General features: G+C 40.2%; 2 protein-coding genes across 3 annotated transcripts; both read right to left on the minus strand.

Annotated features, from left to right (window-relative positions):
* Nucleotides 1-29290: 29290 nt before the first annotated feature.
* On the minus strand, nt 29291-33739 carry LOC144713610 (alpha,alpha-trehalose-phosphate synthase [UDP-forming] 6-like). Of its 2 annotated transcripts, none has more exons than XM_078588250.1 (3): nt 33527-33739; nt 31166-33441; nt 29291-29849 (listed from the first exon to the last, which is right to left on the minus strand). In XM_078588250.1, exons 2-3 carry the CDS (start codon nt 33428-33430, stop codon nt 29535-29537), a joined length of 2580 nt encoding a protein of 859 aa, XP_078444376.1. In that variant the 5' UTR covers nt 33431-33441; nt 33527-33739; the 3' UTR covers nt 29291-29534. The 2 variants fall into 2 exon arrangements, with proteins under 2 accessions (XP_078444376.1, XP_078444377.1); XM_078588251.1 differs by having other exon boundaries at nt 29776-29894.
* A 21546-nt stretch (nt 33740-55285) lies between these two features.
* On the minus strand, nt 55286-60736 carry PYD1 (pyrimidine 1). The gene is made up of 7 exons (XM_078588276.1): nt 60334-60736; nt 59554-59814; nt 58759-58929; nt 57928-58040; nt 57662-57848; nt 55984-56093; nt 55286-55565 (listed from the first exon to the last, which is right to left on the minus strand). The coding sequence occupies exons 1-7, from the start codon at nt 60658-60660 to the stop codon at nt 55409-55411; spliced, it is 1326 nt and encodes a 441-aa protein (XP_078444402.1). The 5' UTR covers nt 60661-60736; the 3' UTR covers nt 55286-55408.
* Nucleotides 60737-67398: the final 6662 nt, after the last annotated feature.

Genomic DNA, 67398 nt, shown 5'->3' on the forward strand with positions numbered 1-67398 from the left:
AACTTTCAGAACAAACAACACTCCACTTTTTCAATAAAAAATATAGACAACCTTAAACATTGTTTTTGAGAGAGTATTTATAAGATCTCTTCTCTGTAAACTGCTTAGATCATTTGAATGGTCCAGCTTGACTTATGATTGCCATTTGACTTGATTCATTTTATGCATAACCACCACTTTGACTTGGTCTAGGCGCCCCTCCTGATCCATAACTTATCTTTTGACTTGGTCCAGGCGCCCCTCCTGATCCATAACTGATCTTTTGACTTGGTCTTGGCGCCTTCCTTGATCCATGTATACTATCTCCAACTAAGTATCTGTACTTATTTAAACAAAGATGAGATCTAATCCACTTGACTCATAGAATCAAGTGGGGTTAGTCATAATAAACATATATTGAATAGTAATTCATCATTATATATGCTTAAATAATGACCAAATTATATTTATCAAATACCCCTCAACTTAGATCATTACTAGTCCCATAGTAATGAAACATAAATAAAGATAAATGATGATCATCCATTGACTCCTTGTTTTTGATAGCTCTTGCTTTTGGCTCATCAAGAGAAGTCCTTTGTCAATTGAACAAGGTCAGCTTTCAGTGAAATTCCCAAAAGATATATTTCAGCCTTAACCACAACTAAATGCACTTCTGATCTATGAAATACATATAAGTATATATATATGAAATAAGGTTGAGTTAACACCCCAAGTGCATTACTGAACAGGGCGTGGAGATCAGTGCTAGTATTTTATCTTTACTAATGGCTATAATACAATCGGCTCAAGCATATGGGAGACAGCTTTTCCACTTTTCTTTTATTGCACATTTTTCTGCATTTCTTGTCCTTTTTGGGATGACATATCAACTTTTGTGCACCTTTTCTTTATTTCTAAATTTTTTTAGTGGCGCTTATCCACCACCTATATGCTGTCCTTAGTAGATCGGCAGCTTATTTCGCCAAAGAGGTTTTGTATCCCCCTATAGCTTAGGGAGCTTCACTCACATCAATATTTAATACTGCCTTTGAGTCAACACTAGCCCTTCTCTCCACTAAAGTGAAAATTTTCATGCATGTAAGTGTGAACTCAACCTGAGGTGGGTGATAAGGTGAGAAAAATATAATGATAAGAATTGTGAAATCAAACTAGTATGAACATCCATGCACTTAGTTAAGCTTATTTCACCTTGGGTTTCCTTTGGCTGTCAAGTCTTTTAGCTCCAAACATCCTTGACAAGATTTTAAGTACTCGATCTATCATTACTTAGATATCAACTGAGATCATCATCCTTTTTCAGAGAAATAATTTATGATACCCCCCCCCCTCTAAAACATGGCGTGTTCCTACATGCTTTATGATTAATATAATTGAAACAATAAGAGAGAGAGAGAAACTAACCGAGGATGTGGAGTTTGTGGAGATAGTGGATTGAGTTTGTGGAGATAGTTGGTGAAGATGTTGTCTGATCCTTTATTCAGTCGATGCTTTGAAAAATTAAACCTGCAAACTTAACGAAAGAAAACAAAACAAAAAGGAAAGAAAACAGTAAAGACTAATCCATGCTAGCATTATTTGGAGACTTAACTAAAGGTATATTGATAGATCCATGTAAATCCTCATTTTGCAAATATGGCTTAAGTCTTTGTCCATTTACTGTGAAGCATTTTTGAGATTGGGGATCTATAATTACCACAACTCCATTCTCAAATACTTCCTTGACAATAAAAGGTCCATCCCACCTAGTCTTTAATTTTCCAAGAAATAATTTCAACCTTGAATTATAAAGCCAAACTTTCTGATTTTCAACAAATATCCTTCTCCTAAGATTTTTATCATGAAATGCTTTCATTTTGGCTTTATATATTTTAGAATTCTCATATGCCTCATTCCTAATTTCTTCCAGTTCATGTAATTGAAGTAGTCTATGCTTTCCTGCTTTATCCAAAGAAACATTAAGTTTCCTAATTGCCAACAAAGCTTTATGTTCTAATTCTAAAGGTAAATGGCAAGCTTTTCCATAAATCATTCAAAAGGGAGACATTCCTAAAGGAGTTTTATAAGCAGTCCTATAAACCCATAATGTCTCTTCCAATTTCTTTGACCAATTCTTCCCATCAGGTCGTATTATTTTTCTAAGTGTTTTCTTGACCTCTCTATTACTCAACTCTACCTGACCATTAGCTTGAGGGTGATAAGGAGTTGTGACTCGATGATGCACTCCAAACTTCTTCAAAAGGTTTCTGAAATTATAATTTGTAAAATGAGAACCTCCATCACTAATTATAGCTCTAGGACATCCATATCTATAAAAAATATTCTTTTCCACAAAATTCATCGCTACTTTACTATCATTGGTCTTGGTAGGTACAGCTTCTACCCATTTTGACACATAATCAATTACCATCAAAATATACTCATGACCATAAGAGTTTGGGAATGGCCCCATAAAATCTATTCCCCATAAATCAAAGATTTCTACTTCTAGAGTAGGCTTTAAAGGCATACGGTCTATCTTATTAATATTAATCGAGGCTTGAGATACTAAGCATGTGGTGTAAAATTTTTGAGCATCATGAAATAAAGAAGGCCAGAAAAATCCTGATTCTAAAACTTTATGAGCTGTTACCTTAGCAGAGTAGTGTCCTCCTATTGGTTTTGCATGACAAACCTCCAAAATACTTTTCTGCTCTATTTCTGGTACACATCTTCTTAAGATTTGATCGATTCCTTGATGAAATAATTCTGGCTCCACCCAGAAATAAAATCTTCTATCTTTGATAAGTTTCTTTCTTTCGCGTGATGTCCATCCTGTAGGTATTTTTCCTGAAACAATAAAATTCACCATATGTGCAAACCAAGGAAGCTCTGTTCCTTGTGCTGTTAGAACATGCTCATCATGAAAATAATCATCTATTAAAGATGGTTGAGTACCACTTATCCTAGACAAATGATCAGCTACTACATTTTCACACCCTTTTTTGTCTTTTATTTCTAAATCAAATTCCTGGAGTAATAGAACCCATCTAATCAATCTAGGTTTTGCTTCTTTCTTTGATAACAAATATTTAATTGCTGCATGATCAGAAAATACAGTAATTTTACTTCCTAAAAGATAAGATCTAAACTTTTCTAAAGCAAATATAATAGCTAGTAATTCCTTTTCTGTAGTTGTATAATTAAGTTGTGCATCCATCAAGGTTCTACTAGCATAATAAATGGCCACAGGTTTCTTATTTTTTCTCTGGCCTAAAACTGCTCCTACAGCATAATCAGAAGCATCACACATCAATTCAAATGGCAAGGTCCACTCAGGACCTTGCAAGATGGGTGCTTGTATGAGTGCTTCCTTTAATTTTTCAAAAGCAGCTTTTGACTCAACATTTAATTCAAAATCATTATTTTTAGATGATAGAAGATTCGTAAGTGGTTTTGAAATTTTTGCAAAATCTTAAATGAACCTTCTGTAGAAACCTGCATGGCCGAGGAAACCCCTAAGGGTTTTTAGATTGGTTGGAGGTGGAAGGCCCTGGATGATCTCTATTTTTGCTTTGTCCACTTCCAGTCCACGATGGCTTACTAAGTGTCCCAGCACTACTCCCTCCTGCACCATAAAATGAGATTTTTCCCAACTTAGTACAAGGTTAGATTCAATACACCTTTTCAAAACTTTAGTGAGATTTAACAAAAAATTCTCAAATGTACTCCCAAAGACAGAAAAGTCATCCATGAATATTTCTAAACATTCTCCTACTAAGTCTGAAAATAAAGCATTCATGCACCTTTGGAATGTTGCTGGAGCATTACACAAACCAAAAGGCATATGCCTAAAAGCATAAGTTCCTACAGGACTAGTAAATGTTATTTTCTCTTGATCTTCAGGATGAATATTAACTTGATTGTATCCTGAATATCCATCAAGAAAACATAAAAAAAAATTTCCCAGATAATTTTCTAAAATTTGATCAATAAAGGGTAATGGATAATGATCTTTCTTAGTAGCTTTATTGAGTTTTCTATAATCTATGCATACTCTCCATCCTGTAGGTAATCGTTTCTGAACCTCTTCTCCTTTCTCATTTACCTCCACAGTAATTCCAGATTTCTTTGGTACCATATGAACAGGACTTACCCATTTACTATCAGATATAGCATAAATAATCCCTGCTTTTAACCATTTCAAAATTTCCTTCTCAAGGACTTCTCTCATGCAAGGATTTAGCCTTCTCTGATGCTCTCTACATGGCCTAGATTCTTCTTCCAAAAATATTCGATGTTCACAAATAGAAGGCAGAATCCCTCTTATATCATCAAATGTCCATCCTAAAGCTTTCCTATGATCTCTAAGAACCCTAAGTAGATCCTCTTCTTGAGTTTGGGTAAGAGATGCAGATATAATCACAGGTAAAGTCCTCATGGAATCTAAATAAGCATATTTAAGAGCAGATGGTAAAGGCTTTAGTTCTAAAGGAGTTTCTATTGAAGTGGTTTTTGTATCCACTTCTTCAATACTCAATAAGTATTCCTCTATTTCCTCAATATCTTCATTTTCTTCTTCACAAAATTTTAATTCCTCACTACTTCCCAATGGGCATTTTATCATTTTGGAAATATCAATTTTAACTCTTTCATTCCCTATCTTAAATTCAACAGTCCCCTTATCCCAATCCATAATTGTCCTAGCTGTTACTAAAAAGGGTCTTCCTAACATGATGGGAGCTAAACTGATATCTCCTTTCACTTTCACATCTGTAACAATGAAATCTACAGGAATTTCACAATTCTCCACATTAATCATGACATCCATCAATTTGCCCTCAGGTTGTCTAACTATTCCATCAGCCAGTAATAGATCCATACTAATTTCCTCTAATTCTCCAAATCCATATTCTTCATACAAGGCTGTAGGGATAATACTAATACTTGCTCCAGTATCTAGTAAAACCCTAGAAAATATTTTTCCTCCTATCTCACAAGTAATAAATGGAGCTCCTAGGTCTCTCATTTTTATAGGAATAGAATTCAAAATACTAGAAGCATTTTCAGATAATTTCACTACCTTCCTAGGCTTTCCACTAGTACATGAATCCTTAAGATACTTTTTTAATGAGGGAGCACACTTAATCATATTTTCTACAGCTACTGACATGGTGGCTCGCTTAAAATTTTCTAAAAGCCTAGTTTCATACTCACAAACTGGCTTCTTTCTGTTTAGAGCAGAGGGATAAGGAATGTCTTGAGCATGAGTTGAAGGTAAAGGTTCTTTCTTGTGAGAAAGCTCATTATCTTCATCCTCATACTCATTTTCATTTCTAGATTTTTTTAAAGACACATGAGGATCTAGAAGTTCTTTTCCATTTCTCAGTCTTGAAATTGCTAGAATTTCAAGATCCTGATGATTCTCTGCTTCATGAAAAGACTCTTCTATATGAAATAAATTACAAGGATTGATACTAGGTTGAGTTGGAAATCGACCTTCTTGGGAGTTATAGTGAACTCCCTTACCTCCATGTTCAAGTGATCCCATTCTGAAGCTCTCTAGCAATCTTCTGGTTTGCTCTTGAGATTCTAACATTTTCTTGGTCTAGAAGTCCATCATCATTTGCATCCGCATTTCCATCTCTGTTCTAAGCTTTTGATTCTGTTTTTCTATCATATCTAAAATCACAGGAGTTAGTGAAGATAAATCTTGAAGTGGTTGTGATTGAACCTGGTAGGGTTGTTGAGGTTGATTCTGAAACTGAAGCTTTGGTTGAGATTGTGGTTTATTTCCTTGATTGAAGCTTTCTGCATTATAGTTGTTTCTCTTTTGTCCAGCCCAAGAAGGTTTTTGTTGATTAAATGCATTGACCTCTTCTTCTATGGTTTGACAAGCTCCATCCTCATGATCCTTGCTGAAACAGAGAGAGCAGATTTTAGTTTTAACAATAGGAGAATTATTTAGAAAAGCATTTTTCAAGGTTGAGGTTAGCTCTTCTAATTTCCGGTTGGTCTCCTTGATCCCTGCATATAATTCAGATTCCTTGATGTTGACCTGCAAAGCACCTCCTCTCTTTGGCTATGAGTTCCTTCCATTGTGGTTTGCTCCTATTTCCTGCAAGTCAGTTTCTGCTACTCTCTCTAGCATATCAAAAACTTCATCTTCATTAGTAGTGTAAAAGGTTCCTCCAGTAGCTAGATTTACTTTAATGATGCAGAAATGTTCTAAATTAACTTAGAATTCAGGATCAAAAATCAGATCTTGAATCAGAATCAAAATGAAGTGCTAATTTTGTTCAAAACAAACTTCTAGGGCATGTACATTTCGCCCATGCCTTGGCCTTTTAGAATCGTTCAAGAAGATGATTGAAATATAAATAAGAGACTTACAAATTTGAGTTCAAAAGCAAGATCTGTCGACTTCAAGAGCCCCTCCTGTGTCCTTCCTGGCCAAATGATTGGGGAGAGCCTCCAAAAGTAATTTTTTCCCATTTCTAGACCTCTATTTAAAGATCCAACCATCTAGATTGTAGAAGGAGAAAGGACGAACCTACCCTCAAAATTTCAGGCCAATCGGACTTCTAGATCTCAAGATATCAAGGTTTTAGTGATGGTAAATCTAGGCCGTTGGATCGTTTTATTTTCTAAAAAAATGAATTTTTTGATTGGCTGAGCATTCTTTCTCATTTTCCACCTTATTGGATCACGTGTCGGCACCTTGTTGTCTGCGTCGGCCGCCCACAATGATTGGAGATCGAAGCTCCTTTTGAAAGGCTGAGAGGATGCCACGTCACCTAAAAAAAACAAAAGGTTTCTTTTATAATATATATATTTTTTAAAAAAATCTTCCAGCCGCAATTTTCGACCCACGTGCGCTGTCGATTCTGTGTGCATTTAATGCATGCGGGGAATCGACGAAGCACGCACATTCACGTGTGTCGGTTAGCACGTGCATTAAATGCACGTGGCTAACCGATTCACGTGCAATTTAACGCAAATGTGTCGGTTGCCGCGTGCATTTAATGCACGCAGCTAACCGACATGGTAGTTAAAAAAAAATACAAAACATACCTTTTTTTAATTTCCGCGGACACGCGTTTTCTTTGACTTTTCTAGCTAATAATGCCCGTTTTTTTAATATATAAAAAATTGCATCCACGTATTTGCCCGAATTTTGGGCGAATGACGTGGATGCCCCTTTTGTAAAAAATAAAATAAAGTAAAATAGAATAAATAGCATATGTATTATTTAAATAATTAAAAATCACTTCTTGGCTATATAATGGTCAACAAATTATATAAAAATATGGAAAAAATTCTACAAAATTAGGCAAAGCCTTACCAACCTTTAGCCAAGTATTTAAAGCCCTGCAAAAAAATATTTCTTCACTGAATTGAGGTTAAATTCCATGTAAAAATGGTAAAAATCATAAATAATAGTAAAATTAAAACGTAAGTGCTTTATCTTCATTTTAATATGATAACATGCAAATATATTCATTAAAACACATAAATATAATGTAAAGTTCATAAATTAATCATGTTAATTTGCAGGTCATCATACATACCCTAAATCGTCCAAGGAGCGTCAAGTGGATGAGGGATTATACATGCTTAGTAATTGCTGAGTAGCAGGTTCCATGAGTGAGTCGATACACACTCCTTTGTATCTTCTAGTACATGAGGTGTAACTTGGCACCCCACGTGTCGGAGACTCGACCTATCAATTGGGTTGAATCAAATTGACATTAATTAATCTATATGATGATATAGTTAATTAATTTGGAAGGCCAATAAAGGTTATTGGGCCGCTGGAGTCTTTAACTAGACTAATACATGGTCCTAGAGGGTCACACGCAAAGGATCTTTTGGACGTCGGAAGATATACTTAAGTTTTGGCATTTTTATGAAAAATACCCGCTTAGTATAAATAGGGGAAGGCCCTGAACAAAATTCATCCAAGGCAGAATTGTTACGGGGCCTTCCCCCTTCTTCTCCCATCTCCCAACACCCCTCTCCCTCACAGATGTGATTGGGACGAAGTAACGATGCCGACGGAGAAAGAACGGGGCTCGTTAATGAGAAGGAGGAGATCCGACGTGCCAAAGACCGCGTGGATACATCTAGAGGCTGCACACGTGAGCAGCTCAACTCGGCGTACTTTGGGATCCAAGAAATCAAGCATGCAATCGATGGAAAGGTACTTCGTTTAATGATTTTATTGATGCCATTCGATTCGTTCAAGTCTTCCGCTACGAATCATTTTGATTTGTTCATCCAGATCAAGGCCTCTAGAACCCAACATGTAGTTCATGATTGTAGTGGGCAAATAATCTTTTTTCGGCCTTCTAAATTAATTAGCTATGTTATCATAAAGACCAATTAATCAAAAGATCCAAGTAACCCACTAGTAGGTTAAGTTTATTACCCGTGGATTGCCAAGATACATCTCATTCTTTAGAAGATATAGAGTATTGTATTTACTCACTCATGCCACCTTTCTATCATTGGTTATTATGTATGTGGTTAAGTAACTTAACTTAAGGAACCTTAAAATATGTATCAGACCAAATTCGTGAATCCACACGGAGTATATATCGGGGTGACAGTAAACAAAACACACATAGTTAATGGAGAAAAACAATCTTCTTCAACGGCATGATCTATGTTCACAATAGAGATCCAAAACAGGAAGGACATAATGAAAAAGGATAACATGCTCTCCAAATGGACTAACCAACCAGAAGTTTCACACGTGGTTTAACCTCCTCACAAAAATTTCTTTCACAAATACCATTTTATCCCCAACCTTTTCCAACTCTCTAATTACCAATAAAATGCAAAACAATATTAATTTCAAATATATTGCATTTTTATTTGCGCTAAAATTATTATAATTGCATGGTTATCTTACTAAAAATGAAACAAATTTGTCTTAAGTATATTCTCCTAAATATTTCTGGTTTTTACTGAATTTTCTGGAATTTTATAGAAATTATTTAGAGGAAAACATGACAAAAATGGCTCTAAAACAACTCTTGGTAGTTTTTACATGTGTAAATCTCCTATATTGAAGGTTTTGGTATGTTTACTTGTTTTGGAAGAACAGAGGGGCTTTTTGTAATTTTCCAGGAGAAATAGGATTGGAGGGGCATATATCCAAATATTTCTAGGGTGGCGTCCAAATAAAATGTAGCAAAAGTGGAGGGGTTTTTCTGAAAATTTTGTGGAAAGAGAGAAGGCCAAAAGGATAAAATGCCTTAGATTGCTCTAGATTCAAATGTTAGTATCTGAAGATATAACCATCCGATTGAGCTCAAATTTTGAGTTTTAATTCTTTATTATATCCTCTTTCTCTCTTTGCCAATGGATCATCAAGAGAAGCCCCAAAACTAAAGAAACGTAAGGAATACTTATGGGAAAAGTGGAATTTGCTCACCCCTTTACCGTATGTATGAATCCCTAATTTTCTCTTTATTCATTCTTGGATGCTCGGCCACAGTCTACATTCAGAGGGGAACTCTCTTTGGATCAACTTTTATGCTGGTATTTTACTTGATTTTTAGTTTCTTTTTTCATTGATCTTAATTTGTGTTCTTCTAAATCGCTTTGGCTAGGGCAAAATGTACTAGCCCTTGTCTTGATTGAAGACGGAAGTGAATTAATGGTCAGATCCTATGATCAGTCATAAAAATACCATAAAAATGGATAGATTATCTGTCTCTTACCTCCCTCTAAATCTCTACCTTCTTCACCAACCATTATTGTTTAAAAACCCTAGACTAAGCACTCTTCCTTATCTCATTACACTTCTAATTCTGGATCTTCTTTTGAGGATCAGGTTGAATGAAGTGAGGACCTATTTATTGAATTGTTTTCTTAGAAGAATTTTGGTCAATATGACTTTAGTACTGATAATTTTCAACATAATTTCACCTTTTACCTTACTCTCTAACAAAGTGATATGGTATAGCCACATGCTTAACCAGTAAGAGATATTCTCTTGGAATGGTGTCCAACATAATCTGAATCAACATAACCACAAAAAACACCTCTACGTCTCCCAAAGTCAATATCAATGTTACCTCATAGATATCAAAATATCCATTTCATTACATAACAATAAGACTTCCCTCAAATGTATGGACGAGTGCAAACCATTGTATACATCAAGCTACTAACTGCACTCGAGTATGGGACCTTCTATATATAGCTCACTTCTTTGGTTCTATATATTCTTCTTTTTCTGGTAATGAGCTTAAAAGGTAAAGTGAGTTGCAAGATGTGTGGCTACCTAATAACATGAAAAACGAACATGTATTTACATGCATTTAAATTTTTGTAGTATTATTAATTTATAATTTATCATGTTATTATATGAATTAACCAAATATTTATGCATTAGCTAGAAATTCTAACTTTTGCACATTATGATTATTTTTCACTAACTTCATTGACTTCTATGAAGTCAATTAGTTTTATTACTGATGAGTATTTTATAGTTCCAAATGTGCAGAAATTTAGAGGACTTAGAAGATACAATTCTCAGGAAATTGGATAATTTTTGGGAGCTTATTGATTATCAAAATGGGCTGAAATGGTGAAACGGTGTTGTGCACTTTTAAAAGAGAAATCAGAGGGGCTTGGGCCACAACTTGACCTACCTATTGGCCTTCAAACACCTTAAAAAAGAAACAAGATGGAAATTACAAGGCAGAGCTCTCAACCCATGGAGAAAAAGAGGCAAAATGGCAAGAAGAACGAATAGAAAATGCCCAAAGGGGTATTTTAGTAATTCTTAAAATCTATACAAACTCTTTTCCTCCCTCATTTCCCCTCATTCTGGACGTGCTCTAGCAAGTGGCTGGACAGCAGGACAAGGCATATTTCAGGACCCAGGTTGTTCAACCTGCTTAATGTAAGTTTGTTGAAGTTTTCATTCAATCTCATCTCTTGTTTGCATTGAAAAACGCCTGATCGTGGAAAAATATAAGGATCCAGACTTGAGAGGAAGCATTGAGGGCTCACTAGGCTTGCACTGAAGTTATAGGAACCTAGGTTTCCATTTTCACATCATCATCCATCCATTTACCCTTAAAATCCATCATTTTCTCATTCTAAACATTCTATTTTCCCTACTTCTCTCTCTAGAATTTTTCATTCTCTCTAGATCTTTATACATATCCCTAGTTCATCCTCTTGAAATTTCACAAAAATTATCGTTCATTTTCACCTTCAAATTCCATCTCAAACTTAACCATTTCTTTCTCTCTCTAAAATCTATTCAAGTCCCTATCTAGACCCTACTTCATTCTTCCTTTCAAATTTCAAAAACAAATCGTGTTTGAATTCCATCATTAAGGGTAAAAAAAGTGGAGAGTGGAGGTCTTAGTGAAATTGACTAAGTCTTAACCATATTGGGTCAAGCCCAATAGGGCTTAGCCCATTTGTCTAAGTCTTGACTTAGCCGAATTGGGCTGAACCTTAGTGGGTTGATCCACTAAGGCCACTCCTATACAGGCCACAAAAGGAACACCGGCTCATTTGGTCTGCCGCCACTACTGCCGCTCCTCCGCCACCGTCGCCGGAGATTGCCGAAAAAGGTATTTTCCTTATTTTCTCTATTTTAAAATTAGAAAAAATAAAAAAATCACTAATAATAATATAGTCAATATTCAGTGTTTTTAATAATATTTACCTCTCGGTTTTAATATTCATGAAAATTCAAAAAATATATATTTCCTATTTCTAATGTTAATTAAAGTTATAAAAATTAGTCTAATATACTTTTAGTATTTTTCTTTGTATTTAGTCAATCAAGATCATAGGAATTTATATAAATTGACTAAAAGTATATAAAAAACTCAGAAATTATATTTCTCACTTTTAAAATCTCGTCCTTCATTCCAAGCTTGAGAAAAGTTCAGAAATTAAATTTGTGCCACTCTGTGGATTTACCCCTTAATTTCTCTATATTAACTATAGAGTATTTAAGTGGAACATTTTCATAAAAATTTTTGGTTAAAGTCTGAATCAAAACAATGACATAAAACCCGTAAATTTGGACTTATCACTACCATATTACAATCCCGACATCAAAACATTTCAAAATCTTTTCTATGTGCTTAGATTGATTCATACATAGATTTTGTACTCCTCTAGTTCTCAGAATTTTCATTCCAAGGATCTTCTTTGCTACTCCTAAATATTGCATGTCAAATTCCTTCCAAAACTTCTACTTAAGCTCATTGACTTCAGATATCTCATTTTCTGAAATTTGACATCAAAACCTACAAGATTCTTCAAATAAATTTGTTTATCAAGATATCCATCAAGAAAAAGGCAGTTTGGACATTTATTTTCTCTAACTCCAAGTCATGAGATTCAACAAGAGACAACAAGACAGGAATTGAGGTATGAAAGTACTCAACCTCCTACACCTTGTTCTAACCCTTTGCAACCAAATGTGCCTTGTATTTATCATCTTCAATACTTGAAAATTGATCTTTCTTCTTAAATCTCACTTGCAACCAAAAACTTTCTTATCTCTAGGAAGATTCACAAGATCCCATGTGTGATTCTTGTGAAGTGGTTCCATCTCCTCCTTCATGGCCATCAGCCATTTATCAGCTTCACCAGAGGTAAGCTTTTTGAAATAACATAGCGGTTCCTCATGAATAGTAGCTTGAACAACAAAAAGTGCATAAGCAACCATGTTTTAATATGCTTATGTCATTGGTTATCTTACTTATTTTCTTTCACATATCGTGCAAGATACTAATCATTTTTTTGAAGAAACTTTCATTTGAATCAGGGATAGAAAATTATTCTTCCATCTGCTGGGCCTGATGAATAACCATATATTGAAACGTCACCTTCTATGACATCTCGTCTTTCCTTGATCAACATGCCAAAATTCATGACAACTAAATACTTTCAAATCACAGTAGCCTCGAGGATGACCTAACCATACTCCCTTTTCAGTTTTGAATTCAGTAGCAGATGCCAATGACTGATTCACAAGGTAGCAAACATTTGAGATGGCTTTGGCCCACAAATATTTACTAAGTCAAATAATAAATACATGCAACAGGTTCTCCCAAGCAAGGTCCAGTTCATTCTCTCAGCACACCATTTTTTCCACTGTATTATGGTCTGTACTGTGTTTCAGAATGTCCTCGTCCTTACAAGATTTAACAAACTAAGATGAATAAAGTCCATTCCATTTTTAGTATGCCGCCTCTTGATTTGCTTGTATGTTTGATTTTGAATAAGCATTTTCCATTCCTTGAAGACTTTGAATACCTTAGATATTTGCTTCAACATGTATCAACGTATGTAACCATCATCCATGGATATATGATTGTATCTACCCATGTCACTCTCATTCCCTTTATATCTTCTCAAAGAATGTATAATATCATTATTCCTGCCATCGAGGTAGAGCTTCATCCCCGTGAATAGGAAATGACAGCTTCAGTCTCGGTATCAGTTTTATGCCAATACCTATACTTATACCCAAACTTCAGAACGATCAGAATTTGGTTTTGATTCAGTAAAACCTATAAGTTCGGTCACATGCCTCTTAAAAAAATCATATTGATAGATTAAAATCAAATTCAAAATGTTGGTAAAAATACTAGTTAAAAGAGTTAAATAAACATCTGTTTTACGTAAACATTCCATTATTTCCATGGACTCACTACATAACGAAAAACAAAACTGTATTTGTGGCACATTTTTATATATTTATATTTGAACTTATGTATTTACATTGTCATAGATTTACATATTTACATAGTCATACATTTACATATTTATATTTTTTAATATTTACATATTTACACAACTACATAACTAGGTGTTTACATTTTTGTGTAGTTATGTATTTGCATATTACAATATTCATGTCATTTGTGTATTTTGTATTTATAGTATTTGTGTATTTTTATATTTTTATTTATGTTATTTTCATATTTAAAATATTTATTTTTTTAAATGTATGTTATTTTTAAATTTATGGCATTTTTTAATTTATGTTATTCATGTATTGATGTTACTTGTCTATTTATGCTATTTTCATATTTCTGTATTTTTTTATATATGTTATTTGTGTGTTTATCTTTTTTGTGTATTTATGTACTTCTTGTATATTTTATTAAGTATCTATCTTAATTTCACATTTATGTTATTTTTGTACATATGTTATTTTCATATTCGTGTATTTTTAATATATGTTATTCATGTCTTTATCTAATTTGCGTATCCACATATTTTTTGTATATGCTATTTGTGTATCTATCTTATTTTCGTATTGCCGTATCTTTTGTATATGTATTATTTGCCTACATATTATATTATGGATTTAGATTATTTTAGTTTGATTTATAAAGTATAAAGCTGATTAGCGCAGTTGGCGCCAAATTGGTTTGTGCATGTTACCGACGCAGGTTCAAAACTGACTGTCACCATATAGTTTTATATGTTTTCTAATATATTATTCAGTCCGGTTTTTCGTTTCGTTTTCTTCTGAAAACCCAACCCAGTACCGAACTTTCAGTAAATCCGATATTCCCAAACTGACGACATTGGATCAGTTTGGTTTTACCAAATTTCGTTAAGAAATGGCGAACCCTACCTATAATGGGCTGCCTCCCCGCAACCATCTGAACCAAAGACAAGATAGGCCTATGGGATTAGGAAAGAGCGAGAGAGAGATGATAAACCAGAATTAGGGTTAAATAAGTCATTTAAGGTTCTGATTTATGCAAAAATATTTATAAAATTTTCCTTACTTAGAATTAGATATGTAAATCGTAATGAGTGATGAGTGCGCAAGAAACGAGTGAGTGAGTGAATTTTAATTTGAATATATTTTGAAACAATTTATGAGTGAGTAAATTGTAATTCAAATATATTTTGAAACAACTTTCTTTGGTGGTTTTATATATTTACGGATTTTTAACTATTTTTTAAAGAGAAAATCAACTAAATGATAGAAAACTAGTCAAAACTATTTTACATAAATAAAATAAGCATTTTTTGTTTATTATAAATTATAATAATTTATAATGATTTTTTTAAAATTTTCAATGGCAAGAAAATTTTTATAGATAAATAGAACCATAGGCCACATTTCCCGCTACGGCAGAAATGAGTAGTGGACAAAAATTGCTTTAACTTTTGCTATGGGAGGAATTTGTGAGTGCCATTTAATGCAGTGAAAAACTTGAATTCTAAACTATCCTAGATAAAATGTGAGAAAATTCAAATCAGAAATTTAGGAGATCACATGATCCTTGTCATGTCCCCCAATGGCCAAGTGGTGCTCTTTCTCCAAGAATCTTGATCACCCTTGAACTCTCTCTCTTACGTTCTTGTAGAACAAGAATGGATAAAAGAGATATGAGGCACTAGGCCTCCAACAACAAGTTGGGAGCAGAAATCCAAGATGAGATACAAAGAGAGGGGATAAGAGACTAAATAAAAGTGACTAACTCTCCCAGACTTTGGATTTAATTCCAAGGGATTGGAGGGCTAAAATTTCTTGATTTACAACCTGGACCCACGTCCCCTCCTCAGATTTCAAAATAAACCCTTCAAATTCAAATTGTAGGTTAGTTCTACAATTATTGCGTTTAGTTGACCCGGTCTTTAAGGAGGTTTTAATGGGCTTATAGAATGGGCTTCTTATGGTTGGCCTCCTCTCATTATCCATTTGATTTCTAATTTCCTCCCATTTGTATCTTAAATTTGCCATTATATTTACCTAAGTCCTGTTTACCAAATAAAACTCCAAGAAGATGTCAGAAATCCACTCGACTCTAAAGAGTCAAGTGGGGTTAGCCTAAAAAATCAATAAAATATATAAATTAGAACTTAAAAACTAAATCATAAATGTATCATTTTATCCATAAATGGTGAACAATGCTAGTGCAAATATAAAAATATTTGGTAAAAATTAAGTATCAAATCATAATTTTACTGATCTAGTTAGATAACTAGAGAGAGAAAGAGAGAGAAAGCTAAAGAGAGAAAGAGTTAGAGAGAGAAAACCAAGATAACTAGAGAGAGAAAGAGTTAGAGAGACCCAGATAACTAAAGAGAGAGCTCGAGAGAGATGTAAAGAGAGAGCAAGAGAGACAAATAGAGCAAGAGAGTCAAAGGGAGAAAGCTAGAGAGAGATATAAAGAGAGAGAGAGAGCTACAAAGATAAAAAGAGTCATAGAGACACACACGTAAAGATTTCAACATTGAGACAGATAGCTACATAGAGAGATAGAAAGAAACATCCAAAGAGATAGATAGATAGATAGAGAGCCAAAGAGGTAGAGAGAGAAAGGTAGTGAGAGATAATGAATGAAACAGAACTTCAAGGTCTTCTATACAATTGATCTATTGGACCTTAGCCCGAGGGTTGTCATGGGGTGCCATTGCCCACGCCTCGTGGCCCTAAAACTCCAAAATGTCCTTGCGAGTTATCTCACAGGTAAAACATTCAGGTTCTGCGTGGTACAATAGAGGTAGAGGTTGAGGATGTGTCAGAGGAAGCCCTTACCAGCACGCCTATGAGTAGGGAATCAAGGGGGACGAGTAAGAATTATATCATATCAATCTTGATGTGACCATGGGCAGCCATTTGTTCGAGGTCCACTATGATATGAAAACTATAGTTCTGATGCATGTAAACTTATTTTCAGGAGCAGATGCATCATATAATTGCATAAATGATCTCTAAAATATTTAATGCATTGAGTATGTTTGGGGGAAATTTTTCCACCCTTGACTTGCTTCCTGGGAGAGTTCCTTCAAACCAATCAATTGCTCAAAATCCAACAATATCCACGTGACAAAGAAGACTGTTGGATATCCTCTCCTTGTTCACCACTCCTTGAAGATCTTGCGATTCTTATAACAATCAAAATGACTTGTGGAATGAGTGGAGAAGGTAGAGAAAGAATAAAGGGGAAGGGGGGTGCCCAGATCTGGCTTGCCTGGGTACCTAAAATGGGTGCTCCCTTATTAATTAATGATATATTCATTGTGGATATTTCTCAAAACCACTCAAAATAAAGTATATTTTCCAAGCCCTTTTAGTCTTATGTGTGTTACCCTCCAGTCCCATATATCATTCTAGTTAATAGCTTTTATGTCCAATAACATTTTTTATCAACCTTACTAATTAACTATATCAACATAAAGATTAATTAATAGAAGATTGGTTAAACCAAATCAATAGGTTAAGTTTCCAGCCCGTGGGGTGTCAAGCTACAACTCATGCTATGGAAGATATAGAGTAGACTTTGAAATCTCTTATGGAACCTTGTTTGTTGTCAGTTACCATATGTGTATAATCCTTCATCCACGTGAAACTCCCATATGACTCAGGGTATAATTAATTGTCAAATCCGAATCTGCCTTTTGGTAAGTACATATGCGTAAAGGGGATCATTAGAAAATGTCTTCTTCAATATCCTCACTACCCAGCCTAGGGATTTAGCTGGATCATCTTCCTTTATTCAATATCCTTAAATACCATGGGGGATGATCCCTTCTTGACCACTCAATCATCTTTGTGAGTTTCTTACTATATTTGAGCTAAAACTTACTTGAATTATATGATTAAAAACTACTAAGTCATAGCCAAAACATAGTCCTCCATCCACGAGATGTTTTTGGTGTCTCAAGACAATGGATCACTAATAAAACTATGACGTGAATCAACGTGACTGATGTTTAGGTATGGTATCATTTAGGGATTCATGCAAATCAATCTAGTGAAGTCTTTCTCTATAGAGCACACACCATCTATCCGTAGTGGCTCCACACTAACGGCCACATGATCAACCATACTAATTGTATAAGTAGGATCATATAGTAATATTCTATCAGGTTAATTCAATGCCAATCTCGATAATCCATCAAATTCAAATATTTAGAATACATGTTTAAAGACTGGCAATAACTATATTATGATCTCATCATAATGAATCACCTTCTGCTTGGTATGACTCTCTCTCTGAAGTTAGCTTCCTCCTTACCCAGTTCTTTCTGCTTTGTTGCTCCCTAGTCAGCTTCCCCGTAGTATAGCAATCTCTCTAAACTTAACTTACAAAAACTTCCTCCTGTTGAAGAATCAATTTGTGCCATTGCAAAGTGCACACGGACTTGCTCATCATTTGTTAAATGACCCACTGCCTATACATATCATTTTCAACCTATGTGAAACACAAGAGAAGCTAGCTTTTGCCACTTGGTGGAAGCATGATCAGCTATCATATCTATCCTCCTCTCCTCTATTTCACAAGATGTTAACCCTTGTATTTTTGTAGAGCCAATAGTGAAGCATGCATGGTACGCTCTATCTAAGTAACTTGCATCTCAAACCAAGTCATACATTATGGATCTTCAAACGAAGCTTGGCACTCTTAAAAAAGGTAACAAGCCTCTTCAGAAATATATTTCACAATTTTTATTATCAATGTGGAGACTGCAGCTGCTAGAGAACCAGTCAATTCAGGCACCTTGATCAAACATCTTCTTCATGAGTTAGGCTTACTATACAAGAATTTTATTCTCAACATGAAAACATAGAGTGATGATTTTGCTTTTGAGTCTAGTCATCTCACTTGTTTTGAGCCAAAAGACTAATCATTTTCACCCTTGGCCAATCTGATGCAAAGAGGCAGATGTAGTTGTAATGGACATGGACGAAAACATGGACATTTCCAGCAAAACTACCAGCATGGGAAGGACAAACCCAAGGCTCCAAATTTCTAAAAATGCCTACTTTTATTTGGCCCTTGGCCTCATGAATATTGTGAAATATCCAATGAGAAATATTATGGTTGGCATCGGCAAAAATGATGGCCCTTCTCCATCTTATCACACCTTCACGTCCAGCTCTTTCTATCCTCACAGTGGTACCACTCATCACGTAGCCAATGATGTGCACTCTATCTACAATCCATATGCTTATGCTAGTTCTAAAAATATATACACTAGAGATGGCACATGTTTGCAGATTCACTCAACTGGTATTGACTTACTTGATTCCTCACACTTTCCTATATTTCTAAAAAATGTTCTTTAAGTTCCTCAAATAACAAAAAAATCTCTATCTGCCCTAAAAATAACTCATGAGAATTCCACCCCCGGCCGTAGACAACAAGTTATGCTCCAAGACGGTCTCCATCATCTTGAAGGTGCCAATGCCACCCCACATGTCTACAACAATGAATGTAGTGCCCCTCAAGTATGTCATCAATAGGGACCCATCCTTTAAGATTCTTTCGCAGGTTACCAATCATTTTGGTTTTCCACATTTGTAAGCACTTCAACCAAAGCACATGTGATGCATGTGTAATTTCTAAGTTCCATAAACTACCTTTTCAATATTCGTATCGTCACTCATAAAAATGTCTTAAACTAGTTCATTCGGACATATGGGTACCTGCCGCTTGTTAAATTGCATCTTGGTTTTATGTGTTCTGTTATTTTTGTGGATGTCTTTGCTAAGTATACATCAGTATTTCCACTAAACGATAAAACTGATGTGCTTGATACTTAGTTTTCAAACCTCTACTGAAAACTATTTTTCCATGAAGATTTTGCCTTTGCAATTTGTTTAAGGCAAATAGTTTCAAGGTCTATATTCACATCTCAAGGCTTATGCCATCCTTCACCATGTATCGTGTCCCCATACTCCGAAGCAAATAGGATGACAGATAGAAAGTACCATCATATCATTGAAACAACACTCTATAATCTCTATCATGTCGGGTTGCCTCACAAGTTTTGGGAGAAAGGCATTTGCCCCAATGCCTTTCCCATCAATAATGTTGGTTCAACCATGGAAAATATGCTTTCCATGATGAGGAAGCGTGTTATCAATTCTCAATGAATCTATAAAATAATATATCACATGAAACTTATGGGGAACTTATTCCACCCTTGACTTGCCTACTCTTAGATTATTTTGAAGCCGTTCACATGCCCGACCATTAAAGTATCCTTGGGATCACATTGTGCTTGGATCTCTAGCTCTTCTTCTTCAACTCTCCTTAAAATCTTGAAGACCTTCTCATCATGAAGGCATTATCCTTGGTTTATAAGTTAAGAGAGCAGAGTGCCGAAAGCGGGCACTTAGTTCTGGCTGGACTTGGTGCTTGAAATGAGTGGCACTTCCCATTTAAATTTTACTAAATATAAATAAAATATATTTACCAATGCCCTTATGATCTTATTCATGTAACCCTCTAGGCCCATGTATCATTCTACTTAATAACTTTAGTGGTTCAAAAATAATTATTGTCCAACCTTATTGATTAACTATGTCAACATATAGATTAATTAACCAAGGATCAATTTAACCCAATTGATAGGTTAAGTTTCCAGCCCGTGGGATGCCAAGCTATACCTCATGCTCTAGATGATATCAAGTTGTGTTTAAACTCTGTCATGGAACCTTTACGATCATTGGTAACCATATCTGTGTAATCCATCATCCATGCGAGACTCTTGAACAACTTAGGGTACATTTTATCATCAAACCCTAATCCGTCATTCAATTAATACTAATGTATAATGGGGATCATTGTGGATGTCTTCTCCAATATCATCACTACCTTGGCTAGGAATTTGTTGCATCATCTTCCTTGAGCCAATCTCCTCTTATACCGAAGGCGAATGATCCTGTCTTGACCACTTTGTCATCTCTGTGAGCTTCTTATTACATCTGAGCTATGATTGCTTTGAATTCAATAATTTGAGGCTCGTAAGTCGTAGCTAAAATGTAGTCGTCCATCCACAAGATGTCCATGATGTCCATGGTGACATGAATAAACTTGATTGATTTTTAGGTATAGTACCATTCATGGATTCCTATGGATCAATTCAGTAAAATCTTTCTCTAAAAAACACACATTATCTATCCTTAGTGTCACCATACTAATAGCCATAGGATCAGTTATACTTATCGTATAAGTAGGATAGTTAGTGTTATTCTATCCCAATAATTCGATGTCCATCTCGACTATACATTGAAGAGGAATATTTAGAATACATGTTTAAAGAGTAGTGATTACTGTCTTATGATCTCGTCATGATTTACTTTTTCATTGAACGTATTCATTGATATCATTATAAATATCACATTGGAATAATACTAAATGTAATATTTTATTCAATGAACTTAAATAAACGTGGTGGTGTGCCGATACACCATACACCATACACCATACATACACAGTAACCGATACATGCTTTTTAGTTCTTCTAATCCATGTATATGAGCCATGTAGTGTCTATTTTACACCATACATACACAGTAGCCGATAGACGCTCTTTAGTTCTTCTACAACGCGAGGTGTAACTTGGCACCGGATGTGTTAGAGGCTTAACCTATTGACTATACATCGATCCAACATTAATTAATTTATATGATGATATATTTTATTAATTTAGAAGGCCAATAAAGGTTATTGGGCCATTTGAGTCATTAAGTAGACCAATACATGGGCCTAGAGGTTCACACCCAAAAGGTCTTTTGGACATCGAAAGATATACTTAAGTTTTGGGAGTTTTATGAAAATACACAATTAGTATAAATAAAGGAAAACCCTATAAAAAATTCATCTAGGCCAAAACTGTTAAAGGGCCTTCCCCTTATTCTCCCTTCTTCTAGAGCTCTACTCCATTCCAAACGTGATCCGGACGTCATAACAACAACGATGAAGGGATAATAGAGCTCATTAAAAGAAAGGAGGAGATTCAATGCACCATGGATCATGTGGACATGTCTACTAGCGGCCCCATGTGTCTCACTCCAAGATCCAAGAAATCATGGATGCAACCTCTGTAGTGATTCTCTATTTCATGGTTAGTTCAATGTTGTCACGATTCATTAAAGTCTTCCGCTATGGATCGTTTTGAATTTTTCATCCAGATCAAGGCCTCTAGAACCCAACGCACTCTAACCTAACATCAGCCACATATTCAAACCCCCCTACAAAACCCCCTCCTGTTGAACTATACTCTTTGTCCTCCTTTACCTGATCATTGCACTCGCTCTATCTCCTCCATCCTTCCAGATCCTTGCTCCCACATTCATTCCTGCCATGGATATACATTTTCTACCTCTTTACTTAGTACCACCATGCCACCTGAACCTTGCTTTGTCTGCCATGCCCTTGCTCACCCTCACTCGCGCTTAGTCATGCAAGATGAGCTCTCAGCTTTTCTTCATAACCAAACTTGGGAACTTGTTCCTCCTGCTCCTCATAACCATGTCATTGGCAATAAATGGGTTTTTTCACACCAAGTTTATTATGATAGTTCCTTTGATCAGTGTATGGCTTGTACTATGATTCAATATTTTTGCCAAATTTCTAGTGTGGATTTCTTTGAAACATCAAGCACACTACCATATGTCTTCTTCTCTCTCTTGTGATCTCTCATGACTGGATTATTTAAAAATCAAATGTATCTAATAATGCCTTCTTTACATGGTGATCTCACTGAAATATTTTCATGTCACAACTGCCTGAATTTTTTCATCCTCAATTTCCTCATCATGTGTGTCATCTTTGCAAGTCATTGTGTGTGTTTAAGCAAGCTCGCAGAGCTTGAGATTGAAGCTTACTCAATGGGTATGATTGTTTGACTTCCAAGGCTTTCACAACTAATATTCTCTATAATTTTAAGTGTCCCCATCTTCTGTTTTGATTTTACTCTTCTATGTCGATAATATTCTCATTATTGGTTCAAACTCCCAGGTTGTGCACACTGTCATTTCTACCCTTGCCCAATCATTCTCTATCAAACATCTTAGTTCGGCCAAATGCTTCTTTGGCATTGAACTCACTTGTTCTTCTCAAAGTATGACTCTCACTCAATACCATTATATTGCATTGCATCACTTCTTCAATGAGTCCACAAGCAACACTATAAACAACACTACTTCAGAACCCTCTAGATCTCTTCTCATGTTCAAAACCTCTCCTTTGCCCCATGTTATTTTTTATCATCAGATCGTTGGGGCTCTACAATATGTCACTCTGAATTTTCCTGATATGCAACTTTTGTCAATCTTGCATGCCAACGCATGCACAATCTGACATCTGAATATTAGACTTCCTTGAAGCACTTATTAACATATCTCAAATGTATTATTAACTATATACTCTCTTTTGCAGAAGTAATTATTACACTCTTTGTGCCTTTACTGATGCCGACTAGGCAAGTGATATGCTTGCCTGATGCTCAACCGCTGGTCACCTTATGTTTATTGGTCCTAATCCCATTAGTTGGAGTTCTAAGAAACAACCCACAATAGCTAGTTCTAGCATGGAGGCCGAGTAGAAGGCAGTTGCATAACCTACAGCTGAATTAATGTGAATGGATTATTTTCTTGGCAAACGGGGAATCACTCTGCACAAAATATCCTGATTGATGTGTGACAGCATAGGAGCCAATTATCTCATTGCCAACCCAATCTTTCATCCCAGAACAAAGCATATTGAGTCATATCTTCACTTAGCTTTGGAAAGAGTTATTGCCAACAACCTCAAAATTGACTTTGACAATATTCAAGATCAATTGGAAGATATTCTTATCAAGCCACTGCTAAATGCTTATTTCATCAGTTTATGTTCCAAGATCAACATCATACAATAGTTGACCTTAACAGGGTGTGTTAAGACAAGTCAAACCAATAGTTAAGAAGCTTCCGGAAGACTGCCGTACTTAATAAATGCAACATGCTTCCACCTCTTCTTACCATTGGATGTAACACTATAAGTAGCATCCTGAAGTTTAACCCTATGCAATATAAAATGCTTCTTCATTCATGCATCTAACTTGGTGGGTCCCCCTCTTGTTCTTCTTCTTGATCTAAGATCATACACATCTTCCATTATTGATCCCACAAGTCTCTTTTTCAGTTTATTGATACTGACATGGTCATGCAACATCCTCAACCTTTTTTTTTTGGCCCATATTTCTCTCTCTAAAGAAGATGCCTTCATCATTGCATATCTGCATTCTTCTAAATATTTAGCTAATTATCTGATACTGACCTAGCCTCTCTCTCTCTCCCTCTCTCATGAAATTGATTATACAAAGGTGAAGATGATGCAACCTTTGGATGAATGTCAATGAACTTAGTGCGAGGGAAATTCAAGGCGCATGCGCTAGTGAAGTCTTGTCCTGTCTAAACACCACCACATCTTCCCCTCTGACACACAAACCCACCATTACTTGTATGAATCAAGAGGAGGTAGAAGAGAAGGGAGATGAGAAGGAGAGAGAGGAAGAAAAAATGACACGCTGGAAAAGTTTGGGAGAGAGGTCGTGTGTTCATGTGTGTACATATTTATTATGGTTATAACAGTTACAATAACGGACCTTCTAGATTGAATCTAGATTCTGTCTTTAATCATGACTTTATTATAACAGTTATAATAAAGTATTTTAAATCTATATTGAATGAGCTTTTATCTTTTATCCTATCTATATTAAACTTACATTGAATCTTGTATGACAGCTGATTGAATCCTAGCAGCTAATCTTATAGTGAATGTAATGTTTTTTTTTACTAATGTAGTCTTTGAAAGTTATCCTATTGGCCAAAACAGTTGGCTGATGTGGCAAGGGTCCTGAGTAGAACTCCTTAACAATGCGTCACGTAGCTATCTATGAACCTGTCTCGCTTCGCTTCCAACCCACAGTTAGCATCCATTCCGGATAATTATTGAGAACAATAAGAAAGGAGAGACTACACTAGGAGTTATCTGTATAAATTTTGCATGACAGAATAATAATTCCAAGAAAATTGAGAACAAAGAGAATATTAAGAAAAAGAAATATGAAAATAGAAGAAGAAGAAGAAGAGGAAGAGCAAGAAGATGCTGATAACGACGATGATGATGACAATGATGATGATGATGAATAAAGTATAAGCAGATGCTAGAAGGATCTAGAAGAAGGAGAAGAGGATGCTAGAAGGATATAGAAGGAGAAGCAAAATGTGATGATGATGATAATGTAATTTATACCAGCTGGCCATATCGTGTCTTTGATGTAATCCAGATAATGAAAACCTTGAATGGATAGAGATTGATGGGGTTTAAGAGTCAGACGAGTGATAGTTTCCCCGGATGGAGAGGTAGACATGGTCCAAACCGTGCGATCGTGCGCTCGCGCGATTGGGCGCATGTGCGGTGCGGTTGTGCGGTAAATTGCACTGGATTTTCGCACACCGCAGGGGTCGGAGCGGTGCGAAAATTCGCTATTGTGCAAATTTTTAGTCCGTCCTCCCCTCCCCGCGTCGGTCGTCCCCGCTGCCCCCCCTCCCCTCTAGTGCTTCCTCCGGTCGTCTCTGCCGCCCGGCCCCGCCTCCCCTAGCCCGCGCCCCGCCGCCGGCTTCCCCCTCTAGCCCGCACCCCCGCCGCCCGCCCCCCCCTCTAGCCCGCGCCCCCTCCGGCCGGCCCCCTGCCTCCCCCTCCGGCTTCCCCCTCTAGCCCGCTCCAGCTGTCCCCGCACCCCCCCAACCCCTGCCCCGGCGCGACACTCCCCTCCTCCCGTCCTGCGCGCCCCCTTCCCTGCCCGCCGCGCGCCCCTGGCCACCCCCGCCCCGCCGCGCCCCCCCTCTGGCCACCCCTGCCCGCCGCGCCCCCTCTGGCCACCCCTGCCCCGCGCGCCCCCTCCCCGTCTCCTACCTTCCTACCTCTGCCGCCGCCCGCCTCCACCCGCCGCCTCCTCCCCAGCTACTGCCCCCACACACACCTCTTTCGCCGCTCGCCAACCACCGCCTTCTCTCCACCCCTCCTTCGGCCGCGGTCCCCTGTCCACCCCCACTGCATTCGCCGCCTTCGTGGGCACCAACTTCACCTGCGCCACCATCTGGGCTACGCTGCTCGCCGCGGCGGCGCCACCCTGGGCGGCGGTGCCGCCGCGTCATAATAATTTGAATTATTAATTATATTAAGAATTAAACATATTAATTTTTCAATTATTCTAAGAATTAAACGTAATTATTTTATTTCCAAATCACATTTAAAAACCATTTAAAATCCTTCGACTTGTGCGAATTTAGTGCGCTGTGCGGTGCGCTTTTCCGCACAAAAGCGCACCGCACACAGCACACGCCATTTTGTGCGTGCAAAAATTCGCACACTCGGTGCAAATTTTTGCACCACGACCATCTCTATGGAGAGGTGATTGATAATGGTCAGGGAAGAGGCCACAAGGAGATATGGATCAACCAGAGACAAGCTGCCTAAATATGCAGTGAAGAGGAGATGATCGTGAGGGTGAGGATCATAGAGGGAGAGAGAGAGGGAGAGAGAGAGAGAGGGGGAGAGAGAGAGAGGGAGAGAGGGAGAGAGGGAGAGAGAGAGAGAAAGAGAGAGATAGAGAGGGAGAGAGAGAGAGAAAGAGAGACAGAGACAGAGAGAGAGAGAGAGAGAGAGAGAGAGAGAGAGAGAGAGAGAAAATGAAGAAAAGGAATTCGATTATTATTAATAAATTCATGGTTGCCCTCTAATGGCCAGGCCACCCTATTTAACAGGCACAGGTAGAACAGAAAAGACAAGTCTGCCCATAAGTGGGGATGGTGATCGTTTCGTAATGATAAATAAAAGACATGAAGACAAAGCTAGGAGGATCTAATACGAAAAAGATGAAGCCAAATATAATGAAGAATACGAAGAAGATGGTGATGATGAACCAAGTAGAAGTAGAAGATAAATGAATCTATAATAAGAATATACAAATGATGATGATGAATAAAATATAAGTGGAAGATAAAGGAATCTATAATAAGAATATACAGATGATGATGATGATGAATAAAGAAAAGTAGAAGCTAAAGGGATGTAGAAGAAGAAGATACAGATGAATAATAAGGATGATGATCGAGGGGGAAGCAAGAGGTAGGAGAAGGTGGAAGAATCTAGAAGAAGAAATATGTGATAATGATGACGACGATGAATAAGGACAAAAACTTAATATAAGAAGAATAAGAGCATAAAAGAAAACAAAAGGAACTAATGATTATGACGACGATGATGATGAAGCTTTAGAAGAAAAAGGGGGAATACTACGAAACAGCATGAACTCTAGTTTTTGTCAGCGACTGTCAACCGCCGCCCGCCTCCGTCCGCCGCCGCCGCCCGTCTCCGTCCGCCGATGCCTCCCGTCTCCGGCCGCCGCCGCCGCGCGTCTCCGGCGGCCGACGTCGCCCCTCTCCGGCCGCCGACGCCGCCCGTCTCCGGCCGCTGACGCCGCCCATTTCCGGCCACCGCCGCCGCGCGTCTCCGGCCGCCACCGCCGCCCGTCTCCGGCCGCCCCCGCCGCCGCCGCCACCGCTTCTTCTTCACCTTCTTCCGCGCCGAGCTTCTCGCCTCCGCGAGAGTCCGGCACGGTCATCTCCTTCCTCGGCTGGTCCTCCGAGGTCATCTCCCCCGACAGCGCGCTGCTTCTGGCTTGGAGATCGTCGGCTATGGCGCTCAAGCCTTGCTGATCCGCCGCCGTGGAAGCTGAATCCTCCGTGGAGGCGTTGTCCTCCTGTTCACCCTTCTCCTCCGCTTCGGCCGATTCCCCCCGGGCATCGGCCCCGTTCTCATCCGTCTCCATGCGATCATCTTCCTGTTCTTTGTGATTGTCATCTTCTTGGAGATCGTCTGCCTCCTCCATCGGTTCTTCTTCTTCTGGATGATCGTTCTTTTGCTCGAGGTCGATCTCGATCGGCTCTTGGAAGGCGTCGGATCCGTCCATCACCGCCTTCTCCGAGGAGCATTCGTCGTCGGAGCCGCTAGGGTTTGCTTGATCGTCCTCTGCCATTTCTTCGTCGACGAGCTCCCCGGCCTCGTCGTCTTCCGCGATGGCGGAATCTTTGCCTCTGAGCTCCCTCAAGCTCGGATCGTCTTCCCCGACGGCAGGTCCGGATTCGTACTTCTCCGTCGTCTGATCGCCATCGCCGTCTTCTTCCTTGTCCCAGAGCTTCTCGTCGACCACCTCGGGAGACGGGCGGCGGCGGCGGCGGCCGGAGACGGGCGGCGTCGGCAGACGGAGACGGGCGGCGGTGGCGGACGGAGACGGGCGGCGTCGGCAGACGGAGACGGGCGGCGGTGGCGGACGGAGACATGGATGCCACCGTGGAGTCCACCTGGCTGCCACGATGGAAGCCACGTTAGCAGTTGACCGTCGCTGAGCAAAAAAAATAAGAAGATGCCACTTGGCGTCTTCTTATTGGTTCGGGCTATTTTTTGATCAAGTATGAAAGTTCATGCTGCTCGGCTGACAAAAACTAGAGTTCATGCTGTTTCGTAGTATTCACCCGAAGAAAAATAAGAAGAAGATGAAGAAATCGGCCATGAGCATGGGGTTCATCGCAGGAAAAAAAAAGACTTCAAATTGTGACATGCGGAAGTTTTTTAATCTGGAAATCCAAAACTATGTCAAATTGTAAGAATCTTATGGAAATAAATTACTCCCACTGATGGAAATAAATCCAGTTATCCAATTATCTGCCGTTCAATAGGAATAGAATACATCACTAGATTTTTGTCTGTACCCACTTGATTTTTATAGCGGTATGTGGATTACAGGGGAAGGAATCAACTTCGGCAATTAAATTAAGACATCTTTCCAACACAGCAAAACTGGACGTGTAAATTTCCAAATAGAATAAACAAATAAATTAATAATAAATCGATAATGTTATCCACTCGCTTGCCGGAGTGGATATCAGGACTCTGGCGAAAAGATTGAATATATGTACGAATTATTACGGAAAAAACGAACGCGGAACTGAAAGAAAATTATATGGCTTAGGATTCTAGAACGATGGTGATCAAGTTATTGCTCAGTTCATCCGGGGTTTGGGCCGACGGCATCCGAATTGGAGGAAAAGCAGATAGTGATCAAGTTCTTGCTCTCTCTCCGTCTCTAACTCTCTCTGCGTCTCGTTCTCTCTCTGTCTATCTCCCTCTATCTCTCTCTCTCCGTCTCTCTCTGTCTCTTTCTCTCTCTGCCTCTGTCTCTCTTTCTCTCTCTATCTCTGTCTCTGTCTCTGTCTCTGTCTCTCTTTCTCTCTCTGTCTCTCGTTCTCTCTCTGTGTCTGTCTCTCTGTCTATCTCTGTCTCACTTATTCTCTCTCTCTATGTCTGTCTCTCTCTGTCTCTCTGTCTCTCTTTCTCTCTCTCTCTCTTTGTCTCTCCCTCTCCCTCTCTCTCTCTCTCTCTGGACTCTGATGGGTTGAAGTCAACCTCAATGGATAATGGAAAGAAAAAGGCAAACTCGGAAGGCTCCAGAAAGTCAAAACAGTTCAATTCTGCCGAATGGAAGAATCAATGTCAATAATTTCTTAGACTGGGATAAACATCATCAATATCATCATCATCGTCATATCATTTTCATCATTAAGCTGCAGATTTTTTCCCAACACAATCAATTGAAGAAAAATATAGTACAATTTTAGAATGTTGAATGCCCACACGAATCAGCAGCGGTGGGACCCAAACCCTAAACCCATAACCCTAAACTTCAATTTAATAGAGGGGAGCAAGCACGGGCACAGAGGAGACGGGGGATGGATGCGAGACTGAGGCGAGGCCCTGCAGGAGGCGGACGATCTCAGCAGCGTCATCAAGATAGTACTTGGCCAGGCTCGGCTTGCGACCGACAGTGCACGCGAAGACTTCGGCGGAGGGGGCAACGTACGGGCCATCTGCCGCCCGGTTGATCACCTCAAACATGTCCTCATCAGATCGGTCATCGCCAATGCACAGCACCAGCTCCGGCGCCATCCCCCTCTCTGCCATCGTCTCCAGTAGCCGCTGCGCCACTAGCCCCTTGCTCACCCCCTAAAACAGATGAAGCTTTAGATGCTGACGATGATGCTAATGAAACTGGAAGAAACGACATGAATAGAAGGAAATTAGAGGAAAGATGATGCTGACAATGATGATAAAGAGGAAGATACGGAAGTATAATAAGAAACAAGAGGAACCTAAAGTGAAAAATATCTCACGAAGATGAAGATGATCATGACTTGATGAAAATACAGAAACCTAGGACAAAAGAAAAGATGAATAAGATGATAATGATGACGTGGCAAAAATGAAGAAGCAACTACGAGAACAGGATGAAGATGATGATGATGATGAGGCGGTTACTGGGAGTCAAGAATAAGGGAAAAAATGAAATATTGATGATGCTGATATTGAAGAAAAAACGACTAAGAGACCCAAGAAGAAGACGCAAGAAAAGTCTAGTAGAAGTAGGTACAAGAAGAGGAAGAATAGAGCACACCCAAAAAGAAGAAGATAAAGAAGAAGCAAGAAGAAGCGTCAGCAGCTCGAAGAGCCAAACAGAGGAAGAAGAAGCAAATAGAAGAAGATGAAGAATCAGCCAGAAGAACCAAAAAGAAGAAGAGGAAGAATCAGCTAGAAAACCAAAAAGAAGAAGAGGAAGAAACTGCTAGAAAACCAAAAGAAGAAGCGCAAGATGTACAAGAAACTACTATAAGAGGAAGAAACAACACAGCAAAGAAGAAGAAGAGAAAGAAACTGCAAAAAGAAGAAACTACACAAAGACGAAGAAGAAACTAAAAGAAGAAAAAGAAACTACACAACGAAGATGAAGAAAAAGAAACCACACGACGAAGATGAAGAAAAAGAAACTGCACAAAGAAGAAGAAGAAGAAGAAGAAGAAGAAGAAGAAGAAGAAGAGAAAGAAACAGCACAAAGAAGAAGAAGAAGAAGAAGAAGAAACTACACAAGGACGAAGAAGAAACTAAAAGAAGAAAAAGAAACTACACAACGAAGATGAAGAAGAAGAAATTACCCGACGAAGAAGAAGAAGAAACTGCACAAAGAAGAAGAATAAGAAGAAACTGCACAAAGAAGAAGAATAAGAAGAAACTGCACAAAGAAGAAGAAGAAAAAGAAACTACACAAAGACGAAGAAGAAACTAAAAGAAGAAAAAGAAACTACACGACGAAGATGAAGAGAAAGAAACTACACAACGAAGATGAAGAAGAAGAAACTAAAAGAAGAAAAAGAAACTGCCCAACAAAGAAGAAGAAGAAGAAGAAGAAGAAGAAGACGAGGAAGAAACTAACACAGAGTAAAAGAAGAAGAAGAAGAAGAAGAAGAAGAAGAAAGGAAGGAGGTTACCCTGGGTTTGACTTCGACAGAGTGATGGCCGGCCTTGACGGAGACGGCCTCCCCGGCGAGAACGCTCTCGAGGTGGTCGACCAGCTCCTTGGCCTGGCACGTCCCGAAATCCGGATCCGCGTCCTCGTACGACCACACCAGCGACGTCTCCTTTTTCTCGATCGTCGACCCGTCCGTGGTCTCCGTGTACAGCCTCATCACCGGCTCCGCAATCTGCATCCACCCGCAGTCCCCGGCCGGCACCAGCCCCCCCCACGCCTCCCCCCCCCCCCCCCTCCTCCAAAAGCACCCGTGCTCCGCCGCCAGCCCCAGCCCCTCGCACCCCGCGAACCACCCCTCCACCGCCGCCCTCCCCCGCCCGCTCACCACCAGCACCGCGTTCCCCTCGTCCCCGCACAGCGCCCCCAGTATCCCCATCGACCGCCCGCTCGGGCTCTTGTCCAGGCTCGCCTGCGGCATCATCGTCCCGTCGTAGTCCACCAGGATGGCCCGCACCCTGGTCCGCCGATACGCCCCCACCATCCGCTCCATGGACAGCTTCCGGAAGTTCGGGTCCAGCGCCACGACCCGGAACCCGAGCCCGAATCCGATCCCCCAGCACCGCCTCCGCCCGTGCCCCGCGCACGTCCTCCCCAGGTCCTGCAGGAAGCTCCTCGCCCAGTACCCCACGTCGTGCGTGCTCACGTACCTGAAGTGCTTCTCGTGCCGCAGCTGCTTCTCCGCCGCGGCCATCTCCAGCGCCGCCGCCACCGCCTCCGCCACCGCCTCCACGTTCCACGGGTTCACCCTTATCGCCCCGCTCAGCGACGGGCTGCACCCCACGAACTCCGACACCACCAGCGCGCTCTTCTTCCCTCCCCCCCCGTGCAGGGCCTCGTCCAGCTTGTCCAGCCGCGCGCTCCCCTGCCGCGCGATCACGTACTCGTAGGGAGTCAGGTTCATGCCGTCTCGGACCGCGGTCACCAGGCAGCACTCCGCCGCGGCGTAGTAGGCCATCCTCTCGAAGAACTCCAGCTTGCCGTCGATCAGCACCACCGGCTCGTAGCCCTCGGACCCGAAGGCTCGGTTGATGCGCTCGACCATGGCGCGGGTCTCGGCCTCCACTTCCTGGACGTCGCGCCCGCGGCCCCGGGCCGGGTTCGCAATCTGCACCAGCACCGCCTTCCCCCGCCAGGCGGGGTGCTGCGCCAGGAGCTGCTCCATGGCCAGGAGCTTCAAGCTTATCCCTTTGAAGATGTCCATGTCGTCCACGCCCAGGAGAAGCACGCGGCCTCGGCTGTGGTACTCCTGCAAGAGGGCCTTCACCGTGGACTCCGTCTCCGGGAGGGAGAGAACGCTCTCCAGCTGCCTCAGATGAATGCCCACTGGCAAGATCTTGATGCTCACCGTTCTGCCGTAGTAGTCCAGCCCGATGTACCCGCGCTTCGACTCGTAGGAGAGACCCAGCATGCGGCTGCAGCAGGAGAGGAAGTGGCGGGCGTAGTCGAAGGTGTGGAAGCCGATGAGGTCGGCGTTGAGGAGCGACCGGAGGAGCTCGTCCCTGACCGGCAGCGTCCGATAAATCTCCGAGGAGGGGAAGGGGCTGTGGAGGAAGAAGCCGAGCTTCACCCGGTTGAAGCGTTTGCGCAGGAAGGTGGGGAGCACGAGGAGGTGGTAGTCGTGCACCCAGACTAAGTCCTCGTCCGGGTTGATCACTTCTAGGATCTTGTCCGCGAAGATCTTGTTCACTGAGACGTAGGCTTGCCAGAGGGACCGGTCGAAGCGGCCGCCGAGGTCGGGGGAGAGAGGGAGCATGTAGTGGAACAGCGGCCATAGCTGCTGCTTGCAGAAGCCGTGGTAGTACCGGGAGAAGAGCTCTGGAGGGAGAAAGGTCGGCACGCAGCGGAAGTTCTCTAAGAGAGTCTGCGCGACTTCTTCTTGCTCCGCGGCGGGGATTTCCTCTCGGAGGCAGCCCACGTAGATGAACTCCATGTCCGCCGTGGGAGCGCCGTCTTTGAGCTGCAGGAGAAGAGAGTCTTCGTCCATGGAGAAGGACCAGGTCTTGCCGTCGGGGCCTCGCCGGGCGCGAACGGGGAGCTGGTTGGCGACGATGATGGTGCGTTCCCGCGGCGGCGTCGGGTCCGAATCGTCGTCGTCGTCGTCGTCCAAGGAGGGGATGACGCCGGCGGTCGTCATCACTTTAGGAAGCCGGGGGCTCAACCGCCCGAAGGTTGGCGAATCTCCCGACGCCAGCTCCAGCAGATTGGAGTAGGATTTGGAAACCATATCAAGATCCCCTGAAGATCAGCGATCGGTTGAATTCCTCTGAATCGAAGATCGCAGGGGAAGTGGAAAGAATCGCCAAGAAGTGGAAAGAATTACCAGGGATTCAGAAAGATTCTGTCTAAACCAAATCTCCCGATTGAAGACGGCTTTCCGCACCAGGAATCGATCAAGAACAATTGAATCCACATCCACGGCGCGGATTCCTCTCAAATTCTTCGGATCTCCAGGCTGATTCTTCTTGCTATCGCTTCCTCCGATCGCCGCCTCTCCGACCTCGCCGTCGCATCTAACCGGAGTTCTAGGAGAAAGAGGGGGAGGCGGAGTTTAAATACTCCTAGTTACGAAACAAGAGATAAGTTTAACAGTGGAATTTTGAAATTCGGCCGTCGGAACACGTTAACGGGACCGAAATAGCTGTCCGGCGGCAGCGTGGATCGCTGCTTGTCACGTGGCGTCATCCAATTCGAGCGCCCCCGCTCCCCGTACAAATATCTCTGGATTTTTTTATTTCGAAAAATTCAAGATTTGAGGAAAGTCCTGAAAAAATAGTTGGCGCCGCGCTGACAGGTGGCGGGAAGTTTGGCGGGGTTCGGATAAGGCCGAACTGAACCGTTCGTTCACTGGATTTTTTTCTTCAACTTCCTTCCCCATCTAATAAATATTTTTCGCCCACGCAAAGTTTGTAAATTGTCGTAATACTCTTCTACGCGGAATGAAGAATTTTTTTTGTTATCCTTTGACCTTTAGTGACGTGGACCAGTTGAAAGGGACTTTGCAGTAAATAACAAATGGGCCTGCGGATAAGCTATTGGGCCTATTGATGACAGGCACAGATGAAGGTACTTACTAGTTACTACCCGTTCTTGAGAGAGAAATACCAAACTATAGACACCTGGAGAGAGAGATAGCTCAGCGGAGATGATGACGAAGAATGTCGACGACGAGCTGAAGAGAGAGATCTACGGTCACCCATTGTTCAGCCTACTGAAGCAGGCGCATCTGAGCTGCTTGAGGATCTGATCATATCATCATCATCATCGCTTGCTTCATCATCATCATCAACTCCTGACCTGTTCATGGTAACACATCATCATCATCATCATTTTCATCCTCACCATCATTATGATCATCATCATCATCATCATCATCATCATCAATGGATGACTTGTTTTCAAGCAGCAAACGTATTGTAAGGCGCTCGTGGAGCAGTGTAAGAGATGGAGAGAGCGGAAGAGAGAGAGAGAGAGCTTGAGAGTTAATGTAAGAGAGAAAGAGGGAGATATTGATACACGTTATAAGAGATGGATAGAGGGAGAGGCAGAGAGATTAAGAGACAGTGTAAGAGAACGAAAGATTGAGAGACAGTATAAGAGGTGGAGAGAGGGCGAGACAGAGATTAAGAGAGAGTGTACGAGAAAGAGAGATTGAGAGAGTGTAAGATAGGTAGATAGACAGAGAGATTGATACAGTGCAAATGTGCAACAGACGCAGAGAGAGATTGAGACTGTTCAAGAGAAAAGAAAGAGAGAGAGAGAGAGAGTGAGAGATTGAGGCAGTATAAGAAAGGGAGATAGATATTGAGAGACTGTAATAGAGGGAGAGAGATATTGAGAGACCGTGTAAGAAAGGAAGAGAGATTGAGTGACTATAAGAGAGGGAGAGAGATAGAGAGATTAAGCGAGAGAGTACGAGAAAGAGAGATTGAGAGACAGTGCAATAGACGGTGAGAGAGATTGAGATTGATCAAGAGAGAAGAAAGAGAGAGAGAGAGAGGGAGAGAGAGAGAGAGAGATTGAGGCAGTGTAAGAGAGGGAGATAGATATTGAGACTGTTATAGAGGCAGAGAGATATTGAGAGACCGTGTAAGAAAGGAAGAGAGGTTGAGTGACTATAATAGAGGGATAGAGAGAGAGAGAGATTGAGAGACTGTAAGATAAGGAGAGAAGGAGAGGTCAAGTGACTGTGTAAGATAGATAGAGACACAGTGTAACATAGGAAGACCAAGAGAGAGGTTGACACAGTGTAAGAGACGGTGAGAAAGCGAGAGAGGTCGAGATACAGTGCAAGAGAGGGAGAGAGATAGATCGAGAGATCGAGAGACAGTGTACGAGGTGGAGAGAGAGAGAATTTAAGAGAGAGGAAGAGAGCTGGTGACCGTGAAAGAGAGAGATGGAGAGAGCCCGTGACTGCAAGAGAGAGAGAGAGAGAGAGAGAGAGAGAGAGAGAGAGAGAGAGAGAGAGCGAGAGAGAGAGAACGAAAGAATGGGACAGAGACAGAGAGCGCAGATGGGTGGGAAGACAGACATACGAGGAGGAAGCTGTAAATGGGTCGGGGGAGTGGGTGGGGAGTAAACGGCGCACCGACGCGGCAAGTTGTGGTGTGGACCTTGGGCCTTTTGGGGGGGAGGGGGCCATTGCTGGGGCCGGCATGATGCAAGCATGTCCCAGGTCTTGGAAACATAGCTCGTGTCTTCTTCCTGGAACAGCGCTCTTTGTCTTCTCCCAGGACCACGACCACAGGCCCATTTACTCTCCCCCAGACCCCCGGAGCTACTTATTATCCTAGTGCAGATCTCCCAATTGAACCTCTCTCCCTCTCCCCTTTTCTCTCTCTCTCTCTCTCTCTGTCTCTCCCTCTCTCTCTCTCTCTCTCCCCCTCGCGCTGTGTGTCTCTCTCCCTCTCTCCCTCTCTCCCTCTCTCTCTCTCCCCTTTCTCTCTCTCTCTCCTTTACTCTCTCTCTCCCCTTTACTCCCTCTCTCCTTTACTCTCTCTCTCCCCCCCTCCCTCTCTCTCTCCCCTTTACTCTCTCTCTCCCTCCCTCCTTCTCTCTCTCCCCTTTACTCTCTCTCTCCCTCCCTCCTTCTCTCTCTCCCCTTTACTCTCTCTCTTCCCTTCACTCTGTCTCTCCCCTTCACTTACTCTCTCCCCTTCACTCTCTCTCTCCTTCTCTCTCTCTCCCCTTTACTCTCTCTCTCTCTCTCTCCCCTTTACTCTCTCTCGCCCCTTTGCTCTCTCTCTCCCCTTTACTCTCTCTCTCCCCTTCACTCACTCTCTCCACTTCACTCACTCTCTCCACTTCACTCACTCTCTCCCCTTCACTCACTCTCTCCCCTTCACTCTCTCTCTCTCTCCTTCTATCTCTCTCTGTCTCTATCTCAGTCCTCTCTCTCTCTCTGTCTCCATCTCTATCCTTCTCTCTCCTTATCTCTCTCCCTCCTTCACTCTCTCTTTGTCTCTATCTCTGTCCTTCTCTCACTCTGTCTCGTTATCTCTCTCTGTCTCTCTCTGTTTCTTTCTCCCTCTTTCTCTCTTTCTCTGTCTCTATCTCTCTCTGTCTCTCTCTATTTCCTTCTCTCTCTGTCTTTCTCTGTCTTTCTCTGTCTCTCTCCCCTCTCTCTCATATTTTCCTCATTCTCTGGAGTGCGGATCCACCTCTGACACCTCCGGATCAGCAATGGGATCAAGGGCAACGTGCTGAAATATGTCCAAATGGGCTCCACCATGAGGCTACCCAGATATATCGTTTCCCCTAATTGATCATATAGCGGAGAGAGAGAAAAGAGAGCACTTTGTTGCACCCCAGTGTATCATGTTAGATGCATGATCCACTATATTATTCATGATTGGAACGAAATATTTGAGTGATTATATATGTTTGATCGCAGTTGAGTAGACCCATTCAGAGACTAATTATAGGCATTTTCTCCACAGTCAAGTTGTGTAAGTTTGTTGGATGGCTGATGAATGACATTTTTGGATTGAAAGGACCGGACTGAATGACCATTTCCAGATGACATTGACATGTGGTTTCAATGTTGGCGTATGCCAATCATTATCATTGTGTTCCTGCCAATAAAGCATGTTGTCCTCCCATCGACAATAATAGGCATAAATGTCATAAGTGAGAGCTTACATTTTCGACAGGCACAGTTGTCATCCTCCTTGGAAGACACTTTCATCGAGATTATCTGTCAACATTGTACATATATCTTCTTTATCACCTACAATTTTCATCATCCACAAAATTTCACCATCAACAATAGTTCTGCCTTTTTAGACATTGCTGTCGTACTAATATCTCTAGTCGTTGGCAGAAATTTATCACCTAGGTTCATAACAGTTGTCATCTTTGTCAATAACAGTTGTCCCTATCGACAAAGATAATTGTAGTCATCAACAGCAGCTCACTTGTCATTGACGCCTAATCAACCCAAATGATGCATGTTATGATACAACTTTTAAAGTTATTTGACAACATTATGGTCATTTAATCTCATTTTAATGTGAAATTGTATTTCATGAATTAATTGGTCCATTGTATAAAATTTGCTTTTTTATTTTAAATTTTACATGATTTACAGGCCCAAAAAGTATTATCGTAGAATCATGTATTTTGACATTGTGACATTAAAATGACAAATATATATTTGGAGCTTAATTCTTCAGTAGAGTTTATTTTTTGATATTTCAAGGGGTGACTTGAAATGCAAAAATGAGAGATAAGAAGCACCAAATGGGATGCGCAGTAGCCAACATCCATGCTAGATAGTGTAGTAGTGCTCCAGCCAGCTAGAAGCCAGTGATTGTTGCAGAACTCAGGCCAACTGCAGGCCAGTAAGTACTGCATCACGAAAGCCAACCAGTGTCCAGCGAGCACTGGCGCACAAGCAGGCATAGAGATAATTCAGATTACACTGTTAACTCTAGTGTTGTTGTAAGTTTAATTTGCCTAAATCAAATAAAATTGCTAAAATAGAAAAATCACTCAGATTTGTGTAATGGGAGTGAGATTGTCTCCACAAGGACTGGCCTTTAGAGATTGATATAATAGTTGAGTTACAGTGAGGGAAAATAATATGCTAATAAGGGTAATGGGATAAATTAGTTATAAACTGAGTCAGAGAAATGATAATAATATTAATAATAATGCAGATATTTAAAGATTGGAAGATAAGTTGTGAGAGGAAGAAAATAATTAGGGTATGAGAGAATTTAAGATGATGTGAAACGTTAATTAATAGTAGCTAGTATTAGAGAGAACCAGAAAGGATATTTGCATGATTGATAGGGTGAATATATTTTATCGACATTAGAGGAGCGAGTAAGTGGAAGAAAGTATTATAGTGAAGCAATATAGTAATATAGGAAGTGGATGATATACTTTTGGATTTTAATCAAGCTGGAGGAAGAATAAGTTGAAGTGTGATTAGTAGTGTTACTATGATTAGTAGGTTTTATGTAAGAAATATAGAAGGCGAAAATGGTGAATAAGAAAGGGGATGAGAATATTAATGATAGTAAGATATATAAATACATACCTGGGTGAGGTAATTACTGATATAGAAAGGAGTTTAAAAATAGGAGGAATAAGAGGATAGTTTTTAGTTGGTTTCAGAGAAACTTAATTAATTAGAATAATAGGGAGAGAATGGTAGCGGATAATAGGAGTAATATTAAGAACTAAGTATCGATGATGTGACCGCATTCTTCAATTAGGGATACATAAAAAAGAAGAGGAGAGAGAGAGAGAGAGAGAGAGAGAGAGAGAATGACGATGGGCCAAGCCCACCTACATAGGCCCATATACATTCCTTCTCTTCTCACATTCCCCCTCAAGCTGGAGCGTAGATGTCATATAGGCCCAGCTTGTGTGAGAAGGTATCATAGGATGTCACACTCAGCCCTTTAGTAAATATATCTGCAAGTTGATCTGCAGATGCAACATATGGTGTGGAAATAAGTCCTGCAACGATACGGTAGCGAATCACATGGAAGTCGATTTCAATATGCTTGGTACACATGGAAAAGGGTTGGTTGTGGGTGATGAACATCGCCACTTGGTTGTCACACATCATTGGCATAGCTCCTTTAACTGGAAAACCAAGTTCACACAAGAAGTTACATTCCCATAGCATCTCAAAAGACGTCTCAGCCATCGCTTGGTATTCTACCTTGGCACTAGATACTGATGGGACAAACTTCTTGTGTCTTCGCCAAATGACCAGATTACCACCCACGTACACGTAGTAGCCAGTTGTCCACTCGCGGTCCTAACGATCGCCCGCAAACCCAGCATCAGAGTAGCCGACAACCTGTAGTTGACCATGACGTCAAAATATAAGTCCTCGTCCCGGAGCATATTTAAGACATGCAACCAGATGTAGTGTAGCCTCCCAATGAACCTCCCGAGGTGCATGCATGAACTGGCTCGAGCATTTACGGTGAAGGTGATGTCAGGCCGAGTCAGTGTAGCATAGATAAGCTTCCCAACCAGATGCCGATATCACTTGGGATCGGTATAAAGTGGAGACGTAGTATTCTAAAGTTGAGGCTTGCTATCTATTGGGGATGCATATGGCTTGCATCCAGATAGACCAGCCTCATGTAAGATATCAAGTATATACTTGTGTTGATTAACAACAATAGCGCCCGGTCAACATGCAAATTCGATGCCAAAAAAATACTTAGGTTCCCCCAAGTCACGAATATCAAGATGCTGATTCAGGAATGTCTTGACATGCTGAATGCCCGCATGATCATTGCCCGTAATGATCATGTCATCCACATAGACGGCAAGAATAATACTTCAATCGAAGTAGTCATGCGAAAGACACTGGGCTCCACATCACAAGCCACCAGTCCACACGTTGAGATGAGGTCACTGAACTTCTCAAACCATGCACGTTGACTCTTTTTGAGGCCATAAAGAGCGCGATGAAGAAGACATACCTTATCATGTTCCCCCTCAACCGAATAGCTAGGAGGTTGCTCCGTATAAACGCAGTCAAAGAGGTCGTTATATAGAAAGGCATTGGAGACATCAAGTTGGTGCAATTTCCAGTCATGGTTGACCGCCATGGAAAGAAGTATACGGATGGAATTAAGCTGAACCACCAGGGAGAGGGTCTCCTCATAGTCAATGCCATAAATCTGTGAGAAACCCTGAGCAACCAACCAAGCTTTATAGCAATAAATAGTGTCATCATGATGATATTTTAGGGTGAACACCTAACGACAACTTACGACATTAGTAGTAGCCGGTTGACCGACAATCTCTCACGTACCTCAACGAACAAGGGTTGAATACATCTCAGCTTCCGCTTCATGATGTTCTCTATATTCTGAGCTTCCCACGTGCCTTTGCCAGTGACCAAACAAGATCGGTCGTCCGCAACAAATACGGATTCAGGGTGAGCAAGTGTGGCAAGGCGAGAAAGCATAGTGTCATCACTCGTGACGTAACATGAGGTCCCAGAGTCACTAATCCAAGACCCCGAAGGAGGAGAGTGAGAGGTAGTACCTTGACCAGAGATAGAGGAACCACGCGTAGCAGTGGTAAGGGCGACAAAGCTGGCTGGAGGACCACCAGATGAAGTATTTGCCAGAAAGGATGGGATAGCCAAGATAGAGGAGGAGGGTTGGTTAAACCCTAAAGGCTGCATTAGTGGAGGAGTCGACGAAGAGGGGATATGATGAGGATGTCCGAGCGGATAGCCCCACTTTTGATAGCATCAAGCAGATGAGTGTGTTGGTCGAGAACAATGACTGCAGGGAGGTCCCATGTATTTGGTGAGATGACGATCAGAAGTGCAATCACCTGAAGGTTGAGAATTGCTAGAGCCTCTCCCAATAGTGGCCAGAATCGCAGGAGTGGACATAAGTAGTGCCGAGGAGTCGGATGATGCGAGAGGAGTGGACGAAGAAGATCCCATTCTTTGACGAAGAAGAGGGGACATGAAGTCGGATGACGGGAGTGAGGCTATCCACTCGTTGGGCCGCATTAAATACATCAACTAGGGAGGGAAGAGTCGCGCCATTCAAAATGTAGCCACGAATCTACGTACTGATGGCCGTAGGGATAGAGTTAAGGAATATCATACATGTAACTCCTCCCGATAACATCTTTGCTCCACAAGATCTAGAGTGTATGGTTGGTAGACCTGTAGTCAAGAGTCACATCCGCGAAGAGTAGCATACACCGTCTCGAGAGAACCCTCCGAACCTTGAAGTTTAAACATCTTCTCAAAGATGTCAATAGTGGAGGCAATGTTACTCTTTGGACCATACATCCGAAAGAGCTTGTCCCGTATCTTCTTTGTCGGGGATATAAGCTGTAATGAGTCGGCGAGATCCAGAGAAAGCATCTTCAGTAGCCATGCAATGGCCGTGCTATCACGTGTGATCCAGTGCACATAATGAAGATCATCGAGTGGCGATGGATCTTCTGCTAGAAGCAATTCATGTTGATGTATTGGAGGAACCGACGAAAACTCGCGGACCAAGTGATGTAGTTTGAGCCCCGTCTAGAGAAGATGGAACAGGGGCCTGCAATTGAGAGGTGAATAGATTAACGGGTCTAGTGCTCCCTTGTCCAGGCATATGAGGGGGCACCGGATAGTCAGAAGAATAATCCATTGAAAGCGTCGGTGAAGAAGAAGGCGCGGGCAAAGAAGAAGATCGAACTCTCATTGTGCGCTATAAAGACCAGTCAACAAATGCTCTCTTGAGGAAGATAAACCCGCGCGAATGGCTGGGTATGTCCAAGAAGCAGGCGAGAAGATTGCCCAAGAAGATGGGAGGATCGCCGCTACGGTGAGATGGGAAGATGGGAATATCTTGCAGAAAATTCTTCAGATGCGCTCCTCAGGCGCAGCCGGTGAAGACTAAGGAGTCGGACAAGTCAATGATAACATGCATTTTTAGTGCCTTATATTATTATATTTATGCGTCTTTATGCATTAAATTACTCATATTTGCATGTTATCAAGCTTAAAATGATGAAATCTATTTTTAGAACAAATTTCTGAATTTTCTATATTTTTAGGATTTGTATAATAGTATATTCTAAAATAATATAATTTTTTTAGAAAGAATATGAATTTTTTGGAATTTTTAGATATTAAATTTGGAAATATATGATTTTTCTGATTCAAAATATATATTTATACGTATTTTTTGGGCTTTTATTTGATTTAATATGAAATTTTAAGTATTTTGGTTTTTTTATGGCATAGTGTGACGTGGCGTGCGGATGCGCCGCCACGTCAGCGTTGAGAAAGAGATTTTTTCTTTATTTTTTGTCCTTTTGACATGTACATGTGGTACGGAATATGAAAAGTCGCGGAATACGAAAAGCCACAAAATACGAAAAGCCATGGAATATGAAAAGCCACGAAATACAAAAAGGCATTGAATATGAAAAGCCACGGAATACAAAAAGCCACAGAATACCAAGTGCTTTGACTTCTTAACAGGCACAAACTGATGACATTGATGAGGAGAGAGAAGAAATTAAAGGCTAGGATTGCTTCAACTTCCAACGGCCATAACTTTTCATCTTCCCCTCCTCTTTCTATCCATACCCTCTGATCTATAAATAGAGGCCTGGATCATTGTAAAAACCATCTTGAACTTGCTTCCCACTTTTGTTGGCTGATTGAAAGAGAGTGAGTTTTGAGATCCATCAAGAGTGTTCTTGGTGTCTTGGGTGTGTGGGAAGAGACAAAAGAGAAGAGGGGAGCTTACCTGTACTCGCAAATCGCCGTGATCTTGGCAGAATGTAAGGATCTAAGGTAAGTGTCTTCGCCTTACGTTGTTTTTCTCCCAACATCGTCGTTATCATAGTTCTAGTTTTTATTATCACCGTTTCATTTATCACTTCATACGTTCCCATTCTCTCATCTCTCCATCCGTGCCATCATATCACTCCATATCCCACCACTATCCTTGTCTATGCCATCATTCATCCTCATATCCATCACAATCACTTACTCTTTAATTTAAGTTAAATTAGCTTATAATTACGTTTCTTTTATCTATATCACTAGCTCACGTCCTCAAATCTTGCTTTCATCGATCCTCTCGTCCATCATCACTAGTATAAGAAAGTAAATCCTTAATCATCGTTCCCTGTGAAGACGATCCGTACTCATCACTAACTAAGTATTTTTAAGTAGGTTAAATATATTTTTTATTGAATAATCTCAATCACCAACGACAAATTTTAACCCTAAAATTGAGATTATCAGTCAACGCTCCGGCGCACATCGGAGGATAGTTCGTCGGGATGGTCGCTCTTTAAAATATTGCGGCGCACGTGCAACCAGGTTGACGAGATATCTGTCGATGATTGCGGCTCAAGCTCTCAAGCGGTGCAGCAATGTCAATGCCGGCTGAGGGACAAGAAGATCACCAGCTGATGATTTCTTTGGCTGAGGATCGCCGGCTGAGGATTCCGCCACGGAGGATTGCCGCTTGCGATCAGAGGAGAAGGTAGGGTCAAGGCCGTGGCTCTAATACCATGTGGAAAGAGCAAGGAAGGAGAAGAATCGTGGAGAGAAAGGAGGAAGAAGAAGGAGAGAAGGAAGAAAGAGAGAGCGTTGTAAACGATGATGTGACCACGTTCATGAATTAGGGATACATAAAGAAGAAGAGGAGAGAGAGAGAGAGAGAGAGAGAGAGAGAGAGAGAGAGAGAGAATGGCGGTGGGACAAGCCCACCTACATAGGAGCCATATACGTTCCTTCTCTTCTCACAAAGTATACACATTTTAAAATATTTTTACAAGGTACAATTTAGAAGAATGTAGTGAAAATTAAGGAAATACTTGGTGTGTAGTAAATGTTTGATGAAATGCCTAAACGAGTTACTCTTATGATTTTTCTTCCGATTTTGATTCTAATGATCTCCAAAATCAATTCAACTAAGAATCAGTTGTAAGATTCATAAGGAGGAATATCTAAATACAAGGTTCACCCTGTTTTTGTGATTACAAGAGAAAGGGCCACCGATCCCGACCCCTTAATGTTAGTATGCTTCTTCAAATCGAGTCCTCCATGTTGGCATAAATCTTACTGATCTAAAACCTCCCATGCAGCTTCCCAACAATGGTGAGCCTTGTGGGAGCTGTCACGACTCCGAAACGCCTGTTTCAGGCTTTGAAAGGATCTCCACCATTGCTGCAATTCCTACGATTAGATATAACATGTTAGGCTTCCAAAAATCTATTTTACAAGGTCAAGATAAGTACTCTCAGAGTCAACAACTCTCCCAGAGCCATTGGATTGGTCTGTGGACCCTCCTTTGCCAGCCTCTATAGGTCGGCCGACAAAAATGAGGTTGGGGGTGGAGAATGATGGGTTTACGCCCAGCCGTCTAATCTTCCTCAGATGGGGTCCAATGGATGTGATTAAGTGATGGAGCTCGCCAGCTTACTCCATCGGAGCTGCCATCATCGTCGTCGACAGCCTGCTGGTTGGCGTCCAGCCCGACTAGCACGCCAAGGCAAAGGTGAAACACCCAAGTTCGAACACCCCAGGTAAAGCACGCCCGCGTATCTGATCATTTTGATTTTTGTTGGCACGTGCATCTTACGTTTGGTGTTTTATCGAGTTCATGTATTTATATTCATCACGCCCGTATTTGTTGTGTCACATTTGTATCGTTGTCTGTTGTGTTGTTTTGTGTTGTCTCGTTTGTGTCGTCAAACCATGTCAAATTATTTTATATATTGTATTGGGGGGTCATATGTATAAGACCCCCCTTAGTAAGGGCACCCCTTCCCTTACTAAGGGCCATCGTGCCTCTATATAAGGGGGCACGATGGAGCCCTAGAAGCAGACCAATTAATTTTTTGAGCTAAAGAGTATTTTTTTGTTCTTTGGCTGGTCTCATCTAGAAGAGTGAAGGAGGAAAGAAGGACGAGGAAGAAAGAGGAGAGAGCACGAGAAGAGGGAGAATGAAGGAGGGAAAAAAAGACCTCGTTGCACGCAGCGTGCAAAGAAACACCCCGGGTCCTTGGCACCACCGCGTTCGCCCCCGGGCCACCGGGACAATGCCATGTGGTGTCTATCGACCGAAGTTGGACAACCCTTCCACGCGGTGCAAATTTGTCGTGTGTTGAACCGTCGCATGGTTGCAGCTCCACCGACTGCTCATCCACGGTGCCGAAATCAGGGCTGCACGCCCGACCAGTCTGTGCACGACCCGAGAACATGCTGTACTGTACGCACCCCCAAAGGTTGACATGCTACCGAAGATAATACCTACGACAACGCTTGGCAGGTGTTGACCCGCTCGCATGATGAACCGTTTGTTCATACAACCTCTTTGACCGCGCACACTCTACGATTTCCGGTTGCGACGTTGCTCCAATTGTGTCATCACGCTGTCGAAGACCGCGCCCTGCCCTAGTCCTGTAGTGGCACCATCGTGTTGCATCGAGCATCTATAGTAGGTGCAACCTATCCTAGTGGCACGTCCACCCGGCCTCGCAGCTGCACGGCTGAACAGCTACTCTACCATGCTTATGCTGGCTTCCTCTACTATATCCACCGCTTGTGTACCACGCGACCACCGCCACGCCCAAGCCATCATCATCGCCACTCGTAAATGCTGTCACAACCGCCACGCACGCCCTGCACCATATATCCCGTGGTTGCTGTATCTATGAGCAGATTCCACCCTGTCATGCGCTGTTAGAGCCGAGCCATCACGCCGGTCGCACGGCATTGTATGTGGTGACCCCGCTCTGCCGTGTCAACTGACCACTTCGGACACGCCCAATGAGCTGCGGTCGTCCGCCCGTGCCATTGGCTGCCACTCCTCCGTCCAACTTGTCCATCAAGTATCTCCTGCACCTCGCTCAAGCACCACACTATTGCCGCCTGTCGAGCTACATAGTGCCCATCACTGCCACGTGTCGATCGCACCTATCCGCACCGCTCCATGCATCGATGATGAATGTCGCCACTGGTGAGGTACGTCGTTCCCCTTGCTTTTCAGTTATATTACGTCTTTTAGTATAATCTTTGGCTGCACTCCCCCACGCTCGGGTTAGAATAGGTGAGAGATTATATCGAGAAAACTATGTCATGAGTGAATTCTCATTTACGGGTCGAGCCCGTCCGTTGCGTGCAAGTGTCAACAAAATTATTGTGTTCGACATCGTAGTCACCGTCGTTGATCCGACGAGGGTTAGAAATACACCATCACCGATCACCAACCCGGAGCTTGAAGCTCGACAGAACTCCACAATTTCAGGCCTGCACATACAACCGCCTAGGATTCAACACATCACGTAGTTACATACCATTAGGGAATTATCCATCGGACGACATCACTGATGACGGCCAACATCGTCTCAATATCTGAGCATCGTCTCGATACTCAACAAGACGATAACCTTGACAACGTTTGGCATCATTAAGTCACTATTGGGTTTGGTGCCTTGCTTCTTCCATAAAAAAGACGTCTTGATGGATGCAGAAATGTGTCGATCGATTCATAATCAATCTTTAAAATGAAAGATCGAATGTAACTTTTGGGGAACTCGTTCCTCCCTTGACTTTGTCGCTTTGAGATCATTCTGAAGTTGTTCATGCGTCCGGCCTCTAGAATTATCCATGCGATCACTCGGTGCTTGGATCTCCACGTCTTCTTGTACAACTATTCTTGAGATTCTAGAAGATCTTCTCACCGTGAAGACACTCCCCGTGAATGAATGGAGAAGAGAGTGGACAAAGGGAGGGGCTCTCAAATCTGACCTGCATGGGTGCTTGAAATGAGATCCCTTTCCCTCTTTATATTTCATTTAAAGTTTTTCTCAAAACCATAAAAGTAAAATATATCCACCAATCCCCTTATGACCTTATGCATGTGACCCTCTAGGCCCATGTATCATTCTAGTTAATAACTTTAGTGGCCCAATAACAATTATTGATCAACCTTATTAATTAACTATATCAAGATATAGATTAATTAAATAATGATCAATTTAACCTAGTTGATAGGTTAAGTTTCCAGCCTCTAGGGTACCAAGCTACACCTCGTGCTCTAGAAGATACCGAGTAGTGTTGAACTCTCTCATGGAGCCTTTACCGTCATCGGTTATCATATATGTATAATCCATCATCCGCATGAAACTCTCAAACGACTTAGGGTATGGTTTATCATCAAACCCTAGTCCTTCATTCGATTAGTATTGATTCGTAATGGGGATCATTGAATAATGCCTTCTCCAATATCATCACTACCCTGGCCAGGGATTTTCCTTCATCGTCTTCCTTGAGTCGGTCTCCTCTTATACCGAGGGTGGAAGATTCCCTCTTGACCACTCAATCATCTCCATGAGCTTCTTATTGCGTCCGAGTTATGACTTGTTTGAATTCCATGATTAGAGGCTCATAAGTCGTATTCAAAATGTATTCGTCCACTTACGAGATGTCCTTGGTGTCTCAAGTCAGTTGATCAATTATACAACCGTGACATGAATCAACCTGACTGACGTTTAGGTATAATGCCATTCAGGGATTTGTACGGATCAATTCAGTGAACTCTTTCTCCATAAAGCACCAACTATCTTTCCTTAGTGTCCCCACACTAATAGCCACATGATCAGCTATACTTATGGTATAAATAGGATCAACTAGTGCTATTATTCATGGACTTCATTATAAACATCACACTCAAATAATAATGAACGTAAATATTTTATTCAATGAAATTAAATGAACATGTTTGTGTGATTAGCTTGAGGATTATATAATATCCCTCAGTCACAATTGCGGACCCCTCAATTTACGAAGTACCCATTTCACTTAGTTAGTGATGGAGCAAAAACGAGGTATTAAATTTGCCGTTGTTATTATTTTTGCTTCAATCAAATAAAAAATTATAAATTATTAGTTTGAGAGTTATTATTCTTACTCAGAAATGTATATGGTAGAGTAAGGTCGTATCCAGAGAGATTGGCTCTTAGAGGTAGAATTAATTGATGAGTAGCTGAGTGGAGAGAAAAGATCCCAAAATGATACTAACTCCTAATGAGTGTATATATATTTTATAAAGAGAATTCTCCCCAGAGATTTTATTTAGACCTCAAATATTATGTATATTTATTAAAGGTAAATTAGTGATTTTAGGTAATTTTTTCAGAAATATTAGAAATCACTTAGTCGGGGAAATTTGAAAGTCAAGCCTTAAAGACAAACTGTTTGACAAAATGCCTAAAAGAAATTGGATTTATATTCTAATAAGAAACACGAATGATTTTCTAGTTATTTTTATTTAGGAACTATGTAGGATAGGAAGTATAACTTCCTAGATTTTATCATATATTTTTATGAATTTTTTTGGGTTCAAAATATTTTAAATGGTTTTTTAAATGATCATTTTGAAGCCAAGCACATCATGTGTTTGTCAAAATGCCTAAGTGGATTTTCAACTTTTTTATCTTCTTGCTCGAAATCGAATTATTTCAATTCCGAGAAATGGATTGAGGATGTTTCCTCAATCCTTTCTTACACTAGATGATATATAACCTAAAAATAAACCAAATTGGATTTAGTTACCGGATTTTTGCAGCCACTCGTGGTTGCCGGCGGCTCTTGACCCCATTCCGACAGCTTCGTCCTTCAGATAAGTAATCTTGATCTTTCTTGATTTCTCGTCTCTTCTACCTCTCTCTCACCGTTCTCTCTTCAGGTCACAGGTCTGTCACACCCATTGACGGAGAGAATCAAGAGGAAATGACAAGAGAACAAGGATCAGGAATTCCTTGCCATCTCAGAGTTGATGTTGCCTTCAGACTCCGTTCCCAGTTTAAGTATTCCCTCTAGGTAAGTCTTCTTAATTATCTCTTCTTCTATCACTCTCTTCACATTCTCCATTCAGGTTGTGGCAGTGTCATTGCCATCAACCGAGAGAATGCAAAGAAAATGAAAGGAAGGAGGATCTTCCCTCCCCCTCCGATTTTTATTTTTAAAAAAATGAGATTGAGAGTTAAGTGGAAAAAGATAGGTGAATCGGGGGCTTTTGGCCCCTTTTAATGGCTTGGGAGGGACCTCCCAGGCCATTGAAGGAGGATCTTCCCCTCCTCCGATTTTTATTTAGAAAAAAACAAGATTGAGAGTTCACTGGAAAAAGATAGATTAATCGGGGGCTTTTGGCCCCCTTTAATGGCTTAGGAGGGACCTCCCAGGCCGTTCGATGGAGGGGGAGGGCCTTTGGGGTCCTCCCAAGCAGTTGGATGGCCTGCCCCCTGCCCCCCACCCCCCGACCAACAACCTACGTCCAACCAGCATCGTCAATGGCCAGGGATGGCATTGGACCGAATTGCCTCTGGCCGTTGGGCCTCATCTGAAACAGACGGCTGAGATTAAATCGCAACTGTGGACCCAGATTAAATGGTGTACACACTGTTGGGTTTTGTGATTTGGTTCATCCATGGAAAAATACGTTCCATGGATGTAGAAGCGTGGTCGATCGATTCTCAATCGATCTACAAAACAAAACATTTGTAGTACCTTTTGGGGAACTCGTTCCACCCTTGACTTTGCCGCTCTGAGATCGTTCTGAAGGCGTTCATGCGTCCGGCCTCTAGAAGTGTCCACGCGATCACTTGGCGCTTGGATCTCCACGTCTTCTTCTTCACTTCTTCTTGAGAGTCTGGAAGATTTCCTCACCATGAAGACACTCTTCCTTGGATGAGTGTAGAAGAGAGTGGAGAGGGGGGGGAGCTCTCAAATAAGGCTTGCATGGGTGCTTAAAATGAGACCCCTTTCCCTCTTTATATTTCACTTAAGGTTTCTCTCAAAAAACCCTCCAAAGAAAAATATATCCACCAATGCCCTTATGACCTTGTGCGTGTAACCCTCTAGGCCCATGCATCGTTCTAGTTAATAACTTTAATGTCCCAATAACATTTATTGACCAACCTTATTAATTAACTATATCAACATATAGATTAATTAAATAAGGATCGATTTAACCCAATCTATAGGTTAAGTTTCCAGCCCGTGGGGTGCCAAGCTACACCTCGTGCTCTAGAAGATACCGAGTAGTCTCGAACTCTCTCATGGAACCTTTACCGACATCTGTTACCATATATGTATAATCCAGCATCTGCGCGAGACTCTCGAATGACTTAGAGCATGGTTTATTTTCAAACCCTAATCCATCATTCGATTAGTACTGATGCATAATGAGGATCATTGGAGAATGCCTTTTCTAATATCTTCACTACCCTGGCCAGGGATTTTCCTGCATCGTCTTCCTTGAGTCAATCTTCTCTTATACCGAGGGTGGATGATCCCATCTTGAACACTCAATCATCTCCGCAAGCTTCTTAATACATCCAATCAAAATGTAGTCGTCCACTCACGAGATGTCCTTGGTGTCTCAGGTCAGTGGATCACTTATAAAACTGTGAATTGAATCAACCTCATTGACGTTTAGGTATAATACCATTCAGGGATTCATACGGATCAATTCTGTGAACTCTTTCTCCAAAGAGCACCCACTATCTGTCCTTAGTCTCGCCACACTAATAACCACAGGATCAACTATACTTATCGAATAAGTAGGATCAGCTAGTGCTATTCTATCCGGATAATTCGATGTCTGTCTCGACTATCCTCGAATATGAATATTTAGAATACATGTTTAAAAACTAGTAATCACTATATTATGATCTTGTCATAATTCACTAAGTCATTGAACATATCATGGACTTCATTGTAAACATCACACAGAATAATAATGAACGTAAATATTTTATTCAATGGACTTAAAGAAACATGGTAGTGTGATTGGCTTGACGGCCACATATATCCATCACACACACCCACCACGTCAGCATGCCTCGTAAGCTTCCTTGTCAGTGCCTCGCCAATGCTCTTTCATCTGATCCATCCGCAGGAGGGTCCCGTGATCCGCATCAACGCCCATGGATCTATCACAACCCTGAAAAATAGAAAGAAAATATATTAAATGTGACAAATAGATCTTACAGTATGATTTTTGTTAAGAAGATCAAACAGCTGAGATCATTTTCGCCTTTTAAAAATAGCCCGAAAAGACACGTACTTCGGGCCGGGTTGGCTCGAAGGTCGGTCTCAATTTTGTTATTATTTTCTTTAGTCCCGGCCGTTTGGGTGGCAATCACATTCTTGCTCTATGGCTCGGCCCGGTACGATTCTAAAATATCTATGGGATTCAAATCGCATATTGTAAGTTATAAAAAAATGTTGCACTATATAAGCTTTGGTATACATGGTTCAATGAATTAAAAGCCATACCTCCTCTTTGAGCATTTGATCTCCTTTGTGGGCCTCTTTGGGCTGATGTGTTCTCTCTATGGGCCGGCTAGGCTTGCTAGGCCCTGCCCATTGCCAGCTGCGGGCGGGCTTGAGCACCTCGCGGTCGCTTGCAGGTGGTCGGATTGGGTGCTGATGCGTCTGGTCGGACCTTAGCCGGTACAAAAACCGCTTGCATTTTATATGTGTATGTTTATATATACCTTTTTTCATTTCATTTCCTCTGTTTCTTTCTCTTTATTTCTTTCTTCAACTTTGACTTCTTCCCTGCAAAAAGATATAAACTGGAATACTAGGTAGATCAATAAAAATAACAACGTCTTAGACATATTTTTACCAAGAAATTATAATGTAAAGCATGTATAAAAATGACATAAAATGCAATTTATGTCTTGCTCTATTTAGTGGATGAAATGCAAAAGTATTGTGAAAATAATAATAATACATATGAAATGATCCCAAATATATTTAAAATGTGTATGATTACATGACACATTTTGGGTCTATAAGTCAGCATTGTCCCATCAGCAATTCCCTCTATAATATTCCATTGGTCTCTCCTCATCATCAACATTGACGCGTCCTCATTTTTTTTTGGCAGTTTAAATATTCAATAATCATTTATTGAGTGATTGACATGGATCCCTCGTCTTGTGCAAATGCAAAGTATGAGGGTGACACATGTCCTTGTGCAAAGGAAGAAAACAAATGACTCATTTATTAGTAAAACATTGTAACATGGTGGGCATGTTACAATGATTACCACTTTTTTATTTTTCTATTAAATGACACACTGATATGTATCATTTATATCTAAAAGAGCCAAAAGATCGCTAATGGTTTTGTGATGTGGGGGCACGTTTCCATTTTCCCTGCGGGAACCATTACGTTTTTTAATCAGTTGGATGGTACACACTCACTCCACATGTACTGATACAATTTTTGACTTTTCAAATGATTTACTTATTCATTTATTGCTCTTGATATTTGAATTCATATTTATTTCACTTTAGACCACATCTTATTTACTGTTGGTCCATGTCACCCTCATGAATAAAAAAAATTTCAGCCAGCGACTGGGCATTATACTATAATGACACATTTTTGCAATGATTAGCCATGATGATCATCAGTGAAATTCTTGAATGGTTGCCATTCATTCAAATTGAACTGCGGCACACGGCGGGAGCAATTTCATAATTTTAAGTATATTAATTAATATATAAAATTATATGCCATAAGAATGTAATATATATATGGACCTAGAAAGTTAATACCCCCATGAATAAAAAGTGAATAAATTCATAAAAAAATAAGTCAAATTCAAATGTCAATTTTATAAGAAGATGATGCCGCAAAAATTCTTTAAAATACCAAATAAATTCCACAAAAATATTTGTTTATTCTGAAAATAGATCTATTCCCCACTACCATAAAAGATAATAACAATATTTTCTCATCTTTCATTATTACATTTAACGTTACTCTATTGTTTTTCCTATTTTATCTAGTAACTAACTTCTCTTATTATCCACATTATCATCCTATTTTTACTATTAGTAACTCAATCATTAGATCTATCTCTAAGTTCCATTCCCTATGCAGATGACCTCACTCACAATAAACATAGTTTAGTGAGTTTAACATTAAAATAATCTATTTGATCAAAGATAATTAAAATTACAATGTCACAATATATACACCTAATTTGCCTTCATCAACATTGTCGATATTTGTTTCCTTTATGAACAATTATCACCCTAGATGATGTGTCTGTCAATGATGTTAGCCTTTGATGACTCTTCTATTGCCAAAACATGTATCGTGTGTAGAGTATTTACGTTATATTTCAATGTATTAAATAAAATATACAATTTTAGGACATCATGAATCCAACCAATTTATTCGCTGAATGTTTCCCAGTTTTTGTGTTCTACCATCATCCTCCATCCTCCATGATTCATTCATCATTTCTGTCATCAGTCATCCGTCATCTCAAACGGATGGCACATGACTGATGGTGGAAATATTAACTCATAACTGATTATGTAAATGTTTCGGCCTTGTCATTTGTCTACTGATCTGGACGATGATGTATAATTGTTGGACAGAAGTAATGCATTTTTATGGAAAAGATTTTCATACATTGAAACTGAATTAATGACAATCCTCATCTATCCAGGAATCATATGTGTGCTCATCTCAACCTCTCTCTTTCATCTCTTCTATCTATGGCCATCTCTGCCTCTCTCTTTTCTTTGTCTAACATTCTCATTTGGATCTCTAAATACATAGTGTTTCTCCCATCTTTTCCCTCGCTATGGACATTTTTGTGTCTGACTCACTTACATATCCACACACAATCATCTATTCTCTCCCTGTCCATCTTTTTCTTCTTCACTCACATCTCTGCACGCACACACACTTATGTTTTCACTCTTTGTCCATCTTTGGCAGTCTATTTCTCCCATCTCTCCTCTATCCGTCCATGACTAGCTGTCTATTTCTATCATCTCTCTTCTCTTATGTCCATCTTAATCTATCAATTTCTCTCATCTATCCTATCTTTACCCATCTCTACCTGTCTATAACGCTCAGAAAGATATCCATGTGTCATCTAATTGCAGACAATTGATATCCGATATTTGGATGAAATCGAGATAATTTCAGGCACCGAATAATAGACAGATATAGAATATCTGGCCAATATCACATATCAGGGTGGATATCATAGGGGTCAAGGTGAGACGGATGTAAGTACCACATAGCATGCATCAAAATATTTACCAAAATTGGAATTTGGAAATAGATAAGTGAGATCCGGATATCAGTTTATTTTTCAAACAGGGTGATTGTCCCTTGTGGAAGGAAATTAAAGAAAGATAACACCACAAATACTTTTTCAGACAAAAGCCTTATGTAAATACAACTATGCTCTTGGAATCACATGCTCTAAAGTGCTGACCTATTCACCTAGACCTCGTGCTTGCATAATCAAACATCTTTTGGGCTGTGCACACTATAAATATCTCATTCAAGTTTCAATTTTCATCTGAAATTTTAACATACTCAACTTTAATCAAATATTGATTAATTAACTTAACATTATCCACCTTGAGAAGACATAATTTCTATACCTTCATACCTATTAATTTGTTTCATAGTGAGACAGATTATGTAAATAGTATTTGAATTTATATGTTATCAACAAAATAATAGATTACACAAATATCTTTAATCATCATCTAATCCCTAAGACAAAGACCGGTGACAGTCAGATATAGGTACTAGAGTGACCAATATCCGATATCCACACATAATATCCAGATATCAGTAAATACAATAGTCAGATTTCCCATTTCTGATTTCCAGTACAGTATTGGAGTTGTGGCAATAGTGTTGATAGTGTCATCCAATATTGGGGCTGTGACGAGCAAATACCAATATATTAGTCTTTTTATCTCTCCTCAATTGGGTCCATACCTGACCCTCTTGTCTCTCTTATGTTTCCATATTTGTCTGCCTCTGTTTCCCTCTCTCATCTCTTATTGTTGTCTATCTCTCTATTTCTCAATCACTTTATTATTCGAAACCATCTGCCTGTCTCTTTTCTCTCTCCTTTTTCTTCTCTTTTTCCCTTCTATCTCCCAACCTCTTATCTCTCTTCTCCAAACTGATCATTCCCCCCTCCCTCTCTCCTGTCACCTTCCTTTTGCTTCCCGCCATTGTCGCATCTCTCTCTCCTCTCTCATCCTTCACTTTCTTCCTCTCTCTTTTTCATTATTAGCATTTAGATATATTCCATCTTTCACATCTCACTTCAGTATCTTTTTCTCTCTAATTAAATCCTTTGAAAACTAACAGACCCCAAGAAAGGTGGAATCAGTTGGAGACCATGCTCTCCGTCTCCTTCACGAACCCATCTCCGGTCCATTCCTTGTCCGACTGCAACCCCTTCTTGATGGCCTTCCTCTGTTCAATGGCTTCCCTTTGCCGTCGCACTAGATCTGTGTGAGTGGTGAAATATGGAAGTGAAGCCCTGGACCCAAAAAACAAAAAAGTCAGTTCTTTACCAAAGCATTGCTCATTTAAATTGTTAAAAGTAAGGGTCATCGATGGATGATCAGATGCGCCATCAGTCATCTGCTCTGATCTCGGAGCGGTCACAGAATGAAATCCCTTACCAGCTAAAGTCCTGTCCTGGTTCATCCCATCATCAAATGCCACTCAATTAGCCTAATTTTTAGTAATCTTGCCATCCTGTCTGTCATCCGTTCTGTCCAACCCTCAAAAGTGAAGGGAATGGAATGGAACAAAAGAGCAAGCCCTGCAACGGCTTAATGAACGGAAGCCCGTACAGTCACGTTCTGTTCGTCCCAAACCATTGTCCTTTTTCCATCCGTGAGCCTTAGATCTAATTTATTAAGAAAATTTACACAAATGATGACACATCTCACCCTCTGAAATCTTCAATGGAGGAGAAGTTGTGCATCCTCATGAAGTCCTCCAGCTCGGCACAGAGCTTTTTAACCACGCCGTAGCCGTGCATCATCACCCCCGTGCATACCTGCAGAAGAGGGACTAATCAATGCATGGCTACAATTGCAATAATTTCTTTAAAACAAAATACTTTTCCTCTACCAAGATCAGTTGACAAGATTAGAAATACCTATGGTTTCTAATCTTTGTCCACTAGAAATAAAACTGGGAGAAATTATTTTTCTGAAAATAACTGGAAGAAATTAATAATTTTCAAGATGGTCGAAATAAGAACCTTGATTTCAGTTTGTTTCCATGGCTTTTTGCCCGGGGACAAAAACTGCCCTATCCGCAGGCGTTAGACAACAGAAAATGACGAATGTACAAAAAATCCTTTTAATGGTTTTCTCTTCAAAGTTTAGAACTTCTATGATTCATAACTTCAATCATTATCTGTCCCCAACTTCAAATTGCATCGGGACATCAGGGGCAGGCGGGTTCTTGAATCAACTTTTATGGTATTTTCTATGATGGAACGGTTACGGAGGAGATAGCTCCAGACAAGAGGGTTCAGAGACAGGAAAATTTTGGACCACCCAAAAAAAAGGGAAGCAGGATGAGACAAACTGTCCCGAACAGTCCTGCCCTGTCCCATACAAACGTGCAGGTTAGTAGGGGTTTTACAGAGGAGGCATGGATTGATCAGGAACAAGACAGTTGGAGATCCAGAGAGGCATCTTAAGGAAGCAGGGGATTGACAAATCATGGGACTTCAACTTCAATTCAAGATTCTTGCTGGCTTGGTATGGAAAAGGGTACACCAATTTAAAGGGGGAAAACTATCTGGTACAATCCCTGTAGGTTTTATCATCTCCTTCTATCTAAGTTATACTACAAGGAGTAAGAGAGATTGAGGAGATCATGAGGTTGAGAATTGAATGGGAAAGGCTGAAGGAGATGTCGAATGGTGGAGGAAGGGATCACGAGGAACAAGCTGCCTGAAGGTGGGGTTAAGAGGTGACGATCACGAGGACAAGGATTGTCAAGGGAGAGAGAGGGGACATCAATGTTAAGGGGAGAAGAGACAAGGAGCTTAAACTTCATACTACTTCTTGGCCTCGTAGAAGGAGGGTTGCACTATTTAAAGGGAACATGAGAAGGTAAAGACCATGAATGCCCCTAGTGGCCAAAAGAAGGGACTGCCCCCTGGAGGGTTGGGGACTATATCACTACCAAAATGACAAAAGACCACTCTTCGTAAATGACAGAAATACTCATAGGAGTCAAGTTTAAATTCGCTGCCAACCCATCAAACTAATTTCTTTGTAGACACGCCTTGAAATTCTTTTTCCTCTACCCAGATCAGCTGACAAAACAAGGAAAAGTGAAATCTCCTTGGAGTCTAATCATATATTACTACAATATTTGATTCAATCAACGATTAAATGATACACGTCCATCAAAATTAACTTCTCAAATATCGGCTCCAAAAGGAGCAGCCTGAAGATAAAAAACAGGGCTTTCACTATAATCCAGACACTTAGAGTCTGACCCGACCCCATGATACAGAAGAACAAAGAAATAAATACAGGTAAGCACTAACAAGAATTTTTTCAGATGCCGAAAGAAAAAAATTGAGAGAGAGAGATGGCCAACCTGAACAGTGCTAGCTCCGAGGAGCAAGAATTCAGCAGCATCACTGCCCGTCTCAACCCCTCCAATCCCAGAAAGAGAAAGACCATTTTCGGCGAACTCTGACTCCATCATCTTAGATATCTGCATGACCTTTCCAAGAGCGATTGGACGGACAGCCTTCCAGGAATAACCTCCGGGAGTAGAGTACCTGCGTTAAATGCAACATTTTGACGACTTTCTAGAGGAAAATTTTTAATATATTTCTGTACAGAAAGGGAAATTCTAACCCTTCAACAGAAGGCTCTGGACGTAAAGTCTTGAGATTGATCCCCATGACACTCATTATCGTGTTAATAGCAGCGACTCCCTCGCAACCACTCTGCAAGGCTACTCTGGCGGGCTAATAGATGAGGCGAAGTAAAATATAGAATGTAATGATCAGTAAGCTGAAGTCGCCTTTTGAGGTTGTGTAATCAGGATGAAATAACACAAAACAAAGTCAAGGACCAAGTTTCAATCAGATGAAAACCATATTCAATATAATTCCATCTTCAAAAAAATGTTTTCACATTGATACATACAGTAGACAATTAAATTTTCATGATTGGTTAGAAAAATAAAAAAAAAGAATCAAATATAAAAAACATAATTTAAAGGAACCCCCAAAAGCATGATGGGAAATATGGTATTCGTAAACTAACAAAGCACAAGTTGTGTGAGGCAGCTGGAAATAGGAACCAATTAGTGTCAGGAAGTAAGTTTTAAAAGATAGTTGAGAGCACTTAACAATTTGGAACCTTATTTAAAAGGAAATGAAAAATTCTCCAAACAAAATGAAACTAGAATTTAGAAAGCAAGGAAAAGGTGAGTCAGCCACCCTGGATAGAAAGAATGATTTCCTTTAATAAAACAACATAGGAGCAATGATTTCATATCTTCTAGGTTAAAAATAAGAAAACTCGTCGACGTTGAGTTTCTTTAGATCCCACGTTAAGAAAATTTTGTGCAGCCTTATTACCAGTTGTGAAATCAATTAAGTCAGATATCTCATTAAAACACACGTTTTGCTTTGCCTTCGCCAGAGAAGGGATCTCATAATCCGAGTCAACTATTTCTACCTGTGTGATGTCAGTAATATTGGGCGTCATCTTTGCCCAAACAGGAACAGTTGCCTTCTCATTTATCCACCCGCATACTTCTTGCAAAAGATCACAATCTTGGCCCACTGCTGCACCCATCTTTCTCTCCGGCATGCCATGGGGGCAGGAAAAGTTTATCTCCAGTGCATCCTGGAGAAGTGATGAAAGCTAATTTTAAAATAATAAATAAAAGAAGAATATTAATTTTTTTGTTCTAAGATAAGCTGTCCTGGACAAAAGAAGAATATGTGACGATAATGATGATGAATTCACCACCAATATTGCCATCCTTTCCTGCATGAATGATGAGCACGACAATGACTTGTCATTGTCATCTCATCATTGGAAACAAGGACGAGTAGCTCGTGACTGAAGGGACCAAAAGAAGGCCGTTGTGGTGGTGGGGGCCAAACCGAAGGTTGGCAGCACAAGCCATGCCATCGGAAAATTGGAGAGAAGGCCAACCACAGCAAAACTCTTGTGGGATCCAGCAGCAGCCACAGCTGCAGAACAGTGATGACGGGATGCGGCGGGCTGAAAGGATTTCTCCTTCTATTGCCATCATCTACGACCTTGTTATAATGCGCAACTAAGATGATCATGACGATGAAAATTTCATCATAACTTAGTCGCTGAGTGATTAAGATGATGATAACTTTGTCATCCTCACTATCATCCTGGCCCAGACAAATGACGAGGACTGTGATGACTTGTCATTGAGGTCTGCCAACTCAATTCTTACTACTCAAAACGATGAGAATAAGAAAATATTACCACTCCAGTTTCCTCAACCCTTTCGATGAGCTCTTGCCAAGCAGATTTATTGTACTCCTCCATGATTGAGGCGATAAGAATTCTGTCTGGATACTCTTCTTTAAGTTGCCTGAATTCACTTAGCATGGTCTCCAGGGGCCTGTCACTAATGAGCTCAATATTCTCCCATCCGATTACTTCCCCTCTGGATCCATTTGAACCTACTCGAAGCTTAGCATATCTTGGCGTCACATTCACAACCTTTGAAGCTTCTAGGGAGACCTGTAATAACGCATCCACTGTAAATATAAATAAAGGTAATATCCGCCACTATCAATATTTATGGAAATCATAATTTTTTGGATAAAATCACTTCCCATGAAGATAAAGAAAACGAGTGCAATGCATAGTATCATGAATCAAATATTGGAACAGGCCACAGAATGTAAAAAAAGAAATTATAGAGAATAAGTCCAATTTGAATTTTAGGAAATTATGGAAAACAATGAATGTTAGGTGTCGCTCAAAAAAATACTCATGTCATCTTGTAATGAAGAAACGGACGCTTTCGGTTCAAATTTACAGATCGGGTTACAACTCATATCAACGAGACCGAGAAAACTACTTCAAATTTTATCTTCAAAAAAATGCGAATTTGGTTGGCCCAAAAGAATATGAAACGGATCCCGGACGCAGAAAACTCTCCAGTATACTCGTCTCAAAATACATCCATTCTTCGCTGCCCAGAAACCAAAACCGATGAAAATCGAAAAATGGGAAGAAGAAAAAGAAAAAAATTACAGTTTTGGCGATGACGGCACCCCAGCCCTCATCAAAGGCCCGCTTCATGACGGTATAATTTGTCCCAGGCGGCCCAGATGCGATCACAAAGGGATTCGGCAACTGAAGCCCATTGACCGTCACACTGAGATCTGGCTTCACATTTCCATCCTCCAACACAGCCCGAATTGAAGATCTTCCTGCTTGGACAATTCCCACTCGCAACCTCGAATTCCGCCGGCGTTGCACAGCAATTGGGAACCGTCCACGTCGAGTGGGCTGCGATTCTTCCGAGGAAATTGCCGCTCCGCCACCCACGGCGTAGGACAGAGAAATCGACAACGTCATTTTCGATCGCTTCTCCGAGACCTCCGCTACTGAACTCTGTCACGGAAATCTCTCCTTAGCGACTGCGACAGGGTAAACAGAGGAAAGAAAGATATTTATAGATTAATAGACATATAGAGAGACAGTTAACCAGACAAAAATTATGGATGAATGGGTTTAACTAGGCAAGGGCGTGCGGTGCGGTGCGAAAATTCGCACAATTTCGATTTTTTTATTTCACTTATATTTGTACCCTTTTATTTTATTTTTTATATTTAAAAAATCATTTCTTCCTCCGATAAATTCCAAAAATAATCGATAAAATTAGATAACATTCCAGAAAATTCTTAACCTCATTTCCATATCAATTATTATTATTAAAATAAGTGTTTAAATCTGCCACTTTCTTCTGAACATAGTTATTCCAGGTTTAAATAATTTCATGTAATTGGTGAATTACCAGGAAATAGTGAAAAATCAGACATTCACTTGGGATTATACAGGGTTTAATTATGACAGTAAATATATATTATAAAGATTATACAACCTACATATGTATGAACTATATTTATTAAACCCTGTATAATCTTTATAATATATATTTACTGTCATAATTTGATGCACCCACCCATTTTGGATAGTGAAAATGAGTTGAAAACTATATATAATCTTATCATATCAATTCATATTTATTTGTGTGCATGGTATTAGAAAAAAGACACCAATGACATATTTTGAGTGGATGATTGTTTCGTGGCTATGAACTGCAAACCCCTTGTCATGAGACTCCAGATGGTCATAGCTCGAATTCAATGGGTTCGTGAAGTCAATAATACATTCAAGATGGGAAATTTTAATATTTCAAATCAATACAATTGATAATACTAAAAATGCAAATTTATTTATTTTCCTACTAGATAGGGTTCGCGCATCCCAATGCCAATATCAGATGACCATGCAAATTAAGTATAAATTAAATATCGGCATGCATGTTATAGTTAGGGTTCAGTATCCATCCATAAAAATCGAATATATTATAACCATCCATATAATTATCAACATCTTCTAGTATCTCAATGAATGAGATCTTCAACCTCTTTTCGGTAATTACCATATTGGAAGGACCCTTCACTTTCACTGTGAAGCACATATCTCAATGAGTTGGACAAAAAAGTTAAAAGAAGGTAAACTTATACGACGTCTTATTTCTCACCCATTGCTAGAGAAATCAAAGCGAAAAGTGCTGATTCCTTCTTTCGAAATGGCAGCTATGAGATTAAAAATAACCTTTTCTTCCTACAACTACAAATCCTAAAAAAATTCAATAGAATGAAATCTGGCATTTTCTCAAATAAATTTAAGGGTATTTGTCTTGAAGAAAACATTAGAAATATATCCAATCTTGATGTAGCCCATTTTCTGAGGCCCATTGGCAAGTTGTGGCCCAAGAAGGAGATTCTTCTAGAACTGACAAGATCTGTAGAAATATACCTTGGGCCCCTAAAAAATCCTCTGACAGGGTTTTCTCTGACAAGATCTTCTGACAGGATTTTCCCTAACAAGATCTTCTAACAGGATTATCTCTGACAGGATTTTCTCTGGCAATATCTTCTGACAAAATCCTCTGCCAAATTCTTCTTGTGCCAGGATCTCTGCTTTAACTTGTCAAATCTGCATATCTTCTGTTTGTCCCATCATGATCTTCTTGAGCCACACAAATATCTCCTGACGCCTTCTACAGGCCCCATAATCTATAGGATATCTCTACTCAGGCCTGTCAAGCTGCTTATCCTTTGTTTTAGCTTGTCAGAATTGCTTTTCTCAATGTTTTGACTTGTCTTGTCCTGGGTACAATCATTATGGACGACCATGCACTTCTTGTGGCCTATGTAAGGCCCCATGTACCCCTAAATCAGGATCATTGAAATCTATTGTCTTGTTGAAACTGTTGTTTCTCCCCTCTGAGTGTTCTCTTTGTTAGTGAGTGCTTGTGTGCTTGTGGATTCAAGTACAACCCCTTGTGGACTCAAGGGTTGGAGATGCTAGTTCTGTGGATTCAGGACTTAGCTCCTTTAAGTAGAGCAAGGCTTGTGGACTCAAGTCGTGTTCCTACATCGTTCGTGTACTAAGGCTGCGTCAATTCTTCATTGTGATATAAAAATTCACATTTTGCAAAAGAGTAGATTTCCACTTTTCAGCCTCGAATAAAACTTTAAATTCATAAAATGCAACCTCTCTTCTTCCTCAATTACTACTAGGATGAGTTTAAAGCTGATTTTTGGAGCTTTTTATTTTTTCCATCATAATACACAAACTAAATCATCAGTACATTTCCACTTTCAATGTCGAACTAAACGTCAATTCATAGAATCCAACCTCCTTTCTTCCTCAATTAATTATGTGATGAGTTTAAAGCATATTTTCAGAACTTTCATTTTTCCCTGCACAATACGCAAACTAAATCATCAATAGATTCCCACTTTCAATCTCGAATAAAATGTTAATTCATAGAATGCAAGCTCTTGTCTTCTCCAATTGCAAATAAAATGAGTTAAAAGCTGATTTTTTGGGACCATTTGTTTTCCCCATCGTAATATACAAATTAAACTATCAGTTTCATTAATGCTACAATTAACTAACAGAATAACATCATCAAGTTGAAATGATATTGGAAAACTAAACTGAGGTCTATGTCGAATATATTTTTGCAAAATTAGTTTTTACTTGTAGATATCAAATAAGTGAATAGCAAATAGTAACTGATACCTGTGAGTGCTTCAAAAAATTGAAGGGAGAGGAAACGAGCTCAACGAACACTAGGATCTTCGTCACTATCTTTGTATGTTTGCTTCATATCAGTGTATTCATCCTATTTTGCTCGCCACCAAAAACTTTTTTTCTCACCTCCAATGCTTTAGTGTCATTAGTAATTCAATGCTCTATGTCGACAACATGGAGCGCTTACAGTTGATGACAGTATGATCGTTAGAGAAGAATCTTTTGGAGGCCACACTCGTCATGGAGACTGATAGGAATTCCTTCGCAACCATTGCCAACTCTTGTTACTTTCTACCAGTGCAACGGTTCTGTCCCCTTGAGAGGAGGTGAGCTCCTGTACACATCTAGCTCGTGCCCTAGAGTAAGGGTTGGTGTCTGCTCACTGTCTGATAACAACTTGTCCAGTGCTTCACTAAAGAAAGATGTAGACGTCCACTCTAGTCGAAAACAAGCAGAAGAATCTGAACGAACGATGCTTCCGTTGGTGATATCAAGGGACTGCAATAACTGTTGCACATACCTGATTGTTTTGTCTTGTTGCTCATGGTCGAGTAACCGTAGCTTTATGGAGGTACCAAGGAGAGCAGCAATGGTGAAGGTCGGGTTACGAGTGAGGACTGATGCATATCTGCTCATATTGTTCTTCATCACCCCACAAGCCTTGTACAATGATGTCCGTTGCTTGGTGGACACAACACTGTTAACTCGTAACATCCTTCCCTCTCTAATACCAGCCATTCCACCATTCAAGTGTCTCATCATTGCTCTGATGATAACAATTGCCTCATTTGCTATGGGCGCTTATGATTGGATGTGACTATAATAACCAATTGAAGGGGTTGCAATATACCCACAAACTTCTTGATGATTGCCCATTCCTCATCACATAAGACTTCTTTCTTTAAAACATTCAATCTATAACATCCCTTTTCTCGACAACAGCCACTAACATGGCGTACGTAGAATTTCATCTTGTTGGGCAGTCCAAGGGACCTTTCTATGGTCAGGTAGGCCAAATTGTTTGCATAATGCTACATAGCATTCCTCACGTTGTGTTGAACCGCGTATTCCTGCGACTATCTTGCAGAGCCGGATATGACATCACCTAGAGTAGGTGTAGTGAATGTAGCTAGTGTGTTGCCCTGTTCTATATCACTCATACTGGCCATATCATCCTCGTCTATAATCAATGACTCTGATGGCACCTCAGTCACACGTAGGGAGCTCATCCCATCCTAGATCACAAGGTTTAGCATGTGCGCAACGCAAAGCACATGTCGGCTTGCTCTGAATTTAGGGCTCTCTAACTTCATATGCTCCTCAAGAATACTCATCATCTTTTTTTTTATATGATGCATTGTCTATGGTAGCTTCACACACCTGCATAAATTGGATTCATCAATATAAGGGAACGGCGAAAATAACAGTAATACCAAATTTAATGTAGTACCCCATTCTTTCCTCTTCAAGTCAAACTCCTCAAAGATCTCATGTTTTCACCAATGTGGGACCTAGTCAATTGGCGTATTCCCAGAACACGCTCACACAAATTCTACTTAGATTCCACCCAATGCATAGTCTCACATAGGAAAGCAATGTTGTTTTTTGAAGTCCATGCATCAATTGTCAATGACACTCGAGCAACGGATGCCAATTTTTTACGAATGCTTTTCTTCATATCTTGGTAGAGTGAAAATGATTTTGCCTTGATAGCCTTCACTAACGGGACTGATATTTCTTCTTCGGCAATGTAATGTAATGTAATGCTTTTCTTCATATGAAGCATTTCTTCCTAACAATAGCCCATGGCGAATCAGACAGACATATGAACCGTACCTTCTCTTCTTTGGTCTTCTCTACAGTACGACCATACAGTAAGTACTATTTCTTAGCATCTCCACCTACAAACATGCCTATTACTGGCCTCTCTTGTGTGGCTCAACTTGTCTTTGTTTTAAAAGACTGATATGTTTCGAGATCGAACTTTCCAAATGCCTCCACAGAGGAGTGCTGCTTTGATACTTGTTATGGTCTATAGTGCCACCACACAAATTGCATTAAATTTTTTTTCCACCTAAATCTGTGTAGTGCCTTAGCACATCACATGCATTAAGGCGAGGGTTTTTCTTTTTGGTCTTTGGGCTACTGTGAGATTCTTCTTCTGTAGACATCCTATAATTTGCAGGATCATAATGTGGATGGTGAGGAAGAATAGAAATTCATGCGGAATTCAGCTCACAAATGGATGGTGTACTAATAATCATACTTGACATGTGGACATAAGCATTCGTAAGAAGACAAATTATCACATAATAGTTATATATTATAATTAACAAATAACTTGCAAGAAAGTCATAAATATTAAGACAACAACATTGTGGATAGACCAATCAGAATCTGAATCGTCACGCAACGTGATCATCACTGATTAGAAGCAGAATCTGATCACTAATCATGATCAACTTCTGATCCAGATCTATGATTTGGATCAAATACTGATGTCAATATGACCTCGATCAAAAGCACTCGTCAGGAGTAAATTGTGATCAATGTTGAGTATTGATCAGATCAAAATCCAATTCTTCGACATCTAATAGCAGCATTGAAGCAATCAAATAAGATTGTTGAATACCACCATCATTTACATTACTGAAAACAAATGAAGGAACCCATTACTGAAGATGAGCCTGACCTGGAAAGAAAACTCGCAAGATCACAAATCCCTGCAATTAGCTTCGAGAACGTAATCCTGAGATGAGAAAAGGGACGAGTAGATGAAGTTGAAATAAATCATCAAGTAACCAAGAATAATTGAAAGGAAAAAAACTGAGATAGAAGTTATAGAACAGTTCAAACGAATTTGAGTAATGATAGTACTGCATTCATCGTCAAGTATCAGTCGAACGAATAAAGAATGGAAGAAGGTAAGAAAAAAAGGAGCAGGCGAAGAAGAAGAAGTGGAAGAACCGAAGAAACAGATATAAGAGGAAGAAGAAGAAAAATAGAAAAATGAATCTTTCTAACTTGAAACTATTTGTCAAAATTTTTAATGGATTTGAAATAATTGTAAATCAGCAGCGGAGAACACGGCCCATAAGAAGAATAAGAAGAAGAGGGAGAAGAAGAGAACACGAAGAAGAAGAAAAAGAAAAAGAAGAAGAAAAGAAGAAGAGGTAGTAAAACAAAAAGAAGAAGAAGAAGAAGAAGAAGAAGAAGAAAAATAATAATAATAATAATAATAAGAAGAAGAGGGAGAACAAAAGAACAAGAAGAAGAAGAAGAAGAAAAAGAAGAAGAAAAGAAGAGGAGGTAGTAAAACAAAAAGAAGAAGAAGAAGAAGAAGAAGAAGAAGAAAAATAATAATAATAATAAGAAGAAGAAGAGGGAGAACAAAAGAACAAGAAGAAGAAGAAAAGAAATAATAATAATAATAAGAAAAAGAATAACAGGGAGAAGAAAAGAAGAAGGAGAAGTAGAAGAAGAAAAAGAAGAATAGGGAGAAGAAAAGCAGAAGAAAAAGAAGACTAACAAGTAGAAGAAGAAAAATAAGACAAACAAGAAAAGACAAAGAAAAAGAAGAAGAAAAGAAAAAGAAAAGAAGAAGAAAAGTAAGGCAAACAATAAAAGAAGAATAAAGAAAAACAAAAGAAGGAGAAAAGTAAGATGAACAATTAAAGAAGAAGAAAAAGAAGAATAAAGAAAAAGAAAAGGAAGAATAAGAAAAGGAAGAAGAAGAAAAGGAAGAAGAAGTAGAAGCACAGGGAGAAGAAGAAAAATAAGAAAAAGAATAATAATAATAATAATAATAATAATAAGAAGAAGACAAAGAAGAAGAAGAAAAAGAAAAAGAAGGAGAAGAAAAGAAGAAGAAAAATAAGAAGAAAAGAAGAAGAAAAATAAGAAGAAAATAAGAAAAATAAGAAGAAAAGAACAAAAGAAGAAGAAGACAATAAAGAAAAAGACAAAGAGGGAGAGGAAAAG

The sequence above is a fragment of the Wolffia australiana genome, chromosome 16 (genome assembly GCF_029677425.1).
Source record: "Wolffia australiana isolate 7733 chromosome 16, ASM2967742v1".
In the NCBI taxonomy this organism is placed as follows: domain Eukaryota; kingdom Viridiplantae; phylum Streptophyta; class Magnoliopsida; order Alismatales; family Araceae; genus Wolffia; species Wolffia australiana.

Excerpts from the sequence above, each read along its gene's own strand:
- LOC144713610 (XM_078588250.1), bottom strand. The coding sequence starts at position 33,430 with ATGGTTTCCAAATCCTACTCCAATCTGCTGGAGCTGGCGTCGGGAGAT. Across the intron at positions 29,850-31,165 it reads CTGTCGAAGTCAAACCCAGG|GGGGTGAGCAAGGGGCTAGT; the intron begins GTAACCTCCTTC and ends CATCTGTTTTAG.
- PYD1 (XM_078588276.1), bottom strand. The coding sequence starts at position 60,660 with ATGACGTTGTCGATTTCTCTGTCCTACGCCGTGGGTGGCGGAGCGGCA. Across the intron at positions 59,815-60,333 it reads GTGCCGTCATCGCCAAAACT|GTCTCCCTAGAAGCTTCAAA; the intron begins GTAATTTTTTTC and ends GCGTTATTACAG. Across the intron at positions 57,849-57,927 it reads CCAGAGCCTTCTGTTGAAGG|GTACTCTACTCCCGGAGGTT; the intron begins GTTAGAATTTCC and ends CATTTAACGCAG.